Raw genomic sequence first — 71,844 nt, 5'->3', positions numbered from 1 at the left:
CCAGCCAAGCAGTGAGTATATGCATGCTGTTAAACTGAATGGGAAAGTTCTCCTAGGATTGAGGGACACGGGTGCAGAGATTTCTGTGGTCAGGAGGGACCTGATCCAGGAGAAGGATCTGTTGCCATGGAAAATGGCAGAATTAGAACTGGTGGGAGCTTAGAAAGTCCTTGCCCCTTCAGCTAAGGCACACATGGAAACTGGTGATTTGCAGGCTGAGCTGACTGTTGCCACAGTGGCTCACAATCTTGCACTGTTTCGACTGGTGAATCATTTCTTTGATGTGGCGGAATCTGTCGCTGGCTTGGTTAACAGCGGGAAGGAATCTTGTGATCAAAGCCCCAGGGTGGGGGTGTGTGTTTGAAGTCACATGGGCTAGTGGGGAAATAGGAGAGAGTCTCTTAAATTCCTCTGTAGCAGTGAAGCTTGCAGCTTTGGGGGCAGGAATGGCTGTATCCAGTTCCTCTAGCCCTGGGGCTCATGGCAAGTCCCTGCAGGAGGGGCTAGACAAGCCAGCTCCTGTCCTGTGATCATCTGCCTGGGGGAGGGGAATGTTCCACCATGTAAAAAGGAGGCCGTCCCAGCTGCTGACTGCTAGGAAGTTGCAGGTTGGCAGGGGACAGGCCCTGCTCTGGGGTGCACAGAAACATGTACCCCAAAGGTGGAAGTTGAAGTCCTGGTAACCGCTGTGGTGGGAACAGACCCCAGGGACTCTGTAGCTGGAAGCAAGCCCAACCTGAGAGAAAGAGCGGGATTTTACTGGCCAGGGAAGGGTCTGTCATAGCTGGTAGCCTTGAGCCCACAGCTGGACCAGAGTAACCCTCCCTCTTGGGGGACGCAGGAGTGTCTGACCCCGAGGAGAGCCCAGAGAAGGAAGTCCAGATAGAAGGTGAATGGGGGATTGGAGAGGCACCCACCCAGCTGACCTATTGGTAATTGAGGGGATCTTACCGATCCAAAGCGCTCAAAGCACACAAAGAATGTTATTCCTGATATCCTTATAAAAAATAACACAGTCTCTTCAAGGCTGGTGGGAGAAAAACTCTGCATTTGGAAAGTTTCAAAAGAGGGAGGGGCCAAGGGCAGGCAGGGTTGCAGTGCCCCCTTTCCTTGCCAAAGCCTGAAACACACGCCTAAATTAAGAGCAAGACAGAAGAATCTGCATCAGAGCACCTACCAGGGTACACAAAGGAATTGGGAAATGCAATAGACACTAAACAAGCAATTTGTGTGTACAAAGCCTGTCCGCTGAAGATTTTCTGTTAATCTTGTGTCTTTTGCTACTTCATCTATGGGTCAAGACAAAGGAGATAATACTCGTGATAAACCCTTGAAAGATGTGGGACACAACTGTTTTGTGGAAAAAACTTTTGTTCATGCTAGGGATGATGACAAGACAGTCCCCAAAGCATGTCACTTTTTGGCTTATACTGTAAAGAGGCTGGAAGCTTGGCACAGCATCAAAAGCATAAGAGACCTACACTGTTGTGTGGAAGGGGAAACTGAGGCACACCACCTCATGGCCTTGGTGGATAAATGCCAAGACACCTACACTTTAACAGATATTGCTGTCTACCTTCAATTAGCAATTCTACATCCCAACCTCTTTTGAGACATCCGGGGACCAAGAACTCCAAACCTTGCTAGAAAACCTATGAATGACATCATACTTTTTAAAGGTACTAAGAAGGGGTGTGAACAGAAACAAACAGAGATTTTACATGCACTGCCTCCACCATGGACAGTGTCCAAGCCTCTGGCAGCGTGTTCAGGAGGAGGACGTGACATAGCACCCCATAATGCTTTCTAGAAATATGCTTATGAGTGTAAATATGACAGAACTGGAATGTGGTTTATGCTAGATATGCCATGTAAGAAATATCTCTGCAAAGGTTATGATCCACTGCATATATTCATCCTATTTCCATGCATGTAACATTTTTGTATTTGAAGTTATGAATACTTGTTATGTACTTGTTTGATTTTAAGTAGCCTCAGTGAAGCAGTTGGTCAGCTTCTTGAGAAAAGGCTATTCTCTGTAAGTGCCCAATCGAGAAACACTTAAGCTAACAATGAACTTTGAGAGACGCCAATCCACACGTGAGCTTTCCTGGGAATTTGGCGTCTGCCTGTAAGGAACTGAGTCATGAATGGACATGTGACTTTCCCATGTGACTCCAAAACTCCATCTTGGAGCTGGGTTCTCCATAGGAGAGGGGAAGGGGTTTCCTCCCATGAGAGAGAGAATATATAAGCCCCGGGGGAAACCTCTCCATTTTGCCTTCAGCTCGCACAAAAGATAGTTTGTCCACCCCAAGGAGATGTCGGAAAGGAACTGGAACAAAGGACAGTAACTATAGGGGTGTGAGTGATTGCTGGACTCAGATTAGGAGGAAGTCTAGTCAGTAAAAGAGGCTTATTGGAACATCTCTGAGGGTGAGCTATACCTTCATTTAATTTTTACTCTATTAGGCATAGACTTGCGTGTTTTATTTTATTTTTCTTGGTAATTTACTTTGCTCTCTGTGTTATTACTTGGAGCCACTTAAATCCTACCTTTTGTCTTTAATAAAATCACTTTTTCCCTAATTAATTAACCTAGAGTACATATTAATACCTGGAGGGGCATATAGCTGTGCATATCTCGGTATCATTGTTAGAGAGGGTGAACAAATTACGAGTTTTCCCTCTATAAGCTTTATGCAGAGTAAAGTGCATTTATGTGGGGTTTGGACCCCAGTGGGAGCTGGGCATCTGAGTGTTAGAGAGAGGAACACGTCTTAAGCTTCGCCGTGGGCAGGGCAAGGGACACACACCTGCCTACCCTTGACATTCAGCTCCACTGTACCCTCCACCACATGCAAACACATCGTGCCTGATGCACACCAAACACACACACACAGACAGAGTGCCCACAACATGCACACAGCCTGGCACTGATCTCAGTCAGAATGCAGAATAATCTCTACGGGGAAGCTGGGACAGCTGGCATATTTCCAACTCTCCTGAACAAAAAGAACTGAAGGGGATTCTGCTTCCTGCAGGGAGATAGGACTAGATTTCCCAACTGGTCTTTTCCATCAGCAGCTTCTCTGACGCCTGGTTTATGCTTAAAAATTAGATTAACAGAGCTCCATCACACAGGGCTGGGAAACTTTTCACATGCTGTGCGAGGTAATTAGCTTGTACTGACCCTCAGTGTAATTCTTTCATTCACCGTACTACTTCCTCTCGGAGACGTAGATTATCTACATTGAAGGAAAAGCCCTTCCATCAAAGTGGAAAGCATCTACACTATGGCGCTGCTGCGTATCATAGCTGAGTCAAAGTAATGGCTTTAGTACAGACTGTGAGGGCTTTTTAATATGATAGAAAACTGAGGTGACTGTATTCCACTTCATGTGTTGGTCACCTCTCCAAAAGTCTCTTTAAGTAATTTTCCAGTGTTGGGACAAAAAAGTATCTAGAAATGAGGGAATTTCTGCCAGACTGATCATAGATAGACTTTAAGGTCAGAAGGGATCATTATGATCATCTAGTCTTACATCCTGCACAACGCAGGCCACAGAACCTCACCCAACCACTCCTGTAACAAACCTCTAACCTATGTTTGAGCTATTGAAGTCCTCAAATCGTGGTTGAAAGAGTTTGAGGTGCAGAGAATCCTCCAGCAAGTGCTTCCACCATGCTGCAGAGGAAGGCGAAAAACCCTCAGGGCCTTTGCAGATCTGCCCTGGAGGAAAATTTCTTCCCGACCCAAATATGGTAATCAGCTGAACCCTGAGCAATTGGGCAAGGTTCACCAGCCAGATACCCAAAGAATTCACTGTAGTAACTCACATCCCACCCCATCTAACATCTCTTCACAGGCCATTGGGCATATCTACCGCTAATAGTTGAAGATCAATTAATTGACAAAATTAAGCTATCCCATCATATCATCCCTTCCATAAATTTATCTAGGTTAGGTTTGAAGCCAGATGCATCCAATGAAGTGAGCTGTAGCTCACGAAACTTATGCTCAAATAAATTGGTTAGTCTCTAAAGTGCCACAAGTACTCCTTTTCTTTTTGCGAATACAGACTAACACACTGCTACTCTGAAACCTTTCATAAGACAGGTTTTCCATTCCTCGGATCACCCTAGTAGCCCTTCTCTGTACCTGCTCCAGTTTGAATTCATCTTTCTTAAACATGGGAGACCAGAACTGCACACAATATTCCAGATGAGGTCTCACCAGTGCCTTGTATAAAGGTACTAACACCTCCTTATCTCTAACAAAAATCTATAACAAAAATTCTTATTAATCCCTAAATGCATGACCTTGCCCTTTTCACTATTAAATTTATGAATAATTTATTGTAAAAAGCAATGCCATTGGGGTTCACCTGAAATTATTCACAAATGTGTTACAAAGTCTCCTAATAGCCTTGTCCCAAAACAATGTGTGTTGGGGAGGAGGATTTAGGTGCTGGTCGCAAAACAGCCAATGGTAGGAGGTGGTGATGCTCCCTCTCTTTGTAATTTTTAGCTCAATAGGTAGGGTGTTCACCTGTGAGGTGGGAGATCCAGGTTCAATTCCCCCTTCTGTCCAGTGCTGGGCAAAGATATACACTTGGTTTTCCTGTATTTCCAGAAAGCATCCCAGCCCCTGAGTGATGTGCTATTCCTGTCTGGGTTGCTCTCAATCTCTCCTTCAAAGTTGTTCTACGGTGGAAAACTAATTAAAAAACCATTGGAACAGAGACACGAAGTTGAACATGTTGGCGCCCCGAACCACTTGTCTATAGAGTCATTCTCTCTTTCTGGCCCTGTGATTCTTCCCGTGTTTTATCCACAATGCAAGAGCTTCAACAGGAGAGACTGAGGCCATATCTACACAACTGGCTCAATTGGTACTACTGCAATAGATGAAATGGTGTTGATTGAGAAGGTCTGGGGAAGACATGCTAAGTCAGTGGGAGAGCCCTCACCTGTTGAAATCTGTACTCCACATCCCTCAGAGACTGCGTTCCAAAGTGGATATTGCTCAGGGCTGATTTACACTAACGCTGTTGGATGATCTGTGTTACAGTACTTCAGTTACGTAACTCTCCCGTTGACATAGCATGGTGTGGACTTAGTCAACTTGAAGTAGCATAACTTAGATCAATTTACAGGAGTAGCGTAGACCAGTCCTGAAAATGATGCAGGACAGAACATAGCCCAGTCACCAGGATACTGTCCGGCAATGTGGGAGACCCACTTTCTCCCCATCAGAGAGAGGGAGGATTGACCGGAATCTCCCACTACCAACGGGAGTGATCTAATCACTGGGTTAAAGTCTACAAGGGAAACAGCACCATTACCGCCTCTTCCATTCCCATCACTTTTGTCAGTGTGGCCCTACATTGTCTTTGCTTTGACATCGAAAAGTATCCAGGAAGGAAAGGAAATGTTCCATTTCTGCTCATGCTAAATAGTTCCTTCGACCCCACAGGACATTTCTGTCAATGTTTTCAATTTGCCAAACATTTAAGGAATTTTCAGATTTGGATCAGATTGAACTGAATTTGTTTCTGAATGTTTTATAACCACACACGAACCCAAAAATCCGCTATTGTCCCAGCTCTATTCATTTCTCACTATCTGTAACCCAAGCTGTACAATTCCCAGAATCCCTGTTCTTCAGAGTCCATAGGACTTACCCTCAGAACTAAAAGTTAGACCTCATAGCTAACCTGCTGATGTGGTATAAACATCTCATGTCTGATATGACTTTTTCTTTCTGTATAATTTATGTCCTAGAGAAAACTCACCCTTTCCATTTTACTTTGTATTCAGTTCAGTGCAGCTTCTCACAGAGGATGCACACACACCATGTTCTCTTTTTGATATGTTACTCTTGTTCTTACTTGTTGTTTTGTTGCTCCCTTAACTTAAAATAAAGGCCATTTTGATGGAAATCACCTTTCTCCTCCACATGAATGGATACAAACCCAGTGACAATCTCTACAACAACCCCACAAAGGACATAAAGGGCTGCAGAGGATCAGGAGTGTGTACAAAACTCCCTTTGGTTCAGCCACAGAAACCACACACTTCATACTTGCAACTGCATATCGAAACTAAACCCAATACAAAGCAGAGGGAGAGATAGATTAGATGCCCTCCTCTTCTTTCCCAATAAATATAGATCTATGTTTTCAAAGCACACCACATATATTCACACATGTGAAACAGGTGCCCCCTGGAATTTTGCTGGGAGAGTAGCTTAATAAAACCCTGATCTTTTTAATTGGGGCCTACAGGCCTTGTTGGAAGACAAACAAATTAATAACAATAACAGTAATGAACAATGCTATCATAGGATCTGTGAAATTACATTACAGTGGGCTGGGAATTGAATTCACCTGTTTCCACTCCCCATCACTCTTACGGTAATGAGTTAACAGATTCAAGAACTGGTTAGGAGTTTATTCGTTACTTTCCTCAGGGAATCCTTCACTTCCGTGTTCCTCAGGCTATAGATGAGGGGGTTCAACATGGGGATCACCAGTGTGTAAAACACTGAGGTTATTTTGTCCATGTCCATGGAATACCTGGAGGTGGGACGTAAATACATGAAGAGTTGGGTGCCATAAAATATTACCACTGCAGTCAAGTGGAAAGTGCAGGTGGAGAAGGCTTTTTGCTGGCCCTCGGCAGAGCGGATCTGCAGGATGGTGGAGATGATATAGACATAGGAGAGAAAGACAGTCACAAAGCTGCTCACTAGAATACAGCCAATGAAGGCAAACACCACAATCTCATTGATGCAGGTGCCAGAACAGGAGAGCGCCAACAGTGGGGGGATGTCACAGAAGAAATGACTGATAATGTTGGAGCTGCAGAATGACAGCCGAAATGTACAACACGTGTGTATCATTGAATCCACCACCCCCACAGCGCACACCCCAGCCACCAGCTGCTTACAAAGCTGCCTGGACATAGTGACCGTATAGAGCAGCGGGTTACAGATGGCCACATAACGGTCATACGCCATCACAGCCAGCAAGAGGCACTCAGCATCTACAAAAGAGACAAAGAGATACATTTGCACAGCGCAGGCAGTGTAAGAAATGCTTTTCCTCTCGGCAAAGAAATTCAGCAGCATCTTAGGGGAAATTGTTGAGGAATAGCAGAGGTCACAGAAAGACAAATTCCTGAGGAAAAAGTACATGGGTGTGTGGAGTTGGGGATCAATCCTGATTAACAAGATCATCCCCCCATTCCCCACCAGGGTGATACCATAAATCAGTAGGAACACCATAAACAGGGGGACCTGCAGCTCCAGACGATCTGTCAATCCTGAGAGAATGAACTCAGTCACCTCTGAGTGATTTCCCTCTTCCATCTCCTCTGCACAGAGATCAGGCTGCTACAGAGATGTGGGCAGGTGGATGGTGCAGAAAACCTGTCCCTTCTCTGTAATGAAGTAAGTGATGATAAATGGAGACCAGTTTCTTAATGGACATCAGTACCCACTCCAGGAAGCCAGATGTTCACAGCTGGTCATTCCAGGTGTTTGATAAAATTCAGACACTGTGCAAACACAATAACACGCAGGTTAATCATGTCCCCCACACAAACACTCCTGTTCACTAATCCAAACAGAAAACAGTGACTTGTAACTCTGCTGGGAAAGAATCAGCCTTAAGGGATTATTCCTTAGCTAAAGAAGGGGTGAATGTAAAGGAGTGTTAATCATTTTACTGTCTTTGGGCAAGGGGAGCTCTGCGGCTTGGCATGTTCATTTAGGGTAAAGTTGCTTCCTGTGCTAATTAAGCTTTTTGGAAAAGCCCTAGCTTCAGTGACTGTGTAATTGCCTATTTGTTTCCAACCAAAGGAGGTCGCTCCTTTTGCTGAAGGGGTCAGAGTTGGGGCTGAGGCTTTTGGTGCTGGAGGTCTGCTGATCCCCTTGGTGTCTGCTTGTTTGTGTGTGTGAGAATAATTCAGGACAATAGCACGTACCTGCTGGGAAGAGAGAGAGAGATATGGGTTGGTGTTTCCTCATCGTCAAAACCTGTAAGTTTGGCACATTCGGGAAGCTTTAAACTAAGATGGGTGATCTGTGGGACATGATTCCTGAAGCAACTGGGAATACCTGAGCTCAGAGAGACAAAACACCTAATTAATACATTCAATGAACCAAAGCCACCCTCGGTGTAATTGGTGCTCTGGGGATTAATTAGAGCGACTCTTTCTTACTTTGTTATTAACTGATGCAATTTCTACCAGAGTTACAGAATATGAGATTTGGGGTATATTTCATCCTGCTGTTTTCAGTGCAAGCTGGGTACTGCATAGAGCTGACCCACAAAGTGTGTTATTTTTTTCTGGAGACCAAAATCTTTTTGCTAAAAACTTAATATTTCAACTCGGAAATACCACGGATGTGCCTCTGATAACACAGAGCACCAATCTCTTCAATGGGCCAGGCTCCCAGTCTATACTACATCCCCCATGATGCATGATGGTCTCTCCTCTTGCTGAACTGCCCTGGAACATCACCAGAGTCCCACAGCCATGGTTTAGGGAGGACGGGAGTTTGGTATTTTTTTGGAAAGCTTAAAATTTCCAGTGAAAAGACAAGGAGTACTTGTGGCACCTTAGAGACTAACAAATTTATTAGAGCATAAGCTTTCCACAGCTACAGCTCACTTCATTGGATGCATCTAATGTGCCACAAGTACTCCTTTTCTTTTTATGGATACAGACTAACATGGCTGCTACTCTGAAACCAGTGACAAGACAATTTCTTGGAAAAAATAGTTAAATGGAAAATCCAATTTGAAATAAAAAAAACTGCTTGAGAAAAATATTCAACCAGCCTTAGCAAGAAATTTGGAATCAAAGGAACTGAAAGTTAGATACAGGTGAAACATCTAAATTGTTTGCAGGTGTAGCTGATATCTTCTCAGTTATTCCTGATTTCAGAGTAACCTCATTGTCCTGGCCCCAGCAGGTGGAATGTAAAACCTGTAAGTCATGTAAGAGGACTGAAGATTATATAGCTATTTATAGGATGCCAATCACCAGAGTATCTTATGCCCTTCTGTTGATAGGTTTCTCCCCAAAGTAGGAAAGGTAGGTTCAGTAATTTGGCTTGATGGAGACCACGTGATGAGCAGAGGAGCTCAGGAGGAGACCACAGCATGCTACAGAGTTGTGCAGTTCACAAAAGTATCCCTCTTGCATGCATATTATCTACACACAGAGCTCGGCTTTAAGATGCTAAATACATCTACGAGTTAACTAAAAGTAGTCTTGCTGTCATCATAAATATTAATATCTTTGATACGGTATGTCAAAGTTCCTTCCCCACTTTGTACTCTAGCCTACAAATGTGGGGACCTGCATGAAACCTCCCTAAGCTTACTTTTACCAGCTTAGGTGAAAACTTCCCCAAGGTACAAACTATTTTACCCCTTGCCCTTGATTTTCCACTGCCACCACCAAACATTTCTCTGGGTTCCTGAGAAATACGTAGTTTGGAAATGTCTTTCCCCAAAAAAATTCTCTCAACCCTTGCACCTCACTTCCTGGGGAAGGTTTGGTAAAAATCCTCACCAATTTGCATAGGTGAACACAGACCCAAGCCCTTGGATCTTAGAATAATGAAAAAAACATTCAGTTCTTGAAAAGAAACATTTTAATAGAAGAAACAGTAAAAAGAAAAAGATCATCTCTGTAAGATAAGGATGGTAAATACCTTACAGGGTAATTAGATTCAAAACATAGAGAATCCCTCTAGGCAAAACCTTAGGTTACAAAAAGACACACAGAGAGGAATAGTCATTCTATTCAGCACAATTTATTTTCTCAGCCATTTAAAAAAATCATAATCTAACACATATCTAGCTAGATTACTTAATCTGGCCAAGAGGGATTTAAAGGTGGTTAGCCTTCCGTTTATATTTATGACAAGGTATGTGAAGTTATAAGATTATACTGTGTCGTGTTATTAATACATGTTCCAAACTGAGGCTTGCTGTCATCGTAAATGTTAATATAAATGTTAATCTTTATATTTATGGCACGCTAGGGTGAAACGCTGGCTGGGATTTCTTTCTGGAGCTCTAGGAAAAACAGAATTAACACATGCACCTCTAAATATACTACCAAGTATATAAAGACTAACAATATTTTCCACATCTCAAGGACGATTTTAACTAGTTGATTCTGGGAAACTTTCATGGGAGAGTGCATCAGCCACTTTGTTAGAAGCTCCTGAGATGAGTTGGATGTCAAAATCAAAATCTTGGAGAGCTAAACTCCACCAAATAAGTTTTTTTGTTATTTCCCGTGGCGGTATGAAGCGACCGTAGCGCAGCATAGTCGGTTTGCAGGTGGAAACACCGTCCCCAAACATATGGGCGTAGCTTTTCCAGAGCATAGACAATGACATAACATTCTATTTCACTGACTGACCAGTTGCTTTCCCTCTCAGACAGCTTTTTGCTGAGAAACACTACAGGGTGGAATTCTTGATCAGGTCCTTTCTGCATTAAAACTGCTCCCACACCATGCTCGGACGCATCTGTGGTTACTAGGAATGGTTTGTCAAAGTCTGGGGCCCTGAGTACAGGGTCAGACGTGAGTGTTGCTTTAAACTGGTTAAAGGCCTTCTGACTCTCTTCGGTCCACTGAACAGCATTTGGCTGTTTCTTTTTGGTTAGGTCTGTCAGTGGGGCAGCGATTTGGCTGTATTGTGGTACAAATCGTCTGTAATAACCAGCCAAGCCTAAGAAGGATTGAACCTGTTTCTTTGACTTTGGGACAGGCCACTTTTGGATAGCATCCACTTTGGCCTGTAGGGGGTTGATAGTTCCTTGACCAACCTGGTGTCCAAGGTAAGTCACTCTGTTTAGGCCTATTTGACACTTCTTAGCTTTAACAGTTAGTCCTCCCTCCCTTATGCACTTGAAGACTTTTTGTAGATGTTCCAGGTGTTCTACCCAGGAATCCAGAATCTCGCCTTGGATTTAAACAGTTCATGCTTGTTCATGTGTTCTTTAGGCATTTCAGCCGCCACCTTAGCTAAGGGTCCACTGAGCTGCGGCCTCAGCTCTACCATGTATTGGTCGGTAGAGATGCTGTACCCAAGGCAGACCCTTTCAAAGTTTTCTAAGAAGGCCTCATTATCATCACATGCCTTGTAGTTGGGGAACTTTCTGGGATGGTAAGTGGTACCTGGAGAAGGATTGATAGGGTTTGTTGGTATATTCTGGTGAGCCTTTACCTTCACCATCTCCAGTTCATGCTTCATTTCTTTGTCCCTTGCCTCCATCTCTTTGTCCCTTGCCTCCATTTCCCTCCTGTGGGCAGCCTCCTGTACATCATTCTCCATTCACATGACTTCTATCTGTCTTTCATGTTCCTTTTGTTTTTCATCAGCCTTAAATCTGGCTAATTCCAGCTTTTGCTGAGCCATGGAGTGTGGCATCCTAACCTCTCTGTTTTTAACTAACTTTACCCCCGAGGTTTAGAAATAAAACAAACAAAACTTGGCTTGTAAAATTTTGTTGTTCTCAAATACAATACCTATTCTCTGATAGTGATTGTCAGCCTAGAGAAAAAGACTATTCCCTTGTGTCTCTGCTCTGGCCCCAAATCAAAGCAAAAAAATCTCCAGCTACTTGGAAACCTGCTTTCTAGCAGCCCAAAAGAAAAAAAAATCCTTTTCAAATCTGTGCTCCTTGTAAAAAAAAAAAATCCTAAAAAAACCCCAAAACCCTACCACTTTTGTCTCCAGGCAAATGGGTAGAACACCCCCCTATTTACTTTTATGGGGAAAAAAACCTCAGGTTTGTGAAGACTTTGAATTTCCCTGCAGGAGGTTAAATACTCTGCCTCCAGGCAAAGAAAACCTGTTGTTCACAAAGATAATCCCCTTTTGTCTCTGCTCTGGCCCCAAAGCAAAGCAAAAAGCATCCAACTATTTCCAGTTGGAAATCTGCTTTCTAGCAGCCCAACGGAAAACAAATATTTCCTTTTAAAATCTGTGTTTCTGGTTCAAAAAATCTCAGATTGATCTCAAAATGATTTCAAATTCATCCCACCGTTCTGCCATCATGTGAAGGTTCCTTCCCCACTTTGAACTCTAGCCTACAAATGTGGGGACCTGCATGAAAACCCCCTAAGCTTACTTTTACCAGCTTAGGTGAAAATTTCCCCAGGGTACCAACTATTTTACCCTTTTTTCCCTTGGTCTTCCATTGCCACCACCAAACATTTATCTGGGTTCCTGAGAAATACGTAGTTTGGAAACGTCTTTCCCCCCAAAAATCCTCGCAACCCTTGCACCCCACTTCCTGGGGAAGGTTTGGTAAAAATCCTCACCAATTTGCATAGGTGAACACAGACCCAAGCCCTTGGATCTTAGAACAATGAAAAAAACATTCAGTTCTTGAAAAGAAACATTTTAACAGATGAAACAGTAAAAAGGAAAGGATCACCTCTGTAAGATCAGGATGGTAAATACCTTACAGGGTAATTAGATTCAAAACATAGAGAATCCCTCGAGGCAAAACCTTAGGTTACAAAAAGACACACAGAGAGGAATAGTCATTCTATTCAGCACAACTTATTTGCTCAGCCATTGAAAGAAATCATTATCAAAAACATACCTAGCTAGATTACTTACTAAGTTCTAAGACTCCATTCCTGTTCTGTCCCAGGCAAAAGCCTCACCCAGACAGACACAGACCCCTTTGATGTTCTCCCTCTTCCCAGCTTTTGAAAGGAGCTTGTCTCCTCATTGGTCATTTTGGTCAGATGCCAGTGAGGTTATCCTAGCTTCTTAACCCTTTACAGGTGGGAGGATTTTTCCTCTGACCAGGAGGGATTTTCAAGGTGTGTACCCTTCCCTTTATATTTATGACAACTTCTTAATTAACCCAGAGTATGTATTAATACCTTTCGGGGGGTGGGGGGGATATAGCTGTGCTTATCTCTCTATCAGTGTTATAGAGGGTGAACAAATCATGAGTTTCCTCTGTATAAGCTTTATACAGAGTAAAACGGATTTATTTCAGGTTTGGACCCCATTGGGAGCTGGGCATCTGAGTGTTAGAGTCAGGAACACTTCTTTAGGTGAGCCTTGGGCAGGGCAAGGGACACACATCTGCATACACGTGACATTCAGCTCCACTGTACCCCCCACCACATATACACATATGGAGTGCAATGTCACACAGAGCTTTGCCCAGCACTGGACAGAAGGGGGAATTGAACCCAAATCTCCCACCTCACAGGTGAATACCCCAACTCTTGGGCTAAGAATTACAACGGGAAGGACCTTCACCGCCTCCTGCTGTGGCTGTGTTGCAATCGGCCGAAACTCAAACAGCTTAATGGGACTAAATCGGGGGGCCCAGGTAATCTTCATCCAAGAATATTAACGGAATTGGCACATGAAATTGCAAGCCTATTAGCAAGAATTTTTAATGAATCTGTAAACTCAGGGACTGTATCATATGATTGGAGAATTGCTATCATAGTTCCTATTTTTAAGAAAGGAAAAAAAAGTGATCCGGGTAACTACAGGCCTGTTAGTTTGACATCTGTAGTATGCAAGGTCTTGGGAAAAAAATTGAAGGAGAAAGTAGTTAAGGACATTGAGGTCAATGGTAAATGGGACAAAATACAACATGGTTTTTCACAAGGTAGATCATGCCAAACCAACCTGGTCTCCTTCTTTGAGAAAGTAACAGATGTTTTAGACAAAGGAAACACAGTGGATCAAATTTACCTAGATTTCAGTAATTAATTAACTTAATTAATTAATTAATTAATTAAATTAAGTAAGTAATTAAAACACCTAATTAATCCATTCAGTGAACCAAAGCCACCTTGGTGTAATTGGTGCCCTGGGGATTAATTTGTCCCACTTCTTCCTACTGTGTTATAAAATGATGCAATTACTACCAGAGTTACAGAGTTTCAGGTTAGGGGTATATTTCATCCTGCTGTTTTCAGTGCAAGCCGAGTACTGTGTAGAGCTGATCCACAAAGGGTATTTCTTCTGGAGACCAAAATCTTTTCACTAAAATATTTTGACTCAGATATAGCATGGGGGTGCCTCAGACACCACACACCACCAATCTCTTCCATAGGCCAGGCTCCCATGCTGTACTACATCCCCCATGATGCATGATGGTCTCTCCTCTTGTTGAACTGCCCTGGAACATCACCAAAGTCCCACAGCCATGGTTTAGGGAGGAGGGAAGTTTGGCTTTTTTGATGGAAAGCTCATAATTTCCATGGAAAAAAAATAATTTCATGCAAAAAGTAGTTGAACTGAAAATCCAATTTCCCATCAAAAAAGACTTCTCAAGAAAAATTTTCAACCAGCCTTAGCAACACATTTGGAATCAAAGGAACTGAAAGTTAGATACAAGTGAAACGTACTAATTATTGGCATCCATAGCTGATATCTTCACAAGCATTCCTGGTTTCAGAATCACCTCATTGTCCTGGCACTCCAAATTATCTAGCTATTTATAGGATGCCAATCACCAGAGTATCTTATGCCCTTCTGTTGATAGGTTTCTCCCCAAAGTAGGAAAGGTAGGTTCACTCATTTTGCTTGATGGAGACCACATGATGACCAGAGGAGCTCAGGAGGAGACCACAGCATGCTACAGAGTTCTGCAGTTCACAAAACTATCCCTATTGCATGCATATTATCTGCACACAGAGCTCAGCTGTAAGATGCTAAATACGTCTACGAGTTAACTAAAACTAGTCTTGCTGTCATTGTAAATGTTAATATTTTTGATAATGTTTATGAAGTTAGAAGATTACATTGTGTCGTGTTATTAATACATGTTCCAAACTGAGGCTGGCAAACCTCTCTGTCGTAAACAAAGAAATGTGTGTTCTACTTAATTTTGTTTCTAAACAGTGTGGTGGGAAATTAACCACGTGTTGTGTTTGGACCAGAACAAACCTGAGGCTCCTTTCTTCATGCATGCGCATACAGGGAGAGTCAGCTGGAGCTGCCCTGGCGTAAACAGAAATACAGAAGCTTATATTGCTGAAAACCACAATTTGTTAAACCACTTCCTTCAACAGCATTTCCCTTATTTGGCATGTAGTACAAGCTTTAACTGTAGCTTTGCCATACATGGAGTTTAGCAAAACAAGCTTTTCCTGTTATTGACTGGTGTTTCCTTTGCGCTTAACATTTTTTTTTAACTTTTAGCTGTTACGGTTACATTTCTTAAGCTGTGCTTTTACAATTGCCCCTTAATGGAATTTTCCTCACTCTCTTCTTATGCTTCATATGCACAGTTAGTTTGACCAAAGTTTTTGGCCTATTACTTTAGGCCTACTAGATGTTCCTTCACATTCCCCCATTTTGTGCCTTTTTGGCACCAAATTGGGCCTATACTTCTATATCCATGAGCTTGTTAATTTTCTCCTTTTCGTCCTCCTGTTCTTCTGCCCAAACTGTGTCACACATTTCATTTACAATCATTAGTGCCACCTGCTTCCTTGCGCTGAGGTTGGCATGTCTAGGGCTGGATCGGCAATGATAAATACATTTCTTACAGCAACAAGAACATAACCCTATGCTAAACAGCGGTAAAAGCAACAACATTCCCATGGGGATAATATGATGTGGTTGGGATTGTTGTATAGCTTTAGCCACAAAACACAATACATTAGTCTGGGTACACAAAGTAGACATTCTATCGGCAGTATTAAAGGCATTCTTTTTGGCTTGCTATATATTTTGGAGCATGTGAATTTGTCCCTGTAATTTGGAAATTTTCTGAAACTCTGGTAGGATTGAAAGCAAATTTTGGAATCGGTCAGGTACTAAAGCAGTCCAGTTAAAGGGTATCTGGAACCGAAGGGGCTAATTGCAGAGTTTTATCTGCAGGCCAATGAATGATATGATTGCCTGCAGCTGTGGTGAGATTAAAATGTACATCATTCAAGGTGGTGGTTTCAAGATGGACAAAACTATTATTAGTTTGGAAAAGTAGGCGTCCTGTCAGGGTAGTCCCGTGTCCCATACCTTTCCAACAAATGTTGTCATGAACAGTGACAACTTCTCCTGGTTTTAGTTTACATACACACTGAAGTTGAGGGGGCTCTAATGGCCAGAGTGTCCATTAGCTTCCAATCCCTACCCAAATCTCGGGCGTTATTCCAGAAGCACTGACTACAAATCGGTTGGGCATACCTAATTTTTTAGGACATACCAAATCAGGTAGTTCAACTTCCCAAATGTCTCTGTGAATTAGCTAATCCCACATGCATCCTCCCCATGGACCTGGCAGGATTCAGCAGGTGGGAGCCCATACCCCTCGGAGTGGCCCGTATGCTTGGAAGGAGCACTGTGAATGCTTGCATCTCCATTCAGAAAATCTCCAAGTATGTCTCCACGGCCACAGATTACATGGAACTCCGGAGGTATTTGTAAGGGCAGTAGGCCATGCCTGATGTTCAAGATCCTTCTGAATGGCCTTAAGCTGGTCATTCAGAAAATTCTGAACCTCCGAACAAGCCACATCCCACTGCAATGCCTTTCCAGCATTGGTGATACCTAATACCATTTCTGTTAACAGCTTTTGGGTCATTGAACTAAGGGTGGATATAACGTATAATTCACTAACACCAGCCGGAACCTGGGCTAGCTCTGCTCCAGTAATAAGGTCCGTGGCTTTTTCCAGCTGTCCCAATTTTTCCTCATGTTGCTGACTTTTATGGATATTTCAGATTGCAGTTACACAATTTGCACCATCCCAGAGGTGGCCAGCCAAGTCCCTCTTCTTTCTAGCGGAAACCCAGGTGCGTGCTTTGCTGTGCCAACCGAATGGCAGCTCCTTTTGAACAATTAGGATATATAGAGGTAATCTGAAAAGTAGATAAGGGTGGTGTAAATTTTACAGTCCCTAGTGTAGCATGAAATACAGTCCATCGGTGTCCCAACACACTGACACATCTCTCCCTTGTGAAGTATTAGACCACATCTGCTGGCTAAACACCTTCCCCAAAAGGCTGAGAGGCATCACATCAATGGCCTAGAATGGGATATATTACAATAGGGCACAGGCCAATGGTTGGTTACTGGGACATTTTCAGTACCAGTAATCTTTTCAGCAGCAGAACAAACTTTCTGGGTATCTGTTTGATTATTTACCAGTTGGGTGATTAAATAACAGTAAGGGCCTTTTTCTATCTATTATGCTACAAACTCCAGGAATGGCCATCATCTTTGTCCAGCTATGAGCCCCATTAATTTTAATTTCTGACTTCTGGGGCTCAGTTGCAGTGATATCATATATTTCTATATCCACCAACCCATCTGTTCTCCACTCAATCATTCTCTCATATGAATGGTCCTGAACCTTAAAAAATAATTTCTCCAAGCAAAATTTCCATAAATCACTGAAATGCGAAGGTTTTGGCCATTGGGTTTCATTTGAATATAGGGTATCATCTATATTTGGGTAGGTTGTGGGGATGGTGGTTAGGTTAATGGAGGAAGGGATGGTGGGGTTAATGGTTATGGTAGCAAGGCATTTTGGATATCCATTGTCTGGGAGCCAATTAGGGAGGACAGTCCATCCCCAGGTTACTTGCCCAATGGTGCATTTTGCCACCCCCAGAAGAAACCCCAAATACCAAGTCGTGCCCCATTCCCAAGCAAAGTGTCCACAACTCCATCCTTTCCAGTAAACAATACCTTGTCTTTTCCACCATGTCCAATTCTTAATGTCTTTTGTAGTCAGGAATCCCTGGACTTTAGTGGTTTCAGCAGAGCGAGTGTTCCTTCTTCTTTCTTGGGACAGCCGTGCTTTGGCATTTTGCAGGGGAGAGGTTACTAGCATGTCACCCTGTAATGGTTTGGTTCTTTGAGCAAAGTCCAAATGCACAGTAGTTTTGTCAGTGGATAAGGGAGAGGGTACTGGCTTTTCACTTTGTCCTTCACTCCTGCTGTACAGAAGGAGCAACAACGCCAGAAGGAAAGCCATTACAGTGAGAAACATGGGCAGATAGTCAATTCTTGGCACTTCACTGAGGTGTTGATTATTAACAGGACTCAATAAGGGTCTTTCAGCATGGGTTCAGGGCAGTTCCTTGCTGATGGACCTCTATATAGCTCCTGGAAACTCCTGGTTTCAGCGAGTGGCAGGGCTGCTGTATATAAACAGACCTGTCATAAATATAAAGGGAAGGGTAAACCCCTTTGAAATCCCTCCTGGCCAGGGGAAAGCTCCTCTCACCTGTAAAGGGTTAAGAAGCTAAAGGTAACCTCGCTGGCACCTGACCAAAATGACCAATGAGGAGACAAGATACTTTCAAAAGCTGGGAGGAGGGAGAGAAACAAAGGGTCTGTGTCTGTCTGTATGCTGGTCTTTACCGGGGATAGAACAGGAATGGAGTCTTAGAACTTTTAGTAAGTAATCTAGCTAGGTATGTGTTAGATTATGATTTCTTTAAATGACTGAGAAAAGAATTGTGCTGAATAGAATAACTATTTCTGTCTGTGTATCTTTTTTGTAACTTAAAGTTTTGCCTAGAGGGGTTCTCTATGTTTTGGAATCTAATTACCCTGTAAGATATCTACCATCCTGATTTTACAGGGGGGATTTCTTTATTTCTATTTACTTCTATTTTTTATTAAAAGTCTTCTTGTAAAAAACTGAATGCTTTTTCATTGTTCTCAGATCCAAGGGTTTGGGTCTGTGGTCACCTATGCAAATTGGTGAGGCTTTTTATCCAACATTTCCCAGGAAAGGGGGGATGCAAGTGTTGGGAGGATTGTTCATTGTTCTTAAGATCCAAGGGTCTGGGTCTGTAGTCACCTAGGCAAATTGGTGAGGCTTTTTACCAAACCTTGTCCAGGAAGTGGGGTGCAAGGTTTTGGGAAGTATTTTGGGGGGAAGGACGCGTCCAAACAGCTCTTCCCCAGTAACCAGTATTAGTTTGGTGGTGGTAGCGGCCAGTCCAAGGACAACGGGTGGAATATTTTGTACCTTGGGGAAGTTTTGACCTAAGCTGGTAAAGATAAGCTTAGGAGGTTTTTCATGCAGGTCCCCACATCTGTACCCTAGAGTTCAGAGTGGGGGAGGAAGGGTCTTTCAGCATGGGTTCAGGGCAGTTCCTTGCTGATGGACCTCTATATAGCTCCTGGAAACTCCTGGTTTCAGCGAGTGGCAGGGCTGCTGTATATAAACAGACCTAACACATTTTGTTAGTGCCTGACAATAATTAAGCATTGTGTCATCCATTAAATGACTGTCCATCTGAGCCAGGGCCAGTGGGGGCACAGCCAGTAGTCACATCGGGTGCCCTGTTAGAATTTCACGAGGGCTAAGTCCAGTCTTTCCGTTGGGAGTGGCCCTCATATTCATTAATGCTAATGGGAGGGCATTTGGCCACTTTAAATTTGTTTTAGCACAGATCTTGGCCAGTTTATTTTTCAGAATCCCATTTTGACATTTTTCTGTCCCAGCAGACTGCGAGTGGTGGGGGCAGTGGAGATTGTGTTGGATCTGTAAAGCTACACATAACTTCTTATAATTTGTTCAATAACATTAGGTCCACTATCACTGTTGCTACTCACAGGTATGCCAAATTGTGGTACAAAATCCTTAAACAAAGTTTTACAACAGTTTTGGTCTCTGCCTTTTTATAGGGAAAGGCCTCAACCCAGTTGTAAAATACATGAACTAAAACTAACATACTTAAAATTACAACATTTAGACATTTAAATAAAATCCATTTGAATATTTACAAAAGGTCACCAGGAAGGGGGATGTGCTGCCTGCCTAACCTGGACAGCTTTAACAATACTATGTTCCTGACAGATTACACACTGTTGGCAGTATTGCTTAAAATATTCTTTTTTTACAAATACCCTTGCTGATTGCAGGCAAAACTGAGGAATTACTCCCTATATTTTCCTGTATTTGTTTTATAGGCAAGTTACCAAAACAGATTTAAAATCTTTTTTCCATTTTTCTGGCTTTGACTGTCCTGCTACAACCACAACTTTGGTCTTTATTTAAAAACATTTTAAATCTTGTAAAGCATTAAGTCACCTAAAGGATTAAATGCTAAATACAACACTAGTTTCTTTTGTCTGGCAAAATTATTTTTTGGTTTTACAATTTGAAAACAACACCAATTTATCTTAAACTTATAAAACAAAGATTGTACACACCAGGAGTGTTTTTTTTAGCTAATTTGCCTAAACTTGTTCACAGTTAAATGATTTCACTTAAGTAACCTTTTCCTGGATTATTTACAGAAATTCTTCCAGAGAAATGTGCCCTTTCTTCAAAGGAATGGCTTCAGAGAAACCAAGAATTTTCTTTTTATAACACCTTCTTTTAACATTCGTACAAAGTTTCACTGCTTAATTTCCTCCAGTAACTACAGAGCTAACCTCTCACTTTCTTTCTTTTAACTTCCTCTACTGTGGTTGCCTGCTTGTCTGGGCCTGATACTTTATTTTTTCTTCTTGCATTATTTCTTTCCATGGACACAGGCATTGTTTCACGACCAATTTAGCAAGGAGGGTGGGCTTTTTGACTAACCCCCCTTTTATATATTTATACACACATTTATTTCTCATATCTAGATGCATCTTATTTAATAATAACCTTAGTTCTTTATGTCCAGACTTAATACAACCTTTCCCTTATTTGAGGCGGTAACAACCCCTCAGCACTGGTGCTTTGTAGGAAAGGATAATTGCAGGGCTAGGGACAACAAGAAAGGTAGGGAGTACAGCAGTATTAACAGAATGGTAAAATGGGGGAGCTACACTCACTGGCCATAGGAATAATGATTCCTTGCTGAATGCAGGAGGTAAGAACAGGTTGGATTTTCCCTTGGCCTCTTTTGATAGAGGGTACTGCTGCACCTCGGGAAGGGGTCTTGCTGGTGTGGAAGTATAACATTATATAAGGGGACAGGCTGGATACATTGTATATGAGAGGGCATGCCAAAACATGTTACAAAGTATCTGAGGGAGCACACTTAGGAACAGTTAGCTTTTGAATGGAGAAGCAATTAAGATAGAGCCAGCACGTCTAAGAAGCAGGCATCAGAATGGAAGGTGTAAAGGGCAATTAGTTAAGTTAACTGGAAGCTGTTAAAGGAGATTGTTAAGGGTGGCAGGTAATTGAAGATACGTGACTGGTCTCAGGGATCTCGAAGGGTGGTGACTAAAATCTTTTTCTTCTTTTGTCTGTAACTTCTCTGTAACTTGTTCTCCAAAAAACTGTATAAATTAAGAGACACAAGCCCCACTTGGGGGGCTTACTTCTAAATGTATTAGCAGAGCAGCTTTGCTAATAAAACAGAGTGGTCTGATAAATTGTGAGTCTGAGTCAAACTTTGACACTGGGTTTAGGCAAATCTTAATGAGTTGGGCAGACACAGTGCACCCAACCTGATTGGCATGATCTGCTCACAAGGCTTACAAGGAGGGAGAGACCTTAACCAGCAGTTCCTGTTGCAACGAGGAAGGGCTGGGGTTGGTCTTCTCCTGTAAACTTCCAGGACCTCATTGTGAGCAGGATCGGGCATGTCCAGATACACACCATTTGGGGTACAGCAGATTATACAATTTAATTTACACACCAAGTCTTTTCCCAAAAGGTTCACAGGTGAACAAGGGCTTAGGAGGAAAGCATGATGGTCAAGCAAAGGACCAATAGAAATGGACAGAGGTGAAGAGACGGGGTGGGAAATAAGAGTATTGTCCACCCCTACCACTTCTGGATCGATCAGAGCAGTAGGGACATTTCCTGTATCCAGTGGCCCATTTGCTTGCAATAGGAACACGCACCATCACTGGGTCCCTAGGGGAGCTGAACAGTGGGGACTTGGTTTGGCCTTCCTCTTCTCCCCCCACAGTGGGCGGCTATTATGGGGTCCCTGTATGTTCTGGAGCTGGAAGGTCCTGAACATAGTTTTAATGTGGTGGTGAGAGTATTTGGGTTTTATTCAAATTCTTATTTTTACTTAGTTTACAGGTGCTATTTTTTGCTCCAGTCAGGTTCCTTTGGGCAGACAGTGAGAATTTTGTTGAACAGCTTCTACCTGATTTTATTTAACTTTTCCTGCTCATGGCCTGGATTTTGCTTGAGCCAGTGAGCTTCTTCACGAAGGTGACTCAGTGTTTCCCGAGGCATGATCCCTCGTAGAGGCTGGTTTAAATCTGCCCATGTAGGGTTATAACAGTTTATAACCATTTGCAATTCCTCTTTCAATTTAACAGGGTCGTCTGTTATTTTTGGAAATTTTTTAAGTAAGTTATACAATTCCGTAGGAGACTGAGGTGCACTGACATTGGCCAGAAGTGCACTTCTGAGGTGCGCAACCTTGTCAAGGTCGAAACTTTCCCTTTAATTTTAAATGATCCCAATTTTTCCAGAAACTTGCAAGTGAAGTAGTGTGTGCCTTTTGGGAGGACGGTGATCCTTTTTGACTCACTGGCCCACATTTTACCTGGTGAGTGTGGGAATCCCTTTTGGACCCCCTGGCTCCCAGAATCCCTATGGATCTTTCACTCATCCCACTCACACAGGGAAGATTTGTTTCGGGCCTCCACAACTGTCTTACAGCCCCCCTTCAGCAAAGAGCGTCGGCTGGTGCCACATACTCTGTCACTTCAGGCGAGGTGATCAGATCACACAGTGGCTTTTCAAACCTCCTTCAGGCGGGAACCAGAGACAGGGGAGGAAAGAGGCTCCGGAAACAGACTGTCAGAGGACGGAAGGGATGGAATCACACACTCCTAGACACAGACAGGCTCCTTGCCAGTCATGAGCCCACGGCTTCGCAGGGCACTCTGGGCGTCTTCCTGTGACCCACACTGACACCTGTCTACCGACCATCACTTTCACACTGGCACATGGAACCAAGTCTATTCATGACCTGCCCAGGTCTATCCATGACCTGCCCAGCCAAACTCAGTGGCTCTTCCTGGGGAAACCAAACCAGAGTCACCAAGCAGGAAGGGAAACAAAGGAAGTTCAAAAGGTGAGAAAAAAGCAGCAGGGAACATCCTTCTACATACACATTTTGTCTTCTGGTAACCAGGTGGAAATGTTTCTCAAAGGGGGAGTAGGATTCTAAAAAGAAGGTGGAGACATCCCAAGGAGCTGTGCACTCTCTCACGCACTCTCTCTCTCTCTCTCTGTCTCTCTGCCCATTGATTCACTGCATCTGAAGGGATAAAGGAAGCAGCCATTGGACTGGGGGATGGATTGTGACAGAACCTACCTGCTGAAGTGAAGAAACAGATTGACAGAGCCAGAAGAGTACCCAGAAGTTACCTACTACAGGACAGGCCCAACAAAGAAAATAACAGAACGCCAGTAGCCATCCCCTTCAGCCCCCAACTAAAACCTCTCCTACGCATCAGTTGGAGAACACTTCAATCTCTTTGGTCACTCGATTACAGACTGAAAAGTGGCAATTCTTCAACAACAACAACAAAAAAAACTTCAAAAAAAGACTCCAATGAGAGACTGCTGAATTGGGATTAATTTGAAAACTGGATACAATTAACTTAGGCTTGAATAAAGACTGGGAGTGGATGGGTCATTACACAAAGTAAAACTATTTCCCCATGATTATTCCCCCGCCCCCCACTGTTCCTCAGATGTTCTTGTCAACTGCTGGAAATGGCCCACCTTGATTATCACTATAAAAGGCTTCCCCCACTCCACTCTCCTGCTGGTAATAGCTCACCTTACCTGACCACTTTTGTTACAGTGTGTATGGTAACACCCATTGTTTCATGTTCTCTGTGTACATAAATCTCCCCACTGTATTTTCCACTGAATGCATCCGATGAAGTGAGCTGTAGCTCACGAAAGCTTATGCTCAAATAAATGTGTTAGTCTCTAAGGTGCCACAAGTCCTCCTTTTCTTTTTGCGGATACAGACTAACATGGCTGCTACTCTGAAACCTGTCTTAACTCATTGTAAGTAAAGGGAGGAAAAACAAAGAGGTACCACCAAGTCATGGGTAAACCAGTCAGTTTCAGAGCATTTCGGCCTTTAATAGAAATGATATTCATGGGAGGGGAAGGAAGGAATTATGCGGAGAGTAAAAATTTCTGAACCTTTTTACCCATCAAAAGAAGGAAAGAGCTTTACAAGGGAGGGAGAAGAATGATGGAAAAGGAGAGAAAAATCTCTTTAATGGGAAGGGGGAAAACTCCCCCATCGAGTCAGGGAATGTCTATACGCAGGCCACTACATTGACTCAGCTATGGTGTGCAGCAGAGCCGTAGTGTAGATGGTTTCCACAGTGACGGAAGGGCTTTTCCTTCGATGTAGTTAATCCACGTCTCCGAGACGCAGTAGCTAGGTCAATGGAAAAATGACACTTAGGGTCAGCACAAGCTAACTGCCTTGCACAGGGTGTGAAAAATTTCCCCTTCCTGTGCGACAGGGAGCTCTCTTGATCTATTTTCTTAGGCCTAAATCAGGCCTTCGAAAGGCTGTCAATTAAAAAGACCAGTTGGGAAATCTAGTCCTATCTCCCAGCCAGGACAGCAGAATCCCCTTCGGTTCTTTTTGTTCAGGCAAGTTGAACATATTCCAGCCCTCCCAGCTGGTTGAGCTCAGTGTCAGGCTGTGTGTGTGTGTTTGGTGTGCACACTGTGTGTGTTGTGTGTAGTGGGGGGTACAGTGGAGCTGAGTATCAAGTGTTGGCAGCTGTGTGTCCCTTGCCATGCCCAGTGCTCTGGCTGGCGTCCCCCCTCCTCCCAGTACAGGGCTTCTAGTGCTTTCATAGAACCATACGACTGGAAGGGACCTCGAGAGGTCATCTAGTCCCCTCCCCTGCACTCACAGCACAACTGAGTATTATCTAGACCATCCCTGGCAGGTGTTTCTCTCACCTGCTCTTAAAAATCTCCAATGGTGGAGATTCCACAAACTTCATAGGCAAGTTATTCCAGTGCATAGCCACCCTCACTGTTGGGATCTGTTTCCTAATGTCCAAGCTAAACCATCCTTCCATGGGTTCTTGTGCTATCCTCCCTCCGCCCTCTGCAACATACACACACACACACACACACACACACACACACACACACACACACACTCTTTTGCAATTTTATTCCTAATTTTATTCCTAAATTATGTGTGACGGGTTGGGTCACAGAAACCACTTTGGAACTGCCACCCGATGTCCTGACACATGAAATTGAACATTTCACCCTCAAGGTGGATGCCCCCAGCCACCAACTTATAAAATCATTCTCTCTCTTTCTGGCCCTGTGATGCTTCCCATGTTTTGTCCACTGATCTCAGTTGGGGCCTGCAGACATTGAAGGAATACAAAAAAAAATTAATACAAAAAATACAAAAACCTTGAAGGAATACAAAAATAATAATAATAACAACAGTACAATAAAGAACAATACTCCCACAGGCTCTGAAAAATTACTTTGTAATGGGCTGGGAACTCAATTCTCCTGTTTCCACTCCCCTCCACTAAACTAGTACCGAATGAAACAGATTCAAAAATTGTTTATGAGTTTATTCACTGCTTTCCTCAGGGCATCCTTCACCTCCGTGTTCCTCAGGCTGTAGATGAGGGGGTTCAACATGGGGATCACCAGCGTGTAAAACACTGAGGTCACTTTGTCTGTGTCCATGGAATAGCTGGAAGTGGGACGTAAATACATGAAGAAGAGGGTGCCAAAATACAGGACTACTGAAGTCAAGTGGAAACTGCAGGTGGAGAAGGCTTTGTGCCGGCCCTCAGCAGAGCGGATCTGCAGGATGGTGGAGATGATATAGACATAGGAGAGGAGGACAGTCACAAAGCTGCTCACTGCAATGCAGCTCATGAAAGCAAACATCACAATCTCATTGATGCGGGTGTCAGAACAGGAGAGCGCCAACAGTGGGAGGACATCACAGAAGAAATGATTGATGATGTTGGAGCTGCAGAATGACAGCTGAAATGTACAACACATGTATATCATTGAATCCACCACCCCCACAGCGTATATCCCAGCCACCAGCTGTTTACAAAGGTGCCTAGACATGGTGACCGTATAGAGCAGCGGGTTACAGATGGCCACATAACGGTCATACGCCATCACAGCCAGCAAGAGGCACTCAACATCTCCAAAAAAGAAAGAGAGATGCATCTGCACAGCACAGGCAGTGAAAGAAATGCTTTTCCTCTGGATGGAGAAATTCAGCAGCATCGGAGGGGAAATTATCAAGGAAATGCAGAGGTCACAGAAAGACAAATTCCTGAGGAAAAAGTACATGGGTGTGTGGAGTCGGGGATCAATTGTGATTAACAAGATCATCCCCCCATTCCCCACCATGGTGACACCATAAATCAGTAGAAACACTCCAAAAAGGGGGACCTGCAGCTCCGGACAATCTGTCAGTCCTGAGAGAATGAACTCAGTCACCTCTGAGTGATTTCCCTTTTCCATCACCTCTGAACAGTGATCAGGCAGCTACAGAGATGTTGGCAGGTGGATGGTACAGAAAATCTGTCCCTTCTCTGTAATGAAGAAAGTGAAGATGAATGCAGATCAGTTTCTCAATGGACATCAGTACCCACTCAGGGAAGGGCTTAGTCCACAGAGCCAGATGTTCACAGCTGGTCATTCCAGGTGTTCGATAAATGCACACTCTGTGCAAACACAATGACACACAGGTTAACCATGCCCCCCACACACAAATACTCCTGTTCACTAATCCGAGCAACAAGTAGTGACTTGTGACTCTGCTGTGAGAGAATCAGTATGAAAGGATTATTCCATCGCTAAAGAAGGGGTGAGAGTAACGGAGTGTCAATTTTTCCACCCTCTTTGGATAAGGGGAGCTCTGTGGCTTGGCATGTCCGTTTGGGGTAAATTTACTCATTGTGCTAATTTAGTTTTTTGGCATTTATTGGAGCCTGTATGAAAACCCAGAGACATCATGGGAAGCCCTGGCTTCAGTGACTAGGTAGTTGCCTACTTTTTTCCAACCAAGGAGGTCGCTCCTTTAGCTGCAGGGGTAGGAGTTGAGGCTGAGGCATTAAGAGTTGAAGGTACTGAATTTAATAGCTGCTGATCCCCGTGGTGTCTCTATGTGTGTGTGACTGTGATTCAGGACAATAGCACGTACCTGCTGAGAAGAGAGAGAGAGAGATGGTTCATTTTTCCTCATCGACAGAAACTGACTCTTTGGGGCATTTGTGAAGTTTTATACTCAGATGTGTGATCTATGGGACATGATTCCAGAACTGGGAATACCTGAGCTCAGAGAGACAACACCTAATTAATGCATTCAGTGAACCAAAGCTACCCTCGGTTAATTGGTGCCCTGGGGATTAATTAGACCTACTCTTTTTTACTGTGTTATTAAATGATGCAAATTCTACCAGAGTTACAGAGTATGAGGTTTGGGGTATATTGCATCCTGCTGTTTTCAGTGCAAGCTGGGTACTGTGTAGAGCTGATCCACGAAGGGTTTTTTCTTTTGTGGAGACCAAAATCTATTAGCTAAAAATGTAATATTTCGACCACGGGGGTTCCTCAGATACCACACACCACCAATCTCTTCCATGGGCCAGGCTCCCAGGCTGGACTACATCCCACATGATGCATGATGGTCTCTCCTCTTGCTGAACTGCCCTGGAACATCACCAGAGTCCCACAGCCATGGTTTAGGGAGGAGGGCAGTTTGGTACTTTGATGGAAAGCTTATAATTTCAGGGAAAAGATAATTTCTCGGAAAGAATAGTTCACTGGGAAATCCAATTTCCTATCAAAAAAAAAAAAAAAACTTCTGAAGAAAAATTTTCAACCACCTGAGCAACAAATTTGGAATCAAAGGACCAGAAAGTTAGATACAGGTGAAACATACTAATTGTTTGCAGCTGTAGCTGATATCTTCTCAGTTCTTCATGGTTTCAGAGTAACCTCATTGTCCTGGCCCCAGTAGGTGGAATGTAAAACCTGTAAAACATGTAAGAGTGCTCCAGATTATCTCGATAATTATAGCATGCCAATCACCATGGTATCTTACATCCTTCCATTGCTAGGTTACTCCCCAAAGTAGAATCACAAAATCATAGAATATCAGGGTTTAAGGGACCTCATGAGGTCATCTAGTCCAACCCCCTGCTCAAAGTAGGACCAATCTCCAACTAAATAATCCCAGCCACGGCTTTGTCAAGCCTGACCTTATAAACCTCTAAGGAAGGAGATTCCACCACCTCCCTAGGTAACGCATTCCAGTGTTTCACCACCCTCTTAGTGAAAAAGCTTTTCCTAATATTCAACCTAAACCTCCCCCACTGCAACTTGAGAACATTACTCCTTGTTCTGTCATCTTGTACCACTGAGAACAGTCTAGATCCATCCTCTTTGGAACCCCCTTTCAGGTAGTTGAAAGCAGATATCAAATCCCCCCTCATTCTTCTCTTCCGCAGACTAAACAATCCCAGTTCCCTCAACCTCTCCTCATAAATCATGTGTTCCAGACCCCTAATATTTTTTGTTGCCCTCTGCTGGATGTTTTCCAATTTTTCCACATCCTTCTTGTAGTGTGGGGCCCAAAATTGGACACAGTACTCCAGATGAGGCCTCACCAATGTCGAATAGAGGGGTACGATCATGTCCCTCAATCTGCTGACAATGCCCCTACTTATACATCCCAAAATGCCATTGGCCTTCTTGGCAACAATGGCACACTGTTGACTCATATCCAGCTTCTCGTCCACTCTAACCCCTAGGTCCTTTTCTGCAGAACTACTGCTGAGCCATTCGGTCCCTAGCCTGTAGCGGTGCATGGGATTCTTCCATTCTAAGTGCAGGACTCTGTCCTTGTTGTCCTTGTTGAACCTCATCAGATTTCTTTTGGCCCAATCCTCTAATTTGTCTAGGGCCCTCTGTATCCTATCCCTACCCTCCAGCGTATCTCCCTCTCCTCCCAGTTTACTGTCATCTGCAAACTTGCTGAGGGTGCAATCCACACCATCCTCCAGTTCATTTATGAAGATACTGAACAAAACTGGCCCGAGGACCGACCCTTGGGGCATTGCACTTGATACTGGCTGTCAACTAGAAATGGAGCCACTGATCACTCCACATTGAGCCCAACGATCTAGCCAACTTTCTATCCACCTTATAGTCCATTCATCCAGCCCATACTTCTTTAACTTGCTGGCAAGAATACTGTGGGAGACCGTGTCAAAACCCCTGCCAAAGTCAAGGAACAACACGTCCGCAGCTTTCCCCTCATCCACAGAGCCAGTTATCTCATCATAGAAGGCAAATAGATTAGTCAGACATGACTTGCCCTTGGTGAATCCATGCTAACTGTTCCTGATCACTTTCCTCTCCTCTAAGTGCTTCAGAACTGAAAAGATAGGTTCACTCATTTTCCTTGATGGAGATCAATTGATGACCAGAGGAGCTCAGGAGGAGACCACAGCATGCTACGGACTTCTGCAGTTCACAAAACTATCCCTCTTGCATGCATATTATCTGCACACAGAGCTCAGTTTAAGATGATAAATAAATCTATGGGTCAACTAAAATAGTCATGCTCTCATCGCAAATATTAATACATTTTTGATAATGTATGTGAAGTTATAAGATTACACTCTATCATGTTATTCATACATGTTCCAAACTGAGGCTGGCAAACTGCTCTCTCTTAAACAAAGAAATGTGTGCTCTGCTTAATTTTGTAACTAAGCTATAAACAGAGTCGTTAAGCAGGAAGGGAAACAAACATAGCCCAAAAAGGTGAGGAAAAAGCAGCAGGGAACATCCTTCTACACAGAGTTTTTCTCTTCTGGTAAACAGGTGGAAATGTTTGTCAAAGTAGGGATAGCACTATAAAAAGAAGGGGCAGATATCCCAAGGCACCGCTCGCTCTCGCTCTCTGCCCACTGAAACTGACTTGTTTGTCCATGACTTGGTGGTATTTCTTTGTTTTTCCTCCCTTCACTTACAATGAGGATGGAAGCAGTACTTGCTCAGAACCCTAAAATCAGTACCGTAAAATCAGTTTTGAATCTTTCCCTGTTTGCTAACCACACCAACGTTACCCTTAATACCTCTGGAGCTGCTTCCTGGGATGACTTTGAGATTTTCTCCCTGGATCACCTTTGCTCCCAGGACAACAGGTGTGCACAGCACATGCAATTAAGGTTGTTGTCATGTCTTTTCTTGTGGAAATGGAACACAGGGGGCCAGAGAATCAGCTGGTCTCAATTGCTGTCTCTCCCGTGAGGCCTTTTGAATATAATATGAAATTGAGGTGGTTGTACTCCCCTTCATGTGTTGGTCACTGGTGGTTAACAATGAAGATCTCTGCAGCAGCTCTGCAGATGTTGCAACAAAGTATCTCCAATCATGCCACCCCCCTCCCTCCCTCCTGTCATCTGATGTGCTGTTTTCCCTGCCAGCCTGGGCCTCCAGAACCCTGCCGTGTTGAGCCAGACACACTAGCCTTTTTTGAAGGAGAAAGTAGTTAAGGACATTGAGGTCAATTGGACAAAATACAACATAGTTTTACAAAAGGTAGATCATGCCAAACCAACCTGATCTCCTTCTTTGAGAAATTAACAGATTTTTTTAGACAAAGGAAACACAGTGGATCAAATTTACCTAGATTTTAGTAAGGTGCTTGATACGGGGCGACACAGGGAATTATTAGTTCAATTGGGAAAGATGGGGATCAATATGAAAATTGAAAGGTGGAAAAGGAAATGGTTAACAGGGAGACTACAGCAGGTCCTATTGAAAGGTGAACTGTCAGCCTGGAGGGAGGTTACCAGTGGAGTTCCTCAGGGCTCAGTTTTGGGACCAATATAATTTAATCTTTTTATTACTGATCTCGGCACAAAAAGTGGGAGTGTGCTAATAAAGTTTGAGGATGATACAAAGCTGGGAGGTATTGCTAATTTAGAGAGAGACCGGGATATCATACAGGAAGATTTGGATGACCTTGTAAACTGGAGTAATAGTAATAGGATGAAATTTAATAGTGAGAAGTGTAAGTTTATGCATTTAGGGATTAATAACAAGAATTTTAGTTATAAACTGGGGACGCATCAATTAGAAGTAGCGGAGGAGGAGAAGGACCTTGGAGTATTGGTTGATCATAGGATGATTATGAGCTGCCAATGTGATATGAATGTGAAAAAAGCTAATGCGGTCTTGGGATGCATCAGGTGAGGTATTTCCAGTTGAGATAAGGAGGTTTTAGTACCGTTCTACAAGGCACTGGTGAGACCTCACCTGGAATACTGTGTGCAGTTCTGGTCTCCCATGTTTAAGAAAGATGAATTCAAACTGGAACAGGTACAGAGAAGGGCTACTAGGATGATCTGAGGAATGGAAAACCTGTCTTATGAAAGGAGACTCAAGGAGGTTGGCTTGTTTAGCCTAACTAAAAGAAGGTTGAGGGGAGATATGATTGCTCTCTGTAAATATATCAGAGGGATAAATACTGGAGAGGGAGAGGAATTATTTAAGCTCAGTACCAATGTGGACACAAGAACAAATGGATATAAACTGGTCATTGGGAAGTTTAATCAGAGGAGTGAAGTTTTGGAATAGCCTTCCAAGGGAAGCAATGGGGGCAAAAGACCTATCTGGCTTTAAGATTAAACTTGACAAGTTTATGGAGGAGATGGTATGATGGGATAACATGATTTTGGCAATAAATTAATCTTTAAATATTCATGGTAAATAGGCAAAATGGCCTGTGATGGGATGTTAGATGGGGTGGGAGCTGAGTTACTACAGAGAATTCTTTCCTGGGTATCTGGCTGATGAATCTTGCCCATAAGCTCAGGGTTTAGCTGATTGCCATATTTGGGGTCGGGAAGGAATTTTCCTCCAGGGCAGACTGTTAGGGGCCCTGGAGGTTTTTCGCCTTCGTCTGTAGCATGGGGCATGGGTCACTTGCTGGAGGATTCTCTGCTCCTTGAAGTCTTTAAACCGCAATTTGAGGACTTCAATAGCTTAGACATAGGTGAGAGGTTTTTCGCAGGAGTGGGTGGGTGAGATTCTGTGGCCTGCGTTGTGCAGGAGGTCAGACTAGATGATCATAATGGTCCTTTCTGACCTTAACATCCATGAATCTATGAAATCCTACCCCCACACACACACTCACATTGTTTTGGGACAAAGCTGTTAGGCGTTTTTGTAACATGTTTGTGAAAAGTTTCAGGTCAATCCAAACGGTATTGTTTTTGACAATAATTTAATTAGTCAAGATGAAATTCACTCATTTCTGGACACCTTTCCATCCCAAAGTTGGGAAATTACTTAAAGAGGCATTTGAAGAGGTGACCAACAAATAAAGTGGAATATAGTCACCTCAGTTTTGTATCATGTTAAAATGACCTCACAGGAGAGACAGCGATCCAGGCCAGCTGATTCTCTGTCCGTCTGTGTTCCATTTCCACAAGGAAAGACATGGCAACACCATTAATTGCATGTGCTGTGCACACCTGTTGTCCTGGGAGCAAAGATGCTCTAGAGACCAAATCTCAAAGTCATCAAAGCCAAATTTAACCTCTGCCGCCTAAGTTAGCAGCTCCAGAGGTATTAAGGGTAACGTTGGTGTGGTTAGCAAACAGAGAAAAATTCAACTCTTAGTCTGATTTTTGGGTTCTGAGATGGTACTGCTTCCGTCCTCCACTCATTGTAAGTGAAGGGCGGAGAAATAGAGAGGTACCAACAAGTCATGGAGAAGTAAGTCAGTTTCAGAGCATTTCAGCCTTTAATTGAAATGAAATTCATGTGAGGGGAAGGAAGAAATTATCCTAAGAGGACAAATTTCAAGTTTTCTGAACATATTTACCTATCAAAAGAAGGAAAGAGTTTTATCAAGGGAGGGGGAAGAGTGACAGGAAAAGGAGAGAAAAATCGCTTTAATGGGAAGGGGGAAAACTCACCGATCGATACAGGGAATATCTATACTAAGGCCATTACATTGACTCAGCTGTGATGTGCAGCGGTGCCATAGTGTAGATGCTTTCCACAGTGAAGGAAGGATTTTTCCTTCGATGTAGTTAATCCACGTCCCCGAGAGGCAGTAGCTAGGTCAATGGAAGAATGACACTGAGGGTCAGTACAAGCTAACTGCCACCCACAGGGTGTGAAAAGTTTCCCCTCCCTGTCTGACGGAGCTCTGTTGATCTTTTTTTCAGCATAAACCAGGCCTCAGAGAAGCTGCCGATGGAAAAGACCATTTGGGAAATCTAGTCCTATCTCCCGGCCAGGGCAGCAGAATCCTCTCCGGTTCTTTTTGTTCAGGCGAGTTGGAAATATTGCAGCTATCCCAGCTTCCCCGTAGAGATTATTCTGCATTCTGACTGAGCTCAGTGTCAGGCTGTGTGTGTGTAGTGGACACTCTGTCTCTGTGTGTGTGTGTTTGGTGTGCAGGGGGCACTATGTGTGTGTGTGAGGTGGGGGGCACAGTGGAGCTGAATGTCAAGTGGAGACGGATGCGTGTCCCTTGCCCTGCCAGTGCTCAGGCTGGCGTCCCCCCACCCCCGAGTGCAGGGCGCCTTGTGAGATCATAGAATCAAAGGACTGGAAGGGATCTCAAGAGGTCATCTCGTCCCCTCCCCTGCACTCACAGCACGACTGAGTATTATCTACACCATCCCTGACAGGTGTTTCTCTAGCCTGCTCTTAACAATCTGTAGCAGTGGAGATTCCACAACCTTCCTGGGCAGGTTATTCCACTCCTTAGCCACCCTCACTGTTGGGATGTTTCACCTAATGCCCAACCTAAACCACCCTTCCTGCAATTGAAGTCCATCGGTTCTTGTGCTGTCCTCCCATGCCGCCTACGTCCCCCCCCGCCCCAGACACACACACATTGTTTTGCAATTTTATTCCTGAACTCTGTATGACAGATTGCGTCACAGAAACCCCTTTGGAACGGTTTCAGAGTAGCAGCCGTGTTAGCCTGTAGCCGCAAAAAGAAAAGGAGGACTTGTGGCACCTTAGAGACGAACAAGTGTATTTGAGCATAAGCTTTTGTGAGAAACAGCTCACTTCCTCAGATGCATTCAGTGTAAAATACAGTGGGAACTGCCACTCACTGTCCTGAGATGTGAAGTTGAATATCTCACCCTCTAGGTGGATGCCCCTAGGAACCAGCTTATAAAATCATTCTCTCTTTCTGGACCTGTGAGTCTTCCTCAGGTTTTGTCCAGTGACCTCAGCTGAGGCCTGCAGACCTTGTTGGAATACAAACAAATTAATTTTAATAACAAAATAATAATGAACACTAATCACATGGGCTCTGCAAAATTACATCGTAATGGGCTGGGAATTGAATTCAACTGTTTCCACTCCCCAGCACTAAACCAATACAGAGTTAAAAAGATTCAAGAATTGGTTAGGAGTTTATTCATTGCTTTCCTCAGGGCATCCTTCACCTCCGTGTTCCTCAGGCTGTAGATGAGGGGGTTCAACATGGGGATCACCAGCGTGTAAAACACTGAGGTCACTTTGTCTGTGTCCATGGAATAGCTGGAGGTGGGACGCAAATATATGAAGAAGAGGGTGCCAAAAGACAGGACCACAGCGGTTAAGTGGAAAGTGCAGGTGGAGAAGGCTTTGTGCCGGCCCTCGGCAGAGCGGATCTGCAGGATGGTGGAGATGATATAGACATAGGAGAGGAGGACAGTCACAAAGCTGCTCCCTGTAATGCAGCTCGTCAGAGCAAACATCACAATCTCATTGATGTGGGTGTCAGAACAGGAGAGCGCCAAAAGTGGGAGGACATCACAGAAGAAATGATTGATGATGTTGGAGCTGCAGAATGACAGCCGAAATGTACAACACGTGTGTATCATTGAATCCACCACCCCCACAGCGTACACCCCAGCCACCAGCTGTTTACAAAGCTGCCTGGACATGGTGACCGTATAGAGCAGCGGGTTACAGATGGCCACATAACGGTCATACGCCATCACAGCCAGCAAGAGGCACTCAGCATCTCCAAAAACGAAAGAGAGATACATTTGCACAGCGCAGGCCGTGTAAGAAATGCTTTTCCTCTCGGCTAAGAAATTCAGCAGCATCTTAGGAGAAATTATCAAGGAAATGCAGAGGTCACAGAAAGACAAATTCCTGAGGAAAAAGTACATGGGGGTGTGGAGTCGGGGATCAATCATGATTAACAAGATCATCCCCCCATTCCCCACCAGGGTGATACCATAAATCAGTAGGAATACCACAAAGAGAGGGACCTGCAGCTCCGGATGATCTGTCAGTCCTGAGAGAATGAACTCAGTCGCCTCCGAGTGATTTCCCATCTCCTCTGAACACAGATCAGGCAGCTACAGAGATGTGGGCAGGTGAAGGGTGCAGAAAACCTGCCCCTTCTCTGTAATGAGGTGAGAGAGGATAAATGGAGATCAGTTTCTTAATGGACATCAGTACCCGCTCTGGGAAGGGTTTAGTGCACAGAGCCAGATATTCACAGCTGGTCATTCCAGGCGTTCGATAAAATGCACACTCTGTGCAAACACAATGACACACAGGTTAATCATGTCCCACACACAAACATTACTGTTCACAAATCCGAAAAGAAAACAGTAACTTGTGACTCTGCTGTGAGAGAATCAGTCTGAAGGGATTATTCCATCGCTAAAGAAGGGGTGAGAGTAACGGAGTGTCAATTTTTCCACCCTCTTTGGATAAGGGGAGTTCTGTGGCTTGGCATGTCCGTTTGGGGTAAAGTTGCTTGCCGTGCTTAGTAAGCTTTTTGGCATTTATTTTAGCCTGTCTGAAAACCCAGAGACATCATGGGAAGCCCTGGCTTCAGTGACTAGGTAATTGCCTACTTTTTTCCAACCAAGGACTTTGCTCCTTTAGCTAAAGGGGTAGGAGTTGGGGCTGAGGCTTTCAATACTTGCTGATCCCCAAGGTGTCTGCGTGTGTGCGTGTCTGTAATTAAGGACAATAGCACGTACCTGCTGAGAAGACAGAGAGAGATGTGGTGGTGTTTCATCATTGTCAGAAACTGCCAGTTTGGACCATTAGGGAAGCTTTATACGAAGATGTGTGATCTATGGGACATAATTCCTGAAGCAACTGGGAATACCTGAGCTCAGAGAGCCATAACACGTCATTAATGAATTCAGTAAACCAAAGCCACCCTCTGTGTAATTGGTGCCCTGGGGATTAATTTGACCGACTCTTTCTACTGGTTTATTAAATGATGCAATTACTACCAGATTTACAGAGTATGAAGTTAGGGGTATATTTCATCCTGGTGTTATCACTTCAAGCTGGGTACTGTGTAGAGATGATCCACAACGGGTTTTGGGGTTTTTTTTGTGAAGACTAAAATCTTTTCACTAAAATCTTAATAGTTTGACTCGGAAATACCATGGGGGTGCCTCAGACCCAATCTCTTCCACGGGCCAGGCTCCCAGGCTGGACTACATCCCCCATGATGCATGATGGTCTCTCCTCTTGCTGAACTGCCCTGGAACATCACCAGAGTCCCACAGGCATGGTTAGGGAGGATGGGTGTTTGGTATTTTGATGGAAAGCTTATAATTTCCAGGGAAAAGATAACTTATTGGAAAAAAATAGTTAAATGGAAAATCCAATTTCCTATAAAAAAACTCATGAAAAATTTTCAACCAGTCTTAGCAACAAATTTGGAATCAAAGAAACTGAAAGTTAGATACAGGTGAAACAAACTAATTGTTTGCAGGTGTAACTGATATCTTCTCTGTCATTCCTGGTTTCAGAGTAACCTCATTGTCCTGGCCCCTGTAGGTGGAATGTAAAACCTTTAAGACATGTAAGAGTACTGCAGATTATCTAGCTATTTACAGTATGCCAATCACCATTATATCCTATGTCCTTCCCTTGCTAGGTTACTCCCCAAAGTAGGAAAGACAGGTTCACTCATTTTGCTTGATGCTGACCACATTATGACCAGAGGAGCTCAGGGGGAGGCCACAACATGCTACAGACATGTGCAGTTCACAAAACTATCCATCTTGCATGCATATGATCTGCACACAGAGCTCAGCTATAAAATGCTAAATAAATCTATGAGTCAACTAAAATAGTCATGCTCTCCTCACAAATATTAATAATATTTTATCATGTATGTGAAGTTGTAAGATTACACTGTATTGTGTTCTTAATACATGGTGAAAACTGAGGCTGGCAAACTGCTCTGTCTTAAACAAAGAAATTTGTGTTCTACTTAATTTTGTATCTAAATAGGTGAGGAAAAAGCAGCAGGGAACATCCTTCTACAAAGACACTTTGTCTTCTGGTAAACAGGTGGAAATGTTTCTCAAAGGGGGAATAGGACTCTAAAAAGAAGGTGCAGACATCCCAAGGCACCTCTCTCTCTCTGCCCATTGATTCACCACATCTGAAGGGATAAAGGAAGCAGCCATTGGAGTGGGGGATGGCTCCTGACCTAAGATGTTTGGTCAGTGAGAGTGCTGAGAGCATGTGGTGAGGAAACTTTTCCTTTGAATTTCACATCATTTGTTAATTTAGGCACAAGTTGCATTCTACCTTTATTTTTCTTGAAACCATCTCTGACTTCTTTGCCTCCTTATTTCCACTCACTTAAAATCTATCTTTGTAGTTAATAAACTTCGTTTTTTATTGTTTTATCTAATCCAGTGTGTTTAAATAGAAGTATCTGAGAAGCTAAGTTGCAGGCATGTTAGTGCTATTAAAGAAATAATGGACAATGTAGCTTGTATTGTCCAGGAGAGGACTGGGCAACACAGGACGTACATTTCTGGAGGGAAATCAAAGACTGTGGAATGTGTTGGGGTCACCCTGGAGGGGTGGTAAAGGAAGGGTGGTGAGAGCCTGAGTGTAGCCCAACTATTCCTGGCCAGGCTGCAGTTACACACACATGCCTCGGGTGTGATTTGCATGCTAGATGGTGGTTTGTGAGTGGCCAAAGTTGAAGCCACTTCAGCAATGCATTGTAAGGTTTCAGGCAGGTATGACACAGCTCCTGATTAGTCTGGGTTGGACCCTGGTATGTCACAGCCACCAACCTAGAAAATATCCCAAGAACACCAAAGGTGCGGTGCTGATTGACAGCAGTGTTCAATTGACATGAAAGTGTAGGTCCCCCAAGGGATGGGCCCATGCACTGATCCATGGCTTCAGATGCACAAGGACGTTGTGGTCATCACCTTTCCACAAGGAGACCCAAGGCGGGCCCAGTGATGACTCCTCCCTTCTTCACTATGGTAGGAGAAATTATCCCGCAAGGGTGTGCAGGCTTGGGTGGTATTATCAGTGCTCCAGGGAATGTTGGTGCTCCCTTCTCCTAAGTGGTCCCAAACTGTGAGGCATTGCAGGGTCGATTGTATTCAGAGGAAAAATTGATGATCCAAGTCAGCTACATTCTTTGGTATAATCCATGGCGGAGGGGCTACAAAGAATGGAGGCAAAATCCTGCTTCCCTGAACACCACTAGAAACAACCAAAAACCAGCAATCTCTGTATCCAAAGTCTGTCACCCCAGGTCTTTGCCCAGGAAACACTATGCCCCTACTTCCTCTGAGAGTCATGTCCACAACTCCTCCTCCTGGTTTTTGTGCCTCCTGTGATCCGTAGGTGCCTGGGGCAGTCCTCACTGAAAATGCCAAGGTCAGGGCAGGCTGCAAAAAGGAGGATATTCCCCAAACTGGTGGTTAACCCTGAAGATCCCTGCAGCATCTTTGCAGATGCTGCTACAAAATATCTCCGAGCATGCCAGCTCCCTTCTGATTCTTTTGTTAGTTTTATTTATTTCCCATAATTTATACTCCGTGAAACAGAGTGTGATGTTGCACCCCATAATTCTTTATAGAAATAGGCTCATACCTGTAAATATGACATATCTTGAATATGTTTTATGCCAGATATGCTGTGTAACATATCTCTGCAAAGCTTATGATCTACTGGATATATTCTGTTTGTGTGCTTATGATCTACTGGATATATTCTGTTTGTATGCATGTAACGTTTTTGTATTCAAAGTTATGAATACTTGTTTGATTTTAAGTACCCTCAGTGAAGCAGTTGGACAGCTTCTTGAGAAAAGATTATTCTTTGTAAGTGCCCAATCAAGAAACACTTAAGCTAACAATGAACTTTGAGAGATGCCAATCCACATCTGAGCTTTCCTGGGAATGTAGTGTTGTTGTTTAAGGAACTGAGTCGTGCATGGACATGTGACTTGCCCATGTGACTATAAACGCCACCTTGGAGCTGGATTCTGCATAGGAGAGGGGAAGGGGTTTCCACCCACAAGAGAGAGACTAAATAAGCCCCTGGGGAAACCCCTCCATTTTGTCTTCAGCTGGCACAGAAGATAGCCCCTCCACCCCAAGGAGATGCCTGAAAGAAACTGGAACAAAGGACAGTAACTACAGGGGTGTGAGTGATTGCTGGACCCACACAAGGAGGAAGTCTCGTCTGTAAAACAGGCTAATTGCAACATCTTTGAGGGTGAGATTTACCTGCATTTAGTTTTCATTGTATTAGGCTTCGACTTATAGGTTTTATTTTATTTTGTTTGGTAATTCACTTTGTTCTGTCTATTATTACTTGGAACCACTTAAATTCTACTTTCTGTATTTAATAAAATCACATTTTACTTATTAATTAACTCAGAGTATGTATTAATTCCAGGGGGGCGGGGGCGGGCAAACAGCTGTGCATATCTCTCTATTAGTGATATAGAGGGTGAAAATGTATAAGTTTACCCTATATAAGCTTTATAAAGAGTAAAACGGATTTATTTGGCGTTTGGACCCCATTGGGAGCTGGCTATCTGAATGATAGAAACAGGAGCACTTCTTAAGCTGTTTTCAGTGAAGCCTGCAGCTTGTGGCAGACGTGGTTGAGACTTGGATCCGGGTTTGCAGCAGGCAAGCGTGTCTAGCTCAAACGAGGTAAGGTACTGAAGTCTCAAGCTGGCACGGAAAACAGGCTCAGAGGGAGACTCAGCACATCACGTGGCAGTCCCAAAAGGGTTTCTGCGACCCAACACGTCACAGTGGCGTAGCTGAGCAGGATGTGTGCACAGCTGATGTCTTTGAGACTCTGGTCATGATTTTAAGTGACTTTTGGCTGTGGTGGGTAGAGAATAGACAAAGTGATTACTGTTTTGTTAGTTTCTGATTGCTTATTTCAGTTAAGGGAAATAGGGACAGAAAAATAAGCAAAATCAGTAAAAGTGAAGATCAAAAGAAGCTAGAACTGCCGAAGTTGCAGACTGCCCAGAAAGGCTGAAAACTGGGTACTGGGAAAGTCTCTGTTAACTAAGAAGCCCCTGAACTGAGTGAATCTCAGTTTCAGTGAACTGCAGATAATACTAGATAATAGATAATACTTAGAACTGCCATGAGTGCAGGGGAGTGGACTAGATGACCTCCCGAGATCCCTTCCAGTCCTATGATTCTTTGATCTCACAAGGAGCCCTGCACTGGGAGGAGGGGGGGACGCCAGCCTGAGCACTGGGCAGGGCAAGGGACACACATCTGCCTCCCCTTGACATTCAGCTCCAGTGTACCCCCACCACATGCACACCCATAGTGCCCACTGCACACCAAACACACACACACAGCCTGACACTGAGCTCAATCAAAATACAGAAGAATCTCTACGGGGAAGCTGGGATAAGTGGAATATTTCCAACGAGCCTGAACAAAAAGAACCGAAGGGGATTCTGCTGCCCTGGCAGGGAGATAGGACTAGATTTCCCAACTGGTCTTTTACATCGGCAGCTTCTCTGTGGCCTGGTTTATGCTTAAAAATTAGATCAACAGAGCTCCGTCGCACAGAGCAGGGAAAATTTTCACACCCTGTGCGAGGCAGTTAGCTTCTACTGACCCTCAATTTCATTCTTCCATTGATGTAGCTACTGTCTCTCGGAGATGTGGATTAACTACATCGATGAAAAAACCCTTCCATCAATGTGGAAAGCATCTATGCTCCGGTACTGCTGCACACCATTGCTGAGTCAATGTAATGGCCTAGGTATAGACATTCCCTGAATGGATGTGGGAGTTTCCCCCTTCCTATTAAAGGATTTTTTTTCTCCTTTTCCTGTCACGCTTCTCCCTCCCTTGGTAAAGCTCTTTCCTTCTCCTGATAGGTAAATATGTTCAGAAAAGTTAAAATTTGTCTAAGGATAATTCCTTTCTTCCCTTCCCATGAATGGCCCACTGTAATTTCAATTAAAGGCCAAAATGCTCTGAAACTGACTTGTTTGCCCATGAGTTCGTGGTAGCTCTTTGTTTTTCCTCCCTTCACATACAACGAGTTGAGGACGAAAGCAGCGCCTGCTCAGAACTGTAAAAATCAGACTAAGAGTCGAACTTTTCCCTGTTTGCTAACCACACCCAGGTTACCCTTAATTCGTCTGGAGCTGCTTTATGGGATGACTTTGAGATTTGCTCCCTGTAACATCTTTGCTCCCAGGACTACAGGTGTGAAGAGCACATGCAAATAATGTTGTTCCTTTCCTTGTGAAATGGAACACAGAGTGCCAGAGCATCAGCTGGTCTGGATCTCTGTCTCTCCCGTAAGACCTTTTGAATATGATATGAAACTGGGGTGACTGTATTCCACTTCATGTGTTTGTACCTCTCCAAAAGGCTGTTTAAGTAATTTCCCAGCATTGAGACATGAAAATATCGAGAAAAGGGTGAATTTCTTCCAGACTAAACATAGAATCATAGACTTTAAGATCAGAAGGGACCATTGTGATCGTCGAGTCTGACCTCCTGCACAACGCAGGCCACAGAATCTCACCCAGCCACTCCTGTAACAAATCTTGAACGTCTGTCTAAGCTATTGAAGTCATCAAATCATGGTTGAAAGACTTCGAGGTGCAGAGAATCCTTCAGCAAGTGACCCATGCCACACGCTTCAGAGGAAGGTGAAAAACCCCCAGGGCCTCTGACAATCTTCCCTGGAGGAGAATTAATTCCCAACCCCAAATATGGTGATCAGCTAAACCCTGAGCACTTGGGCAAGACTCACCAACCAGACACCCAGGAAAGAATTCTCTGCAGTAACTCAGATCCCACCCCATCTAACATCCCAACACAGGCCATTGTGCATACCTACTGCTAATAGTTGAAGATTAATTAGTTGCCAAAATTAGGCTAGCCCATCATATCCTCCCTTCCATAAAATTATCAAGCTTAGTCTTGAAGCCAGATATGTCTTTAGCCCCCACTGCTTCCATTGGAAGGCTGTTCCGGAACTTCACTCCTCTGATGGTTAGAAACCTCCATATAATTTCAAGTCTACACTTCCTGCTGGCCAGTTTATATCCATTTGTTCTTGTGTTCACATTGGTACTGAGCTTAAATAATTCTTCTCCCTCCGTGGTATTTATCCCTCTGATACATGTATAGAGAGTAATCATATCTCCCCTCAGCCTTCTTTTGGTTAGGCTAAACAAGCCAAGCTCCTTGAGTCTCCTTTCATAAGACAGGTTTTCCATTCCTCGGATCATCCTAGTAGCCTTTCTCTATACCTGTTCCAGTTTGAATTCATCTTTCTTAAACATGGGAGACCAGAACTGCACACAATATTGCAGATGTGGTCTCACCAGTGCCTTGTAGAATGGTACTAAAACCTCCTTATCTCTCCTGGAAATACCTCGCCTGATGCATCCCAAGACTGCATTAGCTTTTTTTTCATGGCCATATCACCTTGGCAGCTCATAGTCATCCCAAGGTCAACCAATACTATGAGGTCCTTCTCCTCCTCTATTACTTCCAAGTGATGCGTCCCCAGTTTATAACAAAAATTCTTGTTATTAATCACTAAATCATGACCTTGTACTTTTCACTATTAAATTTATGAATAATTTATGCTCCCTCTCTTTGTAATTTTTAGCTTAATACTGAGGGTGTTCACCTGTGAGGTGGGAGATCCAGGTGCATTTCCCCTTTCTGTCCAGTGCTGAGCAAAGACGTGCATTTGCGTTTCCTGTATTTCTAAAAAGCATCCCAGCCCCTGAGTGGTGTCGTATTCTAGACTCGGTTGCTCTCAATCTCTCCTGTCAAAGTTGTTCTACAGTGGACAAGTAATTAAAAAACCATTGGAACAGAGACATGAAGTTGAGCATGTTGGTGCCCCGAACCACTTGTCTACAGAGTCATAACTTATATCAATTTACAGCAGTAGTGTAGACCAGTCCTGAGAATGATGCAGGACAGAACATAGCCCAGTCACCAGGATCCTGTCCAGCAATGTGGGAGACCCACTTTCAAATTGCTTCTCCCCATTCGACAGAGGGGGAATTGACCTGGATCTCCCACTTCCCATGGGAGTGATCTAATCACTGGGTTAAAGTCTACAAGGGAAGCAGCACCATTACCACCTCTTCCATTCCCATCCCTTTTGTCAGTGTGGACCTACATTGTCTTTGCTTTGACATCAAAAAGTATCCAGGAAGGAAAGGAAATGTTCCATTTCTGGTCATGCTAAATAGTTCCCTCCACCCCACAGGACATTTCTGTCAATGTTTTCAATTTGCCAAACATTTGAGGAATTTTCAGATTTGGTTCAGGTTGAACTGAATTTGTTTTTCAATGTTTTCTAACCACCCATGAATGCAAAAATCAGCTATTGGCCCAGCTCTATCCATTTCTCACTCTCCGCAACCTGAGCTGTACAATTCCCAGAATCCCTATTCTTCAGAGTCCATAGGACTTACCCACAGAACTAAGAGTAAGACCTCATAGCGAACCTGCTCCTGTGGTATAAACATCTAGAGTCTGATATGACTTTTTCTTTCTGTTTAATTTATATACTCGAAAAAACTCACCCTTCCCATATTACTTTGTATTCAGTTCAATGCAGATTCTTACAGTGGATGCACACACACCACATTCTCTTTTGGATATCTTACCCTTGTTATTACTTATTTTGTTGCTCCCTTAACTTAAAATAAAGGCCATTTTGATGGAATTCACCTTTCTCCTCCACATGCGTGGATACAAACCAGGCGACAATCTACACAACAACCCCACAGAGGATGTAAAGGGCTGCAGATGATCAGGAGGGTGCTAGGTGCAAAACTCCCTTTGTTTCAGCCATAGAAATCACACACTTCATACTTGCAACTGCATAACCAAACCAAACCCACTACAAAGCAGAAGGAGATAGATTTGATTCCCCCCTCTTCTTTCCCAATACAAATACATCTATGCTTTCAAAGTGTTATGCAGACAAAACTACACAGGTTTGTTTCATGGGACAAGACAAGATGTCACATGTATTATAACACAATTTGATTTATGACCAATAACTAATATCTAATACCCATGTATATACACACACACACACACATCAAATGTTCTGTAGCTGCTAGATAGTTACCATTCCTGAATGTAGTTTGAGTTCTGGGCTTGAGTTCGTAGCTCGTGGCAGATAACTGGCCAGGAAAGCCAGGCACAAGGAAGAACTGGGTCTCTGTTGGGCATGCACCAATGCCCTTCTGTGTTGGGAGCAGAATGTTACCCTCCAAAGTGATCCATCTCACCCATCCTTTTTGTAGGCTTTAGTTTGAATCCAGAGTCTATAGGTCTTGATGTGTCACACTGCCTCTGGGTTTGGTGTGATTGATCACCCATCAATTGCAGACATGACTTTCAGCCTGGGACTTGGCTTTGATGTTTCTTCAATTGAACTTTTGTTATTTTTTTTCCAGGGTGGACTCTTCTTGCTTTATCAGGGCTGTTGTCTGCATCTTCAGCCATTGGTGTTTACACTTTATTTCATCAGGACAGTCTGGGTGGGAGGTTGATTCTATTATCCATATATACCTCATTCACACATCTAAACTACACTAATAAGATTACAGCAGGGTTTTGCAAAAATGAAGGTTGCTGCAAGCTTTTTCAAAATGGAGTGAGCATTTTAAAATGGAGTTTGGGACAAGTTAAAATGGAGTTTGAGTTAAAATATGGACAAGTGTAAGGAATGGCAAACAGTGAGAAGAAGTTACAATGTTGAAACAGTGTAAGTTTCAGCTATTTAAGCAGCAATTGGATTGAAAGTGAAAGTCAATTCGCCAGTTATTGGGGTATCTGGTTTTATGAAAGAATGTAGTTTCATTCATAAATCTTTATTTTTGAAGTTATATTAATAAAATGAACCATTAAAACAATTTAATTGATCAGTTCTACAGAAGCACGTCACAAATATTCACACAATTGAAACAGGTGCCTCCTGGAATTTTGATGGGGTAATAGCTTAACAAAGCCCTGATTTTAGTTGGGGCCTGCAGGCCCCATTGGAATACAAACAAATTCATAATAACAATACTATACTCCCACGGGCTCAACAAAATTACATTGCAATGGGATGGGAATTCAATTCACCTGTTTCTACTCCCCATCACTAAACCAGTACTAAGTTTAACAGATTCAAGAACTGGTTAGGAGTTTATTCACTGCTCTCCTCAGGGCGTCCTTCACCTCCATGTTCCTCAGGCTGTAGATGAGGGGGTTCAACATGGGGATCACCAGCAATTAAATCACTGAGACTATTTTGTCCGTGTCCATGGAATAGCTGGACGTGAGACGTAAATACATGAAGAGTTGGGTGCCATAAAACAGGACCACCGCAGTCAAGTGGAAAGTGCAGGTGGAGAAGGCTTTGTGTCGGCCCTCGGCAGAGCGGATCTACAGGATAGTGGAGGTGATATAGACATAGGAGAGGAGGATGGCCACAAATCTGCTCCCTGTCAAACACAACGTGAAAACAAACATCATAATCTCATTGATGCGGGTGTCAGAACAGGAGAGCGCCAGCAGAGGGGGGATGTCACAGAAGAAATGATTGACGATGTTGGAGCTACAGAATGACAGCTGAAATGTAACACATGTGGGAATCATTGAATCCACCACCCCCACAGCGTACACCCCAGCCACCAGCTGTTTACAAAACCGCCTGGACATGGTGACCGTATAGAGCAGCGGGTTACAGATGGCAACATAACGGTCATACGCCATCACAGCCAGCAAGAAGCACTCAGCATCTACAAAAGCGATAGAGAGAGATATTTCCACAGCGCAGGCTGTGTAAGAAATGCCTTTCCTCTCGGCTAAGAAATTCAGCAGCATCTTGGGGGAAATTGTCGAGGAAAGACAGAGGTCACAGAAAGACAAATTCCTGAGGAAAAAGTACATGGGGGTGTGGAGTCGGGGATCAATCATGATTAACAAGATCATCCCCCAGTTCTCCACCAGGGTGATAGAGGTCAGGCAGAGGTCAGGCAGCTATAGAGATATGGGCAGGTGAATGGTGCGGAAAACCTGCCCCTTCTCTGTAATGAAAGAAGTGAAGATAAACAGAGATCAGTTTCTTAATGAACATCAGTACCCACTCAGGGAAGTGCTTAGTCCACAGAGCCAGGTGTTCACAGCTGGTCATTCCAGGTGTTCGATAAAATGCACACACTGTGCAAATATAATGACACTTCAGATTCATCATGTCCCACCCACAAGCACTCCCTGTTCACTCATTCAAAGAGAAAACAGTGACTTGTGATTCTGCTGTGAGAGAATCAGTCTGAAGGGATTATTCCATAGCTAAAGAAGTGGTGAGAGTGAAGGAGTGTCAATCTTTCCACCCTCTTTGGGCAAGGGGAGCTCTGTGGCTTGGCATGTAGGTTTGGCGTAAAGTTGCTCACTGTGCTAATTAAGCTTTTTGGCATTTACTTGAGTCTGTATGAAAACCCAGAGACATAATGGAAAGCCCAGGCTTCAGTGACTAGGTAATTGCCTACTTTTTTCCAACCAAGGACGTCACTCCTTTAGCTGAAGGGGTCGGAGTTGTTCCTGAGACATTAAGTGCTGGAGGCCTGGAATTGAATAGCTGCTGATCCCCATGGTGTCTGAGTGTGTGTGTGACTGTAATACAGGACAATAGCATGCACCTGCTGAGAAGAGATAGAGAGATGTGGTGGCATTTTCCCATCCATAGAAACTACCAGTTTGGAGCATTTGGGAAGTTTTATACCGAGATGTGTGATCTATGGCACATGATTCCTGAAGCAACTGGGAATACCTGAGCTCAGACAGCCATAACACCTAATTAATCCATTCAGTGAACCCAAGCCACCTTGGTGTAATTGGTGCCCTGGGGATTAATTTGTCCCAATCTTTCCTATTGTGTTATTAAATGATGCAATTTCTACCAGAGTTACAGAGTATGAGGTGAGGGGTATATTACATCCTGCTGTTTTCAGTGCAAGCCAAGTACTGTGTAGAACTGATCCACAAAGGCGGTTTGTTTATTTATTTATTTTTTTGTGGAGACCGAAATCTTTTTTGTTAGGAAATACCATAGGGGTGCATTAGATACCACACAGCACCAATCTCTTCCATGTACCTGGCTCCCAGGCTGGACTACATCCCCCATGATGCACGGTGGTCTCTCCTCTTGCTGAACTGCCCTGGAACATCACCAGAGTCCCACAGCCATGGTTTAGGGAGGAGAGCAGTTTGGTATTTTGATGGAAAGCTTATAATTTCCAGGGAAAAGATAATTTCATGGAAAAAATAGTTGAAAGGAAAATCCAATTACCATCAAATGGCTTCTCAAGAAAAAAATTCAAGGAGCTTTCACAAGAAATTTTGAATCAAAGGAACAGAAAGTTAGATACAGGTGAAACATACAAATTATTTGCAGCTGTAGCTTATATCTGCTCAGTTATTCGTGGTTTCAGAATCACATCATTGTCCTGGTCCCAATAGGTCGAATGTAAAACCTGTAAGACATGTAAGAGTACTCCAGATTATCGAGCATTTACAGCATGCCAATCACCATGGTATCCAATGTCCTTCCCTTGCTAGGTTACTCTCCTAACGGTAGGAAAAGTTTGTTCACTCATTTTTGCCTGATGGAGACCATAGGATGACCAGAGGAGCTCAGGAGGAGACCACAGCATGCTCTGGACTTCTGCAGGTCACAAACTATCCCTCTTCATGCATATTATCTGCACACAGAGCTCAGCACTAACATGCTAAATAAATCTAAGAGTCAACTAGAAATAGTCATGCTCTCACCACAAATATTAATACATTTTTGATAAATGATAGAGAGTCGCGTCTCTTTTCAGCTGGTGCAGCCCTGCATGTCCCAATTTCCCCTCACTCCCCATCTCACTCCACTGCTCCCTCACCTACTCCCTACTCCTCCCAAGGCCACCACCCATCTTACAAGTGCATCCTCTCCAGGGTCCAGGCACCTAATTAGGCACATTGCCCTTCACTGCCTCGTGCGTGGTCACCCAGGCACACACCTGAAAGGGAACTGTGGAAATGACCCTTCTGAATGGAATCACTATTATAAAAATGGCCTGTTGGACGATGGTGGTGCAGGTTTTGACAGATGAGAGGAAGAGCTTGATTTTTATGGTTTCACACGCAAAGAGTAGCCTTCACCTTTCTAGGCAAATGCCTTTTATTTCACAGGAAAAGAGCAATTCAAGAATGACAAATAGTAAAGTCCCAGTGAAAGAGGGGACAATTTAATTTCTGTGCCTATCCATGCTGGGATCTCTTCAATGCATGGCCAGGGATTTCATCTTGTGAAATGACCCAGTTGTAACACTAACAGCTCCTATGCATTGCAAATATCCATTCTCTTCCTACAGGTCTCAGGACTTGGTTTTTTTTTTCTGAAATAGAGATGAGTCCTTCCTGCACAATCTCCTGCATGGAGATGTTGCTAGTGGCAGCCTCTTGTCCCTGCCCAGCAACCTGGTGAAGCTAGGGAAGGGAGAATGTGCATCCTCCCCTGCCTTATAGTGACATCACATGGGCAACATTGGACCTTCTACATTCCTCAACTTGTGCCTCCTGAGGATGCTCAGGGCTTCTCTGCACTGTGCCTAGGTCTGCTGGATATGGATAGACTTGCTTAAAGAGGTAACCATAACATGGACACTACCGATTAGACCACATCCCCTGCTACTGTCAATGGATGCCTCTCCCTGGGAGTCATTGGGCCAGATTCACAGATGGTGTAAATCACCATTGCGCTGTGGTTTTTTGGAGGTGGGAGGGATGGGAGTGAAGAGTTTCATGGCGATAGAATAAATTGACATTCCCACAGACTCTAAAGGGTGTTACTGTGCAATCTAGGGGTTGTTCCTATGGAATTTGTTCTGATTGTGCTGCTGATTACATAGGGCTATGGGTGCGGCTACACCTGTTTGGTATGCTTCACAGACAGGAGTCCTCTCACATTCTATGTTTCCTATGTTCGAATAGCTGACTTTTTTGTCTTGTATTTGAGAGAGTGTAACTTGTGGTGGGGGTGGAATTGTTTGTGTGGATTTTTGGTTGTTTTTTTTTTTTGGCTTTTTAAAGTATGCCTTATAATGTATCATTTGAAAACTCATAATTTGCTGATCATTATTGTCCTGATAAAATACATATGGCAACATTGTATGCAAATTATAAGATTACATTGTATGGTGTTTTCTGAAAACATCCACTCAATGTGCAGCGGTAGTCAAAGAAGTGAACAAACTGTTGGGAATTATTATGAAAGGGATAGATAATAAGACAGAAACTATAATATTGCCTGTATATAAAACTTGAATACTGCCACATCTTGAATACTGCATGCAGATGTGGTCACCCCATCTCTAAAGAGATGAATTGGAAAAGGTTCAGAAAAGGTCAACAAAAATGATTAGGGCTATGGAACAGCTTCTTTATGAGGAGAGATGAATAAGACTGGGACTTTCTAGCTTGGAAAATAAATGACTAAGGGGAGGATATGATAGAGGTCTACCAAATCATGACTGGTGGAGAGAAAGTAGATAGGAAGTGTTATTTACTCCTTCTCATAACACAAGAACTAAGGGCCACAAAATTAAATGAATAGGCAGTAGGTTTACAACAACCACAAAGAAGTATTTTTTCACACAATGCACAGCCAACCTGAGAAATCCTTGCCAGAGAATATTGTGAAGGCTAAGACTATAACAGGGTTCAAAAAAGAACTAGATACATTATGCAGGATAGGTCCATCAATGGCCATTAGCGAGTCTGGGCAGGGATGGTGTCCCTAGCCTCTCTTTGCCAGAAGCTGGAAATGAGCTACAGGGGATGGATCACTTGATGATTACCTGTTCTGTTCATTCCCTCTGGGGCACCTGGCATTGGCCACTGTCAGAAGACAGGACACTGGTCTAGATGGACCTTTGCTCCGACTCAGTCTGGCCATTCTTATGTTCTTACGTTCTTATTAATATGTTTCATACTGAGGTTGGCAAACAGGTCTATCTTTAACAAAGAAATGTGTGCTCTTCTTAATTTTATATTTAAGCAGTAAACAGAGTTATCAAGCAGGAATTGAAACCAAAGAAGCTCAAAAAGATGAGGAAAAAGCAGCAAGGAATCATTCTTGCACGAGGACGTTTTATTTCCTGGTAATGAGGTGGAAATGTTTCTCAAAAGAGAGATAGGACTTTAAAAAGAAGTGGCAGACATTCCTATGCACCTCTCTCTCTCTCTCTCTCTCTCTCTCTGCCTGTTTATTCACTGCATGTGAAGGGATACAGGAAGCAGCCATTGGACTGGGGCAAGGGTCCTGACCTAAGAAGTTTGGTCAGTAAGACTGCTGAAAGCATGTGGGGACAAAACCTTTGCTTTGAATTGCACATTGTTTGTTAAGTTAGGCACAAGTTGCATTTTAGCTTTATTTTTCTTGTAACCATGTCTGACTTCTATGCCTCATTATTTGTGCTCACTGAAGTTTAGTGACTACACAGATAGGTTTTATTTTATTGTTTTATCTAATCCTGTGTGTTTAAACTGAAGTGTCTGGGAAACTTGCATTCCTTAAGGCGTCCTTCACCTCCATGTTCCTCAGGCTGTAGATGAGGGGGTTCACCATGGGGATCTCCAGCGTGTAAAATGCTGAAACCATTTTGTCTGTGTCCATGGAATAGCTGGAGGTGGGGCGTAAATACATGAAGAGGAGGGTGCCGTGAAACATGACCACTGAGGTCAAGTGGAAAGTGCAGGAGGAAAAGGCTTTGCGCCGGCCCTTGGCGAAGTAGATCTGCAGGATGGTAGAGATGATATAGACATAGAAGAGGAGGACAGTCACAAGGCTGCTCACGATAATGCAGCACATGAAAGCAAACATCACAATCTCATTGATGCGGATGTCAGAGCAGGAGAGCACCAGCAGCGGGGGGGGGTGACACAGAAGAAATGTTTCATGATGTTGGAGCTCCAAAGTGACAGCTGAAATGTACAAAATGTGTGTATCATTGAATCCACCAACCCCACAGTGTACGCTCCAGCCACCAGCTGTTTACAAAGCTGCCTGGACATCACATGCAATTTGTAATGTACCTTCACAAAGGAATCCCTCGAATAGCTAAAAAGTCAGTATTAGAGACTACGAGAGGCATCCTCCGTGCAGTTGTGAGACACACATACACACCAAATGTAAAGGAGAAGACAGCATTGCTGTATAGAATGAGGGGCTGAGTCATCATTCTCTTACAAACAGGTTTTATGCCACAGTTACTCAATTGCTATGTGAGGACAAGATTGTCTAGTGGATTGGGCACTTGCTGCGCACTCTGAATTTTGAGGCTCAGTTCCCGGCTCAGCTGCAGACATCCAAGGTCATATAAGGATAGATATATCTCTCTGAGCCTCAGGTTGTCATCTGTAAAACGGGGATAATACAGCCAGGGATGTTGTCAGGATACAAACATTAAAGATTGTGAGGTGATGAGAGGTACTGTGGTGATGAGGCCAGACAAGGACCTGAAAACATTCATGAACCTTCACAGCACCCTTATAAGGCAGGCAAGAATGATTACCCCCATTCTGAGGTGGGTCAGGTGAGGCAGAAAGAGTTTAGGGCTCTGTCATAAATATAAAGGGAAGGGTAAACCCCTTTAAAATCCCTCCTGGCCAGAGGAAAAATCCTCTCATCTGTAAAGGGTTAAGAAGCTAAGGGTAACCTCTCTGGCACTTGACCAAAATGACCAATGAGGAGACAAGATACTTTCAAAAGCTGGGAGGAGGGAGAAAAACAAAGGGTCTGTGTCTGTCTGGGTGATGCTTTTGCCGGAGACAGAACAGGAATGGAGTCTTAGAACTTAGTAAGTAATCTCGCTAGATATGTATTAGATTATGATTTCTTTAAATGGCTGAGAAAATAGCTGTGCTGAATAGAATGACTATTCCTGTCTGTGTGTCTTTTTTGTAACTTAAGGTTTTGCCTAGAGGGATTCTCTATGTTTTGAATCTAATTACCCTGTAAGGTATTTACCATCCTGATTTTACAGAGATGATTCTATTTTACTTCTATTAAAAGTCTTCTTGTAAGGAAACTGAATGCTTTTTCTTTGTTTTAAGATCCAAGGGTTTGGGTCTGTGGTCACCTATGCACATTGGTGAGGATTTTTACCAAACCTTCCCCAGGAAGTGGGCTGCAAGGGTTGGGAGGATTTTGGGAGGAAAGACGTTTCCACACTACATTTTTTCAGGTACCCAGATAAAGTTTGGTGGTGGCAGTGGAAGTCCAAGGGTAAAATAGCTTGTACCTTGGGGAAGTTTTAACCTAAGCTGGTAGAAGTAAGCTTAGGAGGTTTTCATGCAGGTCCTGACATCTGTACCCTAGAGTTCAGAGTGGGGAAGGAACCTTGACAGGCCCACTCTTCCATAGCTGTCCAAGAGAGACTCATAATTAGCAGATGCCTTTGAAAATGCTGCCTCCGGTTATTCAGAATGCAAAGAGGCAAATATGTTTTATATGCGATAAGGGATTATTTTATTACACACAAATCCATTCATTCTTAAATAGATGTGATAGATATATCAACAGACAGATGTCAGCAGCAAATCAGCAAAGTGAAAATAACACTGATAATATTGTCCCTTTAGATAGATAGATAGATAGATGATACTTCACTCCAGGGTTCACAGATAATTCCACTATCTATCTATCTATCTATCTATCTATCTATCTATCTATCTATCTACTTTTACTGCAGGTGTCAGCAAACACCAGAGCACTTTATGAGTTCTTTAACATTGTGCATCTTGGTGTTAAAGGGCGAAGGGAGTGGACTGTCCAAACACTCAGCATTGTTGATCTTAGCCTCAGGAAGCAAAGGGTCTTGAAGTTGAAAGGCTCCGTAACCCTTTCTACTCATAATCAGGGGCATGCACAGGCATTTAAATGTAACTATTTGGGGGGGGGGTGACACTTTAAATACTGACCCCCCCCACTCCCCCATTCCTCCAGGCCCTGCTGCCTCCCCCACCCCTTTAGCTCCTGTTGCCTCCCTGGGATCCCCACCCATCCTCCCAGCATCCCACTGCCTCCACCCCGCATTGTCCCGGGCTCCGGACACTTACTGGTGGCTGCGGGCGAGAAAGGGGCAGGGCTCCCTGGGCCCCCCCTAGCAGAACTCTGCCGCCAGCCCAGCTTCCCTGTTCTGGGTGCCATCTAGTGGGGCTCAGCGGGAGTGCGAGCTGGAGTGCCGTTCCCAGGGAGATCTCCAGCCATGGTCAGCCCGACTTCCACCCTGGCAGAAAGAGGGTAAGAGTGGGGGAGGAGGGAATCTAGGGGCGGGGGCCAGTGTAGAAGCTGCAGGCAGTGGCAGAGATTCTGGGGGGGCCATGCCCCTGCTTGTCCCACATTGTGCACGCCCCTTCTTATCATCATCGCTTCACACCGTGACCGAGACACAAAATTTATCTAGAAGAGGGTGAAACTTTCCATGAATAGTTTTAGACATTTTTTTTTTAACCAGGAATCGGGCACCATGTTGGAGAAGGAGATGGTAAAGTGGTCAGGAGTGACTTTTGAATCTGGGAGAGGGCACCAACAGGAAACTGTGGGGGCTTGTGTGGGCCACTGTGAAAAAAGAGCACCTGACCCAGTTTGTCCCTCCCACACGTCGCCGCTGAAAGTCTTAGTATTGAAATGATTCAATCAACCCAAAATGAATATTTCTTTGGTCGAAGTTTTGAATTCACCAATATTTTTGGTGGTTTTTCAGTTTGGGTGAAGCGGAATTTTTTTTTTTCTTCAGCAAACTGAAAAATTAGTTCCGGGTCCAGAGCTATCCACGTCCCATTCACCATGCCCTGAGCTATAACGTTCCCTGAATCCCTGCTCTTCAGAGTCTAGAATATTTTCCAGGAGACCTAAAAGCAAGAACTCACAGTAAACATGGTGATGGGGTGTAAATATGTTGTGTGGGGTATGACTTTTTTCCTGTTTATTTCACTTTTACAAAAAATGCCATCCCGCCTCCCCACCCCCAGATGCCATTTTGCTATTCATTTCACTGTCCTAGAGGTTTTGGAGGGGTAGCCGGGTTAGTCTGTATCAGTAAAAACAACGAGGAATCCTTGTGGCACCTTCGAGACTAACAAATTTATTTGGGCATAAGCTTTCATGGGCTATAACCCACTTCATCAGATGCATGCAGTGGAAAATACAGTAGGCAGGTATAACTATACAGCACATGAAAAGATGGGAGTTGCCATACCGAGTGCGGTGGTCAGTGCCAATGAGGCCAATTCAATTAGGGTGGATGTGGCCCATTCCCAACAGTTATTTACAAGTTGACAAGAAGGGGTGAATATCAACAGAGGGAAAATTACTTTTTGTGGTGCTAACGAGGCCAATTCAATCAAGGTGGATGTAGCCCAGCCCCAGCAGTTGACAAGAAGCTGTGAGTATCAACAGAGGGAAAATTATGTTTTGTAGTGACCCAGCCACTCCCAGTCTTTATTCAGGCCTAATTTGATGGTGTCAAGTTTACAAAATAATTCCAGTTCTAGAGTTTCTCACTGAAGTCTGTTTCTGACGATTTTTTCTTGAAGAATGGCCACTTTTAAGTCTGTTATTGAGTGTCCAGGGAGATTGAAGTGCTCTCCTACTGGTTTTTGAATGTTACAGTTCTTGATGTCTGATTTGTGTCCATTTATTCTTTGGCCTAGAGACTGTCCGGTTTGGCCAATGTACATGGCAGAGGGGCATTGCTGGCAGTGTCCACAAACAGTGCACTTTATAATGAAACTTTACATTTGTTCTTCTGTGTGTTGTTGTTCTCTTAACCTAAAAGAAAGGCCAATCTGACTGAAAGCCTCTTTCCATGCTTGGTGCATGGAGAACAAGCCAGGTGACAATCTCTACAACTGAAACTTTCCATGAATAGTTTTAGACATTATTTTTTTTTACCAGGAATCGGGCACCATGTTGGAGAAGGAGATGGTAAGGTGGTCAGGAGCGACTTTTGAATCTGGGAGAGGGCACCAACAGGAAACTGTGGGGGCTTGTGTGGGCCACTGTGAAAAAAGGGCACCTGACCCAGTTTTTCCCTCCCACACGTCGCCGCTGAAAGTCTTGGTATTGAAATGATTCAATCAACCCAAAATGAATATTTCTTTGGCCGACGTTTTGAATTCACCAATATTTTTGGTGGTTTTTCAGTTTGGGTGAAGTGGAATTTTTTTTTTTTCTTCAGCAAACTGAAAAATTAGTTCCGGGTCCAGAGCTATCCATGTCCCATTCACCATGCCCTGAGCTATAACGTTCCCTGAATCCCTGCTCTTCAGAGTCTAGAATATTTTCCAGGAGACCTAAAAGCAAGAACTCACAGTAAACATGGTGATGGGGTGTAAATATGTTGTGTGGGGTATGACTTTTTTCCTGTTTATTTCACTTTTTCACAAATGTCCGGGTTCCAGTAACACAGACACAGGTAACTAACCGCTTTCATGTTCTCTCCACAGGTATCGTTGCGGAGAGTGGACCAGATGATATGTCTGGGGCGAGAAAGCAGAAGGAGACTCTGCTGGTTGGAAGGCATAAGATGTGATGTCCTGAGGTTGGGGGTTCCACGACCACCACTCCCAAGAGGAGAAGGCGGGTGGTGGTGGTCGGGGACTCTCTCCTCCGGGGGACTGAGTCATCTATCTGCCGCCCTGACCGGGAAAACCGAGAAGTCTGTTGCTTGCCAGGGGCTAAGATTCGCGATGTGACGGAGAGACTGCCGAGACTCATCAAGCCCTCAGATCGCTACCCCTTCCTGCTTCTCCACGTGGGCACCAATGATACTGCCAAGAATGACCTTGAGCGGATCACTGCGGACTACGTGGCTCTAGGAAGAAGGATAAAGGAGTTGGAGGCGCAAGTGGTGTTCTCGTCCATCCTCCCCGTGGAAGGAAAAGGCCTAGCTAGGGACTGTCGAATCGTGGAAGTCAACGAATGGCTACGCAGGTGGTGTTGGAGAGAAGGCTTTGGATTCTTTGACCATGGGATGGTGTTCCATGAAAGAGGAGTGCTGGGCAGAGACGGGCTCCATCTTACGAAGAGAGGGAAGAGCATCTTTGCCAGCAGGCTGGCTAACCTAGTGAGGAGGGCTTTAAACTAGGTTCACCGGGGGAAGGAGACCAAAGCCCTGAGGTAAGTGGGAAAGCGGGATACCGGGAGGAAGCACAGGCAGGAATGTCTGTGAGGGGAGGGCTCCTGCCTCATACTGGGAATGAGGGGCGATCAACAGGTTATCTCAAGTGCTTATATACGAATGCACAAAGCCTTGGAAACAAGCAGGGAGAACTGGAGGTCTTGGTGATGTCAAGGAACTATGACGTGATCGGAATAACAGAGACTTGGTGGGATAACTCACATGACAGGAGTACTGTCATGGATGGTTATAAACTGTTCAGGAAGGACAGGCAGGGCAGAAAAGGTGGGGGAGTAGCACTGTATGTAAGGGAGCAGTATGACTGCTCAGAGCTCCGGTACGAAACTGCAGAAAAACCTGAGTGTCTCTGGATTAAGTTTAGAAGTGTGTGCAACAAGAGTGATGTAGTGGTGGGAGTCTGCTATAGACCACCGGACCAGGGGGATGAGGTAGATGAGGCTTTCTTCCGGCAGCTCACAGAAGCTACTATATCGCATGCCCTGATTCTCATGGGTGACTTTAATTTTCCTGATATCTGCTGGGAGAGCAATACAGCGGTGCATAGACAATCCAGGAAGTTTTTGGAAAGCGTAGGGGACAATTTCCTGGTGCAAGTGCTAGAGGAGCCAACTCGGGGGGCGCTTTTCTTGACCTGCTGCTCACAAACCGGGTAGAATTAGTGGGGGAAGCAAAAGTGGATGGGAATCTGGGAGGCAGTGACCATGAGTTGGTTGAGTTCAGGATCCTGACACAGGGAAGAAAGGTAAGCAGCAGGATACGGACCCTGGACTTCAGGAAAGCAGACTTCGACTCCCTCAGGGAACGGATGGCCAGCATCCCCTGGGGGACTAACTTGAAGGGGAAAGGAGTCCAGGAGAGCTGGCTGTATTTCAAGGAATCCCTGTTGAGGTTACAGGGACAAACCATCCCAATGAGTCGAAAGAATAGTAAATATGGCAGGCGACCAGCTTGGCTTAATGGTGAAATCCTAGCGGATCTTAAACATAAAAAAGAAGCTTACAAGAAGTGGAAGGTTGGACATATGAGCGGGGAAGAGTATAAAAATATTGCTCAGGCATGTAGGAATGATATCAGGAGGGCCAAATCGCACCTGGAGCTGCAGCTAGCAAGAGATGTTAAGAGTAACAAGAAGGGTTTCTTCAGGTATGTTGGCAACAAGAAGGAAGCCAAGGAAAGTGTGGGCCCCTTACTGAATGAGGGAGGCAACCTAGTGACAGAGGATGTGGAAAAAGCTAATGTACTCAATGCTTTTTTTGCCTCTGTTTTCACTAACAAGGTCAGCTCCCAGATTGCTGCGCTGGGCATCACAAAATGGGGAAGAGATGGCCAGCCCTCTGTGGAGATAGAGGTGGTTAGGGACTATTTAGAAAAGCTGGACGTGCACAAGTCCATGGGGCTGGACGAGTTGCATCCGAGAGTGCTGAAGGAATTGGCGGCTGTGATTGCAGAGCCATTGGCCATTATCTTTGAAAACTCGTGGCGAACCGGGGAAGTCCCGGATGACTGGAAAAAGGCTAATGTAGTGCCAATCTTTAAAAAAGGGAAGAAGGAGGATCCTGGGAACTACAGGCCAGTCAGCCTCACCTCAGTCCCTGGAAAAATCATGGAGCAGGTCCTCAAAGAATCAATCCTGAAGCACTTGCATGAGAGGAAAGTGATCAGGAACAGCCAGCATGGATTCACCAAGGGAAGGTCATGCCTGACTAATCTAATCGCCTTTTATGATGAGATTACTGGTTTTGTGGATGAAGGGAAAGCAGTGGATGTATTGTTTCTTGACTTTAGCAAAGCTTTTGACACGGTCTCCCACAGTATTCTTGTCAGCAAGTTAAGGAAGTATGGGCTGGATGAATGCACTATAAGGTGGGTAGAAAGCTGGCTAGATTGTCGGGCTCAACGGGTAGTGATCAATGGCTCCATGTCTAGTTGGCAGCCGGTATCAAGTGGAGTGCCCCAAGGGTCAGTCCTGGGGCCGGTTTTGTTCAATATCTTCATAAATGATCTGGAGGATGGTGTGGATTGCACTCTCGGCAAATTTGCGGATGATACTAAACTGGGAGGAGTGGTAGATACGCTGGAGGGGAGGGATAGGATACAGAAGGACCTAGACAAATTGGAGGATTGGGCCAAAAGAAATCTGATGAGGTTCAATAAGGATAAGTGCAGGGTCCTGCACTTAGGACGGAAGAACCCAATGCACAGCTACAGACTAGGGACCGAATGGCTAGGCAGCAGTTCTGCGGAAAAGGACCTAGGGGTGACAGTGGACGAGAAGCTGGATATGAGTCAGCAGTGTGCCCTTGTTGCCAAGAAGGCCAATGGCATTTTGGGATGTATAAGTAGGGGCATAGCGAGCAGATCGAGGGACGTGATCATTCCCCTCTATTCAACATTGGTGAGGCCTCATCTGGAGTACTGTGTCCAGTTTTGGGCCCCACACTACAAGAAGGATGTGGATAAATTGGAGAGAGTCCAGCGAAGGGCAACAAAAATGATTAGGGGTCTGGAACACATGAGTTATGAGGAGAGGCTGAGGGAGCTGGGATTGTTTAGCCTGCAGAAGAAAAGAATGAGGGGGGATTTGATAGCTGCTTTCAACTACCTGAAAGGGGGTTCCAAAGAGGATGGCTCTAGACTGTTCTCAATGGTAGCAGATGACAGAACGAGGAGTAATGGTCTCAAGTTGCAGTGGGGGAGGTTTAGATTGGATATTAGGAAAAACTTTTTCACTAAGAGGGTGGTGAAACACTGGAATGCGTTACCTAGGGAGGTGGTAGAATCTCCTTCCTTAGAGGTTTTTAAGGTCAGGCTTGACAAAGCCCTGGCTGGGATGATTTAACTGGGAATTGGTCCTGCTTCGAGCAGGGGGTTGGACTAGATGACCTTCAGGGGTCCCTTCCAACCCTGATATTCTATGATTCTATGATTCTATGATTTGGACCGCACAGAACACATGAAAGACAGCAGAGAACCAGCGCAGTGTGTGAACTTCCCTTTGGTTCAGCCACAGAAATCCTGCATTCCACACTTGCCACTGTCTAATGAAACTAACTCCATGTCAAAGGAGAGGGAGATGGATTAGGTGCCCTTTTTCTCTCCCAACACAGACAATTGCGTACCTGCAAAGCACATCACATATATTTGTATATTTATACATGTAACCCTAACAACCCCTCAGTGCCCACTGGCAAAGAGTCCAATGTCATGATAAGCAACTCCTGTCAGCCCTGACAAATTCACTACACCTAACACGTTGATGTGATGGTATTTCTCTATAAAGAACATTGGGTAAGGAATCAAATGAAAACTGATATCATACCGGTCTTCATACGCATTGTGTGATGTAACAATTAGAAAGCTATGGATATGTACTAACAATATGCTCAAATGATGAAACCAGGCAGGGATGGTAAACAAGTTTCTCCAAGACAAAGAAATGTCAGTTTGCCTTGTGACCCTGACAGACCACATGCCAGCTCATGCCAAAGCTGAACGAAGACAACTACAAAGCTGGAAACAGTCTGGCTCCCCTATGTCTTTGTATTGTTAAAATAGGCATGAAAATTATAGGACTGTGTTTAGAGTTTAGAGGTTATGAAATGCTTGTAAGTTTCTGCCAGCATTCATCTCACTTATAGTGCCTCTATCCCATGTCTGTTATTAGGTTATATTTAAGTGCTTGTAACAGAAAATCACCAGACAGGAGAAAATCATGAACAAGTGTGAGATACCAGTTTCTAACATGCATCAGAGGGGTAGCCATGTTAGTCTGTATTCACAAAAATGACAAAGAGTCCGGTGGCACCTTAAAGACTTACAGATTTATTAGGTTTCAGAGTAGCAGCTGTGTTAGTCTGTATCTGCAAAAAGAAAAAGAGGACTTGTCGCACATTAGAGACTAATAAATTATTAGTCTCAAAGGTGCCACAAGTCCTCCTTTTCTTTTTGCAGATTTATTAGGGTAAGCTTATCCCTTAATAAATCTGTTAGTTTTTAAGGTGCCACCGGACTCCTGGTTTCTAACAGGAGATGTTATCTTCTATCCAACAAAAGAGACCCATCAACACCCGCAAACCACCGTGGAACATTAGAGCACAACAGACTTCATTGACGGCTCCCTCCCACCCCTGGAAGAGGAGATGTGCAAGTGATTTGCTCCCAACAGCTCCACTTGCAACTAGAAGCAGAATAATCATTAAAAATAAATCAATAAAAAACCCCTAAAAAGGAAGAACTGTCTTTTCTTCTGCTTGGACTCTGAGGGGCAAAGATTACGAAGCATAAGATCCCCAGTGCTTGGCCTGGTTTAGCCCTGAAAGATACATGCAGCTTGCTTATTACAGATGCTTCTTGTACCTTTTGAAACCTGATTAACTCATCTGGGTGTGTGTTTACCAGATGTAATCTTGTAAAGAACTCTCATTTCTTTTTTCCTAGTTCATAAATCTTTAGATACTTTCTTATAGGATTAACTACAAGTGTCTTCAGTGTGAGATCGAAGGTGCAATTGACCTGGGCTAAGCCACTGGACTTTTAGGACTAAGAGAAATATTAAGATTGCTGTGCTCTTCGGTGTAGGAAACCATCTATCACAAAGGTAACCTTACATGGGTGGCAAGATAGATAAAGTACCCGAGGAGACTGTCTGTGATTCCATGTTAAGGCTGTTGTAATGGCCATGGAGTTTACACTTGCAAATTGGTCTGTGAAATCTAAGCCTAGAACTCACAGCTAATTTGGGGTTTGTGCCCTGGTTGTTAACAGGCTGCCCTTGGGTTGGTATTTACACTTTTCAGCCATTCCCAGACATCTTGACATATCGGTCTGCCTAGGTCTCCAATGTAAATGGAACAGGGTAGGCCAGAGACAATGGGAATTATATTTGCATTTGAAGTCAACTGGAAAAGCCCATTAACAACAGGGTGAGAAAACCAGCTAGACAGCAAGGCATCCACACACCCGCAGGGCAGAGGAACTCTGGAGGTACAAGAATACATTTCAAAGGTATACGGGACTATAAGAAGAAGGGGAAAAGACATTTTGTGCTTCATCACTGAGGGGGACAAAGAGGTCCATGAACAGCGGATCCCCAGCCATGTAGGTTGGTACCACTGAGGAGGTGCCTTTAAGTGAGAAACAGTCTCAGGGCAGGTCTACGCTCCGGGGAAAAGTCAAGCCTAGCTACGCAAATTGAGTTATGTTAGAAGCGTGACTCAAGTTGAAAGTATCATAGAATCATAGAATATCAGGGTTGGAAGGGACCCCAGGAGGTCATCTAGTCCAACCCCCTGCTCAAAGCAGGACCAATTCCCAGTTAAATCATCCCAGCCAGGGCTTTGTCAAGCCTGACCTTAAAAACCTCTAAGGAAGGAGATTCTACCACCTCCCTAGGTAACGCATTCCAGTGTTTCACCACCCTCTTAGTGAAAAAGTTTTTCCTAATATCCAATCTAAACCTCCCCCACTGCAACTTGAGACCATTACTCCTCGTTCTGTCATCTGCTACCATTGAGAACAGTCTAGAGCCATCCTCTTTGGAACCCCCTTTCAGGTAGTTGAAAGCAGCTATCAAATCCCCCCTCATTCTTCTCTTCTGCAGGCTAAACAATCCCAGCTCCCTCAGCCTCTCCTCATAACTCATGTGTTCCAGTCCCCTAATCATTTTTGTTGCCCTTCGCTGGACTCTCTCCAATTTATCCACATCCTTCTTGAAGTGTGGGGCCCAAAACTGGACACAGGACTCCAGATGAGGCCTCACCAATGTCGAATAGACAGTACTCCAGATGAGGCCTCACCAATGTCGAATAGTAGTTTAGATCTACTTACCATGGGGTCCACACCAGGCTGGGTCAAAGGGAGAAACTCCCCCGTCAACTCCCCTTACTCTTCTCGTTCTGATGGAGTACCAGGAGTCTACGGGAGTGCGTTTGGCGTGGATCGATCGCTGCAGCGTTGACCCACCTAGTAGTGGAGATAAGCCCTCAGATAAGGATTGCAGCCTGTTGAGTTTTAGTCAGGAGAAAATGCATTGTACTTTTTCTTTCATTTGGAACCATTTTCTGTTTCTATTATCTTTGCTTAAACCTCTGCTCATTTTTAGTAAAGGTATTCTTGGTTTGACTCTCAGTTCATCTCAGTGTAATATATTAAAGCGCGAATCCTCAGCTGATCTAGCAGGCTGGGTTGTATACTATCTCTCTGAAGACAGTGGACTCAGTCATTTCGGTGACAGCCCAGGGATAGGGGCTGGATACTGCCGGGGAACACGTTTCAAAGAGCTTTCAGGATTGGAGTGCAACTGAGGTGACCTGCGAGGCAAAGTAAAGGCTGGCTGAGCTTTGGAGGAGAATGGTTGGAGGGCGGGGATGGAGGAGGGTCAACAAGCTGGCTAGTCCGAGAGCTGACAAAAATAATTTAGCCCCTGCAAGTCGCTTGCTCACTGATACATGGGAGAGACAGGGTGACTCACAATCCTGAATTCCTCCAGAAAGCGTCACAACCTTCTTAAACCTTTCTGGGGCTGCCAGACATTGTTGGAACACAATAAAAGAAAAAAAAAACAATCCAAATAAAGCTCAGTGGTAACCTGCATGATGAGGAATGAGATTGCAGTGGAGCAGGAACTGAGTTCTCCTGCTTCCACCTCCCAATCAGTAACGCAGTATGGAGTAAACAGGCTCAAGAGAAAGTGAGCAATTTGTGCATCACTTTCCAGTGGGCATCTTTCACCTCCTTGTTCCTCAGGCTGTAGATCAAGGGGTTCAGCATGGGGATCACCACCGTGTAGAACACAGAGGCTATTTTGTCAGTGTCCAGGGAGTAACTGGTGGAGGGTCGGAAATACATGAAGAGGAGGGAGCCATGGAACATGGCCACGGCCGTCAGGTGGGAGGTGCAGGTGGAGAAGGCTTTGCGCCTGCCCTCGGCAGAGCGGATCCGCAGGATGGTGATGATGATATATGCGTAGGAGAGGAGAATGATCACAATGCTGCTCACGACCAAGCAGCCAGTCGAGGCAAACATCACAATCTCATTGACGCGTGTGTCGGAACAGGAGAGCGACAATACCGGAGGAACATCACAGAGGAAATGATTGATGGCATTGGAGCTGCAGAATGATAAACGAAAAGTAAAAATGGTGTGTACCATTGAGTCCAGCAAGCCCACGGCATACACCCCAGCCACCAGCTGATGACAGAGCCATCGGGACATGGTGACTGTATAGAGCAGCGGGTTACAGATGGCCACATAACGGTCATATGCCATCACAGCCAGCAGGAGGCAATCTACATGACCAAAAGTACTAAAGAGATACATTTGCACAGCACAGGCATTGTACGAAATCCTTTTACTCTCGGCTAAGAAGTTCAGCAGCATCCTAGGGGAAATTATGGAGGAATAGCACAGATCAGAGAAAGACAAATTACCAAGGAAAAAGTACATGGGGGTGTGGAGACGGGAGTCAATCTTGATTAACACGATCATCCCCAGATTCCCTACCAAGGTAACAATGTAGATCACTAGGAACAACACAAAGAGAGGGACCTGAAGCTCCGGGCGATCTGTCAGTCCTGAGAGAAGGAACTCGGTCACCGTTGAGTGATTTCCCTTTTTCATCTCCTCCGAACCAAGACCAGGGAGCTGCAGTGACGTGGGCAGGCAGGTGGCTCAGGAATTCTATCCCCTCCCTAGAAGGAGAGGAAGGGAAGAAATTATGGAGGTTAGTTTCTTAGGGGACTCCCCTGCTGAATCAAGAAAAGGCCTTAGTCCACAGAGCCAGATGTTCAGAGCCGATCATTCCAGTTATCTGAAAAAATGGACACACAGCCGAAATGTAAGAACCAGTGCGTTAACTATGCCCCACACATGGGCATTGCTGTTCCTACACACAGCAGCAAACAGTGACTTCTGACTATTGCACTGAAATAGTCGGGCTGAAAACAAGGGGTGAGAGTTTGTGCCAAGCGGCGCTCTTCCCAATTCATACAAGGTGGGCTCTGCCATTTCAGTTCTGGGTTACTTAGTGTGATCATTAAGCCTGTTCAGGAAAATGAAAATGGGCTTTGCATTACTTGGTATGAAATCCCAGAGTCATAACATAATGCACACACTACACCACCCCTGCCCCCGGCACCTGTAACCTGCTGCTTTCTCCAAAAGATGAGGGTTTTTTCCTTTAGCACAAGGCATGGAACATGATGCTTTGGCTTCCAAAGATCTTGGTTCAATCCCGGCTGATGACCACAGTGTCTGAATTTGTTTGTAAGCATAATTCAGTCCAACTGCATGGACCTGCAGAAGACAGAGAGATATATCTTTGCTTCCCCCCTCAAGAGAAGCTGCTACGCGGGAGAATTCAGGAGGTTTTACACTGTTCTTGGTGACCTGGGGGACCTGATCCCTGAAGCAATCGGGTTCACCAAGGCGCACAACACACAATTAAAACACACTGGGTCGGCCAAAGCTACCCCAAAGTAACTCGTACCCTGGGGGTTTAATCTGTTGCACTCTTTGCTCCTTTTGTTATTAAACGGTCCCATGTCTGCACAGTTACCCAGGGCAGAGCTAGGGGTACGTTTCATTCTGATGCTTTCACTGTGCGCTGGGGGACGAGTGGCGTGGGTGTGATGACTATCATGGGCGTGGGGAGGAAAGGAGATTGAGGGAGAAAATGGGATGTCAATGAAGTTACCCCAGTGGAAGATCTCCAGGTCTCCAAATCCCTTCTTGTCCTACAAAATGACGTTGTCATCCTTCTTCCAACCCCATGATTCTAATTACAGCAAACACACCTAGGAATCGGTCTGCTATCCCATGCTGACCCCCATGCACCCTGATGAATAATAATATTAACCAGCAACAGCTCCTTTTTTTTTTATTTTTTATTCTCCCTTCTCTCCCCTCCCTTTCACATCTCCCCATCTCTTTCCCCTAAGTCTTTCCATGGTGACTTTCTCCTCGCGTGATTTCCTGCCCCCTCTCTCAGGGCTAGATTGTCAGAGTCCTTCCTCAGCAAGGGAGAATAAGGCCTTTCCCCTTGCCCCTTGCTCAATGATGCTCAAATCATGGATTCTGGCCATGATGGAAATGGCAGGGGCTGCTCACCCAATAGACCCCTCTGGAAGCAAGCAGGTAGGGGAGAACACAAGGAGTGGGAGGAACCTCCCCCACTAAGCATGACAGAAACTGTGATTGTTTCTGGTCTTCTTGGGTGGTGTAGCTACCCACTGACCCATACTCGGGGTAAATTGTAAGCTTAAAATCTAGAATTGCATCTCCTTCCATTCATCCCCTTTCCCATCTTCCTACTCCTCTCTCTTTCTCTAACTTGTCCATCTTCAGTGTTCTCCTCTCAGCTCCTTCACCCTGCCCCCCTCTCCTCTTCTGCCTCTGGTTCTCAGCCACTCCGACCTCCTCCTGTAGCTCTCGCTCATCAGTGTCAGTGCCCTTTGGGATAGGGAATCTCTCTTGTCCAATAACATAAGTGTCTTCGAATCATAGAAGATTAGGGTTGGAAGAGACCTCAGGAGGTCATCCAGTCCAATCCCCTGCTCAAAGCAGGACCAACCCCAACTAAATCATCCCATCCCAGCCACGGCTTTGTCAAGCTGGGCCTTAAAAACCTGTAAGGATGGAGATTCCACCACCTCCCGAGGGAACCCATTTCAGTGCTTCCCCACCCTCCTAATCAAACAGAGTTTCCTAACATCCAGCCTAGACCTCCCCCACGGCAACTTGAGGCCATTGCTTCTTGTTCTGTTATCTGCCACAACTGAGAACAGCCAAGCTCCATCCTCTTTGGAAACCCCTTCAGGTAATTGAAGGCTGCTATCAAATCCCCGCTCATTCTTCTCTTCTGCAGACTAAATAACCCCAGTTCCCTCAGCCTCTCCTTGTAAGTCAAGAGCTTTAGTCTTGTGACATGACTCAGTTACTACACCATCAGCTCAAGAGCACGACAAAGTTGAATTATCTTCCTATAGAGCCCACAACTTGGTTATTTCTTTCGTACAGATGGGCCTTTACTGAACAATCACTGCCATGCAGAATGTCCTTGCAGCAGCCCCCTGTCCCTGGTCAAGCTAAGGAAGACAGAATGTGCATTCTTGATTTAGTTGGTGTTGGTCCCGCTTTGAGTAGGGGATCGGAATAAATGACCTCCTGAGGTCTCTTCCAACCTTAATATTCTATGATTCTAGGATGATCCCCTGCCTTATAGTGATGTCACACGGGAGAGCAAGGCTCTGTCAGAACCTAGATTCATAGATTTTCAGGCCAGATGGGACCTTTGTGATCATCTAGTCTGACTACCTGTACAACATAGGCCAGAGAACTGCCCCCAAATCATTCCGAGAGCTGATTTTTTTTAGAAAAACCACCAATCTTGATTTAAAAATTGTCCTTGATGGAGAATCCACCGCGACCCTTGGTAAATTGTCCCAGTGGTTAATTACCTTCACTCTTAAAATGGGTGCCTTATTTTCAGTCTGAATTTGCTAATGGTGCAGCATGTCTTCAGAGAAGTCCTGTTATGGTGAATGAATGTCTCATGGTGGAAAGAGAAATAAGTCCCTCAACCACTTATGAATGTGAGGTGTGGGGTGAGGGTGGAATTGGGGAAAGCTCTGTCTCTTGTACTCTCAGAAAGACAGGCACCCTCCTTTCCACTGTGGGGTGTTACCTTGCACTTCATATGATCTTCCAGGATGATCCAAATCCTTCCCCCCTTTCCGGCCCCCATGCACCAGGCTGGTAGCACGAAGGGGGCACAAAGCCAACCCAGTCACCAAGTTGAGAAGTCCCCTGCCATGGGTGAGTTGCTGGGTAACATAGAGTAGGGGTAGCTCTAGCCGGTTGCCAGTTTAGGGGTGGGGCCAGAGAAAAGGGGGTGTGGACAGAGTGGCCTTGTGCTCTCTTGAGCTTTGCCCAGCACACTACAGCCTCATCCCAAAACAACAGTATTTAAATGCACAAACCAACCAGCCCTCATGGGATGATTTTCATTTTTCTGGCAAAGAGCAAGAATTCTATTCAGTTTTACATCTTTCCCTCTAGGTGGCGATAGCACCACTAGGGATCCCCAGCTGTTGAGGGGCTGTCGATCCACTGTGACTCAGTGCAGCTCCGAGGCTGCCCTAAGTTGTAATGGGAGGGCTGAACTGAGCCCTAGGCCGGCCCCAGGATTGGAGGCCACCAAGGTGCCCGGCTAAAGCCCTATTAATTTAGCAGATTTAAGAAAAAATAGCATTAAACAATGGCCCTGCCCGATACCAGTCAGCTCTGTGTTCTTGGGGAACCGGGGCGCAGTATCCAGCCTGTCTGACTCATGAGGGACACTCCCTCCCACCAGCCTCTGCTTGAACCAAAACCGATCAGAAGAAAGACTTACAGGAAGCAATAAAAGGCAGTGGGAGACACACCTAAACCCCTCCTGACAAGGGGGACAGGATTAAGGCAACTCCCCTAGCCTCATCTGCATCAAAGATGGGACAGGGAGGCATTTCCATTAGCACACGGAATGGAGAACAGAGATTGCAAGGCAAGAACCGCACTGAACTCTGGGACCAGATCAGCAGGAAGCACTGCATCATGGGGGAATCTCTGCTCCAGGTGTTAATCAACCTACGCCTGCACACACCCAGCTTAGCAGTTATCACACCAGTTCTAGTAATGAATCCTTGATTGATATCCAAAATACTAGAGCTGCCTAATTGCATTGTGAACTCCCTGGAAGGACCCCCCATAGCCAGGAATGATCACTTCCTATTGTCTAGCCTAAAGAAAACCCTGGAGTCATCAGCATGAGCTTCAAATTAAGCATGTCTGCTTGCAGCATTGGGTCCTTAGCGAGCTACAATAGGGAGTAAGTAGAAAATCACCAGCCAGTCATAACACCATCTACGAGCAGTGGATGTAAGTGTTGAATCAATGCCACCAAATAATTGCAGCTCTTTGCTAGGCTGGACTAGGGGGCTTGCTATGTTGAAGCCTGCCACAGAGCACAGTGGTAAAGAGCGCATCCAGGTCCAGCTAGCTGATTGGGACCTCACTCACAATGGTGACATAGGAAGAAGAACATGAGAGTGGAGGGAGAGGTCCATCTTGACAGGTGTTTGTCTAACCTCTTATTGCATCCCTTGTTACTCCTTTGACTTCAGAGGAGTTGCTCCTGACCTAGAGCAGGATAAGGGATATCCGAATCAGGCTGTACAGTGGGGTCTGCCTGAGAAAGCTTGACTCGTGGATCTTATCTGCACTAGAAAATTTACGACCTGCTAGATGCAATGCACGCTCTAATGAGACTGGGCACATCTACACTGCTGCTGCAAATCAAGTCTGAGAAGCCCAAGGGTTTCCACTGCATTTTGTGTAATTAAACACTCTGGTAATGATTTTCAAATTAGATCATTTGGATGTCTCCCTTTTGGGGTATGGAACATGAGATGCCCTCACAGTGCCTGGGAGAGTGGTCAAGCATGTTCTGAAAATCAGCCCTTTTATCACAGAACAATAGAATCATAGAATATCAGGGTTGGAAGGGACCCCAGAAGGTCATCTAGTCCAACCCCCTGCTCAAAGCAGGACCGATCTCCAATTAAATCATCCCAGCCAGGGCTTTCTCAAGCCTGACCTTAAAAACTTCTAAGGAAGGAGATTCCACCACCTCCCTAGGTAACGCATTCCAGTGTTTCACCACCCTCTTAGTGAAAAAGTTTTTCCTAATATCCAATCTAAACCTCCCCCACTGCAACTTGAGACCATTACTCCTTCTTCTGTCATCTGCTACCACTGAGAACAGTCTAGAACCATCCTCTTTGGAACCCCCTTTCAGGTAGTTGAAAGCAGCTATCAAATCCCCCCTCGTTCTTCTCTTCTGCAGACGAAACATCCCCAGTTCCCTCAGCCTCTTCTCATAACTCATGTGTTCCAGTCCCCTAATCATTTTTGTTACCCTCCACTGGACTCTTTCCAGTTTTTCCACATCCTTCTTGTACTGTGGGGCCCAAAACTGGACACAGTACTCCAGATGAGGCCTCACCAATGTCGAATAGAGGGGGACGATCACGTCCCTCGATCTGCTCGCTATGCCCCTACTTATACATTCCAAAATGCCATTGGCCTTCTTGGCAACAAGGGCACACTGCTGATTCATATCCAGCTTCTCATCCACTGTAACCCCTAGGTCCTTTTCTGCAGAACTGCTGCCTAGCCATTCGGTCCCTAGTCTGTAGCTGTGCATTGGATTCTTCCGTCCTAAGTGCAGGACCCTGCACTTATCCTTGTTCAACCTCATCAGATTTCTTTTGGCCCAATCCTCCAATTTGTCTAGGTCCCTCTGTATCCTATCCCTACCCTCCAGTGTATCTCCCTCTCCTCCCAGTTTAGTGTCATCTGTAAACTTGCTGAGGGTGCAATACACACCATTCTCCAGATCATTTATGAAGATATTGAACAAAACCAGCCCCAGGACCGACCCTTGGGGCACTCCACTTGATATTGGCTGCCAACTAGACATGGAGCCATTGATTACTACCTGTTGAGCCCGACAATCTAGCCAGCTTTCTATCCACCTTATAGTCCATTCATCCAGCCCATACTTCTTGAACTTGCTGGCAAGAATACTGTGGGAGACCATGTCAAAAGCTTTGCTAAAGTCTAGGAACAACATGTCCACTGCTTTCCCTTCATCCACAGAGCCAGTTCCCTCATCATAGAAGGCAATTAGATTAGTCAGGCATGACTTGCCCTTGGTGAATCCATGCTGACTGTTCCTGATCACTTTCCTCTCCTCTAAGTGCTTCAGAATTGATTCCTTCAGGACCTGCTCCATGATTTTCCAGGGACCAAGGTGAGGCTGACCTGCCTGTAGTTCCCAGGATCCTCCTCAAGCTGTCTCAAGCTGAGCACCCCAACAATTTAAGGCACTAGGCACTCTTTACAGTCTTAGTCTCCACGCCGGACAGTGTATGCCATGATTTCAGATCGGCTGCAATCCTCCCTATGAATAACATGGCTACAATAATACTGCAAAATATTAACAGGGTTGAAGGTGCTATCACCAGTTAGTGGGAAAAATGTAAAACTGAACATAATTCTTGCTGTATTATCCTGTTCGGGTGGGGTTTGTTTGCTTGCCTGCAGAAGTACTGTTGTTCTGGTCTGAGCCTTCATGCAAACACATAAGACTGTGCCGCATATCCAGCAAAGGAAATGGCCTTGTTCTCTCTTAAGAAGTTCAGCAACGTCTTGGGAACGATGGCGGAAGAGTAGCAGAGGTCACAGAAGGACAAGTGACTGAGGAAGAAGCACATGGGGGTGTGAAGCTGGGGCTCTATCTTGCTTTTCACCCCACTTTTTACCCCACTTTCATGGGAAAAAACTCCCACTTCTTCAGATGCATAAGAAGTGGGATTTTTTTACCCATGAAAGCTTATGCACAAATGAATCTGTGAGTCTTTAAGGTGCCACCAGACTCCCCATTAGTTAAAATGAAATGACAAGTCCGAAAAACAGATATTGTGTCTGCTTTAGAGGCAACATTATGGGGATGTCACACCTAACTTAAGACCCTTTGAAAATTTTTTCTTGTACAATTTTCCCTGGATTTCTTTAATGTGGCAATAGTAGGAGGGTGTTGGCCAGACATGGAGGACAGAGATGTTCCCTGACTTCTTCTATGATGTCTGAAGATATGGATGGATCAGCGTTGTTAGTGACGTGGGAAATTGGAAGAACAGAGTGAAGGGCAGAAGAGGTGCTAATTGTCTGTATTGGGGAGCCCGCCTCGGCCCTTCATTTCTCCATCACAACCCAAATTTCTGGAGCACAGGAGCCTGTCTACGTCTGCATCTACTTTGCGTTTCTTGCTCATTGACTGGGAGGTCTCTGGCCCGACCCCTCATTCCTGCTCCCATTTCCCTGAGGCCAGAAAGAGATGGCTGAAGCATTGCTTTAGCACAGCTCCAAATCTGTGTTCATGGCTTGGTTAGGAGAGTATGATCTAGGCTACATCATGACACTTATAGTTCTTCTGGTGAGGTCTCTATTGTTAGAGAGCCAGAAAGACTTGACCTAAATTGGTACTAATCACAGAGGTCCTGTCTAGAATGATTATTCAAAGGCCAATATCTGTTGTGCGTGAACAGCCATTAGTTGTCTTCAGTTAAGACCTGACCCAGTGTCCAACAGCCATTAGTTGTCTTCAGTTAAGACCTGATCCAGTGTCTGGATTTTTGCTCCAGATGATATTGTGACAACTGTGACACAGGGCCAGGCCTGTGACAAAACCGGAGCAATGAGATTTCACCCAGT

General features: G+C 44.5%; 4 protein-coding genes and 1 pseudogene across 4 annotated transcripts; all 5 read right to left on the bottom strand.

Moving 5' to 3' along the window:
• Positions 1–6,436: 6,436 nt before the first annotated feature.
• Positions 6,437–7,375, bottom strand: LOC140913776 (olfactory receptor 8U9). Its single transcript, XM_073350573.2, has one exon. It carries the CDS (start codon positions 7,373–7,375, stop codon positions 6,437–6,439), a length of 939 nt encoding a protein of 312 aa, XP_073206674.2.
• Positions 7,376–25,538: 18,163 nt separating this feature from the next.
• On the bottom strand, positions 25,539–26,477 carry LOC140913775 (olfactory receptor 5G9-like). Its single transcript, XM_073350572.1, has one exon. It carries the CDS (start codon positions 26,475–26,477, stop codon positions 25,539–25,541), a length of 939 nt encoding a protein of 312 aa, XP_073206673.1.
• A 7,925-nt stretch (positions 26,478–34,402) lies between these two features.
• Positions 34,403–35,335, bottom strand: LOC140913774 (olfactory receptor 5G9-like). The gene has a single exon (XM_073350571.1). It carries the CDS (start codon positions 35,333–35,335, stop codon positions 34,403–34,405), a length of 933 nt encoding a protein of 310 aa, XP_073206672.1.
• A 10,128-nt stretch (positions 35,336–45,463) lies between these two features.
• On the bottom strand, positions 45,464–51,209 carry LOC140912831 (olfactory receptor-like protein OLF2; annotated as a pseudogene).
• A 12,001-nt stretch (positions 51,210–63,210) lies between these two features.
• LOC140913773 (olfactory receptor-like protein OLF2) lies at positions 63,211–64,865 on the bottom strand. Its single transcript, XM_073350570.1, has 2 exons — positions 64,854–64,865; positions 63,211–64,149 (listed from the first exon to the last, which is right to left on the bottom strand). Exon 2 carries the CDS (start codon positions 64,147–64,149, stop codon positions 63,211–63,213), a length of 939 nt encoding a protein of 312 aa, XP_073206671.1. The 5' UTR covers positions 64,854–64,865.
• Between the last annotated feature and the right edge of the window lie 6,979 nt (positions 64,866–71,844).

The sequence above is a fragment of the Lepidochelys kempii genome, chromosome 6 (genome assembly GCF_965140285.1).
Source record: "Lepidochelys kempii isolate rLepKem1 chromosome 6, rLepKem1.hap1, whole genome shotgun sequence".
Lineage (NCBI taxonomy): Eukaryota > Metazoa > Chordata > Testudines > Cheloniidae > Lepidochelys > Lepidochelys kempii.
Note: the sequence above shows the minus strand (reverse complement) of the source record. Positions and strands in the feature narration are given on the sequence as shown.

What these genes read in the sequence shown, in the direction of transcription:
- LOC140913776 (XM_073350573.2), bottom strand. Translation starts at nt 7,375, where the DNA reads ATGGAAGAGGGAAATCACTCAGAGGTGACTGAGTTCATTCTCTCAGGA.
- LOC140913775 (XM_073350572.1), bottom strand. Translation starts at nt 26,477, where the DNA reads ATGGAAAAGGGAAATCACTCAGAGGTGACTGAGTTCATTCTCTCAGGA.
- LOC140913774 (XM_073350571.1), bottom strand. Translation starts at nt 35,335, where the DNA reads ATGGGAAATCACTCGGAGGCGACTGAGTTCATTCTCTCAGGACTGACA.
- LOC140913773 (XM_073350570.1), bottom strand. Translation starts at nt 64,149, where the DNA reads ATGAAAAAGGGAAATCACTCAACGGTGACCGAGTTCCTTCTCTCAGGA.